General features: G+C 40.3%; 1 protein-coding gene across 1 annotated transcript; it reads left to right on the forward strand.

The window, feature by feature from the left end:
• The first annotated feature begins 7240 nt into the window (after positions 1–7240).
• Mtpn (myotrophin) lies at positions 7241–39523 on the forward strand. Its single transcript, XM_021164932.3, has 4 exons — positions 7241–7550; positions 23603–23716; positions 24415–24498; positions 36220–39523. The coding sequence occupies exons 1-4, from the start codon at positions 7479–7481 to the stop codon at positions 36304–36306; spliced, it is 357 nt and encodes a 118-aa protein (XP_021020591.1). The 5' UTR covers positions 7241–7478; the 3' UTR covers positions 36307–39523.
• Positions 39524–72089: the final 32566 nt, after the last annotated feature.

Below are 72089 nucleotides of genomic sequence, written 5' to 3' on the forward strand. Positions count from 1 at the left end.
TTTGGGGAAATTTCTCCATATTCTCACTGTAGGCAAGTCTGTAGGACATTTTCTTAATTAGTATTAGATCAGGAAATGTTAGCCCATTGTGAGTGGTACCACCCTTGGGATGGTGGTCCTGGGTTCTACAAAAGAGCATGCTGAGCAAGCCAGGAAAAACAAGCCAATAAACAGCACTCTTCCATTTCCTCTGCACCATCTCCTGTCTCCTGAGTCCTGCCTTGTTTGAGTTCCTGTCCTGTCTTCCTTCAATCATCAATGAAGGTAATGAAGAAGCATAAGCTAAATAAATTCTTTTCTCTCCAAGTTGCTTTGGTCATGGTGTTTCATCACAGCAATGACAAGCCCAACTAAAAGATGACCATTCTCATTCAAAGCACCATAGAGCTTTTATTCTCAACCATCACTTCCTTCTTGATTCTTAAATCAATTTTCAGTACCGAATAAAAACATTTGGATTGCAGGGCGGTGGTGGCTTACGCCTTTAATCCCATCATTTGGGAGGCAGAGGCAGGTGGATTTCTGAGTTTGAGACCAGCCTGGTCTACAGAGTGAGTTCCAGGACAGCCAGGGCTATACAGAGAAACCCTGTCTGGAAAATAACAACAACAAATTTGGATTATTTATTCTAAAGTTATATTATGTTGAATATCTAGTAGAATTGGGCCTGTTTCATTGCTTCTTTCTACTCAGTCTTTATAAACATAATATAATGATTATAAGTCCTTCAACTAAATTAGACACGTTCTACCCTACATATAAATATAAAACTATAGTTTTGTTTATAACAATTAAAACATTTATAGAATTATAAAGAATTCTATAAATGAATTATAAAATCAACTACAAGTCTGCAATTCTGGGAATATCATAGTTAATATATTAGTGCTCTTTTCCCCCTACAATGGGGTAAAGTTTGAAAATGGACCAAATCACAGGACAGAGTCTGTGTCTGTTTTGAGATTGCCTTTGCCAGTGTAATTAATCTAAATCTGTTCAGCTTGGCTTTGGGCAGGTTCTTCAGACAAAGGCAAAAAGCAGCCACATTCTTCACCAAAATACCACAAAAAATGATCTCTAGGCAACATACTAGAATTTTTCTCCTCTGAAATCTCTTGAACCAAACACCCACAGTTCAAATCACCCTCAGTACCACAGTATTATATGCTTCTCCTAGCAGGGCCCATTAAGTTCCACTTTCTAATCCAAAGCCTCCAAATCCGCATTCCTCCAAACATAAGCATAGCCAGGCCTATCACAGCAATACTCCAGTCCCTGATACCAACTTATGTCTTAGTTAGGTTTTTAATATTGGTAGGAGATCATAACCAGGACAACTCTTTAAAAGGAAAACATTTCACTGGGGTTGGCTTACAGTTTCAGAGGTTTAGTAGTTCATCATTATCGTGTGGGAAGCATGGCAGATTTCAGGCAGATATAGTGCTGGAGGGATCAAGCATTCTACATCTGTTCCAAAGGCAGCCAGAAGGAGACTTGATTTATATATATACTGGGCAGAGCTTGAGCATATATATGACCTCAAAGCCCTGCCTCCTCAGTGACACACTTCTTCTAACAAGGCTATATCTCCTCCAATAAGACCATACCTCCTAACAATACCATTCCCTATGGCCAAGCATTCAGACACATGAAATTATGGGAACTAAACCTATTCAAACCACCATGGGCCTTCACCATAGCTCAATCATAACACCATCTAATCTTGGGCTTTCTGACCTTCAAAACCATGATAAATAAATGTATTTTTTAATCATCTATCCTCTAGTACTTTATTATCATATTACATGATAATGTAAGACATAGATAAGAAATAACTGTATTATTCAAGATGGGATATGTTATTTCACTATAGCATACAATGCCTAAAATTTTAGTAGCATTCAATGAAACACTCCTCAATAATGTTCTATGTCTACTATGGGTAACAAGGAAATCTTGAACCTAGGCTAATGGTTGCCACTATATTTGAAAAAGAATACTAGAAAAAAGCCACAAAGCCATCAAGGTGCTTAGGTGTTTCATTAAGCGTTAAATGTTCTGTATCCATCTCACTTGTCAGAAGTCGTTGCAAGTCTCCACTTAAGCCCTGAATGCCAAAGTGACCTCCCCAAAGAAGGAAGCATGAGCAAAAACTATTGATAATTAGCTTGCCCTTCTGATCCTTAGATATTGGTGTTATGCATATAGGGTTTTTCCATATGCAAAATAAATGCATATTTTCTTCTGAGGAAAATAACCCAAGCAGTTTTATGGTATTAGAGTATCAGGCTTGCTGGGGAGTATAGTTCAGTGGTAGAGTGTTTGCCTAGAGTATCAGGGAGCATAGCTAGGTGATAGAGTGTTTGCTTAGCATGTGCAAGACCCTAGATTCAAATCTTCAGGACTACAAATACAAAACAAACCATACAGGGCAATAGAACGTGAAGGTGAAAGTCCAGGGTCTCACAGTCAGATTTGTATGCCTTCTGCTGATCTGGAGACACATGACCTGAGTAACAAAGTATCCTTTCCTTGTACGGAGGACACAGATAACCACAATGGCCACATGCATTCAGAAAGAGGAAGAGTGGGATAGAGACACCAATTATAGTCTATGGCAGTTTTGCAATCTTGCCCAGGCATTGCAGGGAGCCCCTTGGGGGAAGGGAAGGTCTTTGATTAGGCCCCAGTTCTAATCCACAGCACCTTCCTCCTCCAGTGCCATAGCTTTTTGGCAGTTCTTAGCTATATCCTCCTGGAGGGTTCTTTTCCGTGATCTAACTTGTCATCTTGAATAAGTATTGAAGAATATGTGGTCCTTAGAGATCAAGCAACTTTCTCAAACTACTTTCTGTACCCAGAGAAAGAGGCCCTGAGTCATTTCAAAACTATCCACGGTTTCCTATAAATATGATTGATAGGTATTTTGGCCTCACTTTCAGAACTTCAATCAGCTATTTCTACAGTTGATCCAAGGGCCTTAACCCCAGCCATTGCCATTTCTTTCTTCTTGTTTCTTTCAGCCTACAAGGCAGGCAATACATGTACTATTTTGCATTACTGAAACGTTTCTCTGAAGTACTACTTAAATCTACAAGGAGATCCTGTTCACAAGGCTACATTCTAACCAGACTTTGTTGTGTTCTCTCTCTCTCTCTCTCTCTCTCTCTCTCTCTCTCTCTCTCTCTCTCTCTCTCTCTCTCTCTCTCTCTCTCCCTCCCTCCCCCTCTCTTTCTCCACCCTTTTTACCTGTCTTTAATAGCTGAAAGTGAAAACCACTTGTTTATTTGAGTTGTTCATATCTCTACCTTTTTTTTTTTTTTTTTTTTTGGTTTTTTGAGACAAAGTTTCTCTGTGTAGCCCTGGCTGTCCTGGAACTCACTTTGGAGACCAGGCTGGCCTCGGACTCAGAAATCCACCTGCCTCTGCCTCCTGAGTGCTGGGATTAAAGGCGTGTACACCACGCCCGACTCCATTTTTTTCATTTTTTTGATTCCCTATAATTGATTTGATTTTCCAAACATTTTATTTTTAACTGTGTGTGTGTGTGTGTGTGTGTGTGTGTGTGTGTGTGTGTGTGTACACATGAGTGCCAGTGCCAGTGGAGAACAGAAGAGATCCCTAGAGCTTGAGATACAAGCAGTTAGTTCTAGGCCACCCAATGTGGATGCTGGGAACTGAACTCCCTGCTCCAAGAACAGTACTCAACTACTGAGGTATTGCTTAGCCCACTTGCATGTTTATTTGCAACCTGGACAGTTATTTTCTAAGCTGATCTTTTCCTGTACTGTTTTGTGTAATTTATTTATCACTATTTACCAACATGGAGAACTGGGTTCCGTTTCCAGCCTCTTCTACTTCAGCCACAAGCATATGGATTGCATTATCTACCTCCAGGCTTCCCCTTGTCCTGAGAGTCTTTCTTAATCTTTTGCTCCTATGAACGTGAATCATAATCCTCACAGCTTCTGTCATTTCCTTTTCTATGTACTACCTGATTCCTAAGTCAAAGTTCACTGGTTCTATTCACTCCTTCCCCAAACTGGAAATTGTTTCTTAATTAATCAAGACTGACTCAGTGCTGCTCCAGGAGTAAATATCCAAGTCTCAGTGGTTGAAACAACAAATTATCTCACTCATACTACATATTCATCAAAGGATGAGGCCAGCTCTGAGCAAATGTTCTTTAAGGACCCCAGCTGCCTATGTCATCCTTGTCTTGAATGTTGCCCATTGCTACAGCAGAAGGAAAAACTGGGTTCTAAAAAGTCTTGAACTAGACAGCCGAGTGATGACTAATGTCACTTGAACTCGCAGTAATAGGCCAAAATTAGTTACATGAAATCACTCAACTACAAAGAATTCAAGAAGAGCAATTCTCTCTTGCGTACAGACAGACAAAAATAATCATTTACTGAATACTCACAAAGACCTTTCAAAATAGGTAAATAAAAAGATGAAAATTGAAAAAAATGCTATAGGATTGAAATTAGTTTTAGAAGCCTCACTTAAAGGTAAAACTTGCATGTAGATCTCAAAGATTAAAAAGAAACAGCAAGATTTAAAAGAGAATCTTAAACAGGAAATAAGATACATAGAAGCCATTGGCTGGCTTTTTCTGAAAATGACAGAAGGTAAGATATGTGGAAACTCAAGAAGCAGTGGTTAAGGGAGTGTCGTGGTTAGGATTGTCCAGGGGAGATTACAGAGGGCCCTGATCTGATGGACAAAGAGAACATATATTAGGAACCTACTAAACGCTTAGAACAAGGAGTGGATGCTCTGTTTGTGCTTAAAGCAGTGAAAAATCAGAATGGTGAGAAATCACCTGGAACACGGTGAAAATAAAAATGAGATTAGCCAAAAGGCTAGCTCTGTCTATTTGGGTGACTGTAGGGATCAATACTGAACTCTACAGGAAGTCAACCAATTTTAAAGTATGTCAAGGGCCTTTGACAATTGGGTTAGGAAAAAGTCGGGAATAGCTGGAGCTATTGTGATGTTCATGTTTCTGGTTAGGGTGACTGGGTGGTCAGGGAAGCTATTTATAGAACCATGGAATATGTAGAGTTAGCTAAGTTTCAAATCTATAAAACAAGATCCTATTTTAAATATACTAAGTTTAAGACACTCAAATGAAATGCTGACAGTAAGAGTAGGTCACATGGGGGAAGTCTTGCTTAGTGATGAACCAAGACCCGCCATGTCCTGTAACTTGGACATCACTGGGGTAGGTTTGCGAGGAACCAAACTTCACCTCACATTTTTTTTTTAACTGAAGTTTCCTTCCAGAAAGGTGTCATTGTTTGGCATCTAGATTTGTATTCTCAACCATCAGAATTAAATATAGTAACAATGTAAGCTGCTTTTAACTATTCAGAGTTTTTCTTTGTGAAGTCTTTATCTATTGCTGTTCAATGATAACAAATGTGTACTCACCAAACAGCATCGTTTTGCTACAAAATTTGAAGAAAAGGGGTTAAACAACTTGCTGGTCAGGACACAAAACCAGCCAGAGTATGCCCAATACTTTAAAACTATTACACTCCACCGTGTGCTTCCAACCTCTGTACTTTGTGGTGCAGATATAAACTAGTTTGGTTTATTTGTTTACTGAATAATGAATAATAGCCTATATGCATAATAGTTCTAGTAGGAATTTTTTTCTCAGTGTTCTTGGGTATATACATAAATTTGAATCATTAGGATTGTAAGATAGAATTCACCAGGTGGTTGAATTCTAAGATGTTTCAGCCAAATCCTAAGAACAAAACTGGCTTCAGAAAAACAGTTCTGTTTGCTACAAATCAAAGCAAGAGTGCTTCTTAAACCACACGCATATTTAATGATGTTACGCATGTGTGTTAGCTGTCATTTGATGGTCAGGAAAAACTCCTAGTTTTTAATTGCCATCACACACTGAAGTATTTTCCACCATAGAAAGTAAAGATTGTACTAATGTACATAATTCACGTTGTTGAGTTGGCAAGATGGCTCAACCAGGAAAGATGCTTGTGACAAAGCCCGATGGTGACCTAAATTCAGTCACTAGGACCTACATAGGAGAAGAACTCTCCCACAAGTCGTCCTCTGACTTTACATGTATGCACACTCACGCCCACATCAGTGCATCTGTACACAAGCACATAAGTATGCAATTAAAAAGAAATAAACCTACTGACACCGTTGTCTCAACTACATGTTGAAGATTTCCTTCTGAGAAAAAAAAAGTTTTATTCTTTCCTTTTTATTTCCTTCTGGTGGATGTCCCAAAGAAACTGCATGGTTGAGGAAAGGGAGAAGAAAGGCTAAGAGTGGTAGTGGGAGAGAAAGGAGAAAAGAGCAAGGGAGGAGAGAGCCCCACCCAGCCACTGATGTCTGAGAATAGGAATAGAGTTTGATGCCCAAAGGTAAAACAAACCAGTAGGTCCCACACGCATGCACTCAACAGGAAGCGCTAAGTGAGTTCAGAGGGCTCAACACAAGACCCAAGCACTGCTGCAGAGAAGGCTCAGAGGTTAAGAGCACTGGCTGCTCTCGCAGAGGAGCCCAGCTTGGTTCCCAGCATGGCCCACATGAAGGCTCACCGCTGTCTGTATCTCTAGCTCTCTCAGATTTTATGCTTCCTCTTGCCTCTTCGGGCACTCACACACATTGGTTCACATAAATGTATATATTCTGTCCAAACTATCATACACGTAAATGAAATTTTGTTTTTTGGTTTTTTTGTTTTTGGTTTTGTTTTAAGAAGAGAAGTCACATAAAGTTGTGAAGGAAAAGTAGTGGTGTGGATAAGAAGGGACTCAGGAATGAATTTGATCAAAACATACTATGTGCATAGATGAAATTCTCAATAAAAATGTTTTGAGAGTGGGTTGGTTTTTTGTTTTTCCTCTTTTACTAGTTTAAAGTGGGATAGTAAGAGAGAGATAATCTAAACACATTATTATTATTAATTTTTAGAATTATTAGAAAGTGAGCCCTGGAAACTAACTTTCCCCTCTGTAGTGGAGCGGGAGTGTCCTACTCCCATCCAACACCTCCCCAGGTTCAGCCCCTGATTTTCCTGACCTCCAGGAATATTTTACTCAGCCTCACGACCCCGCCCATTGGAACCACGCCTCTACTCTGCCTTGGCCGGCCAGGATAATGCGCCTGCGCAAAAGTGGCTCTCCTGAGGTAAGCAGTCGGGGCGGGGTCCAGAGCAGAGCTTTCTGGTGAGAGGAAGAGGAAGAGGAAGTGGGAGGCGGGCCCTAGCGGGGCGTGAACCGGAAGTGTAAGCGTCCTGCTTCTCCTCAGCTAGGCGGAACCTGCTCTGCTGGGCCCAACGGTTGCAGAAGAACTTTCTCCCGCCCGAACCGTAGCCGCGGCCCGCAGTCTCGCCCGCTCAGCGGCCTGAGGCGCGTCGCTTTCTCGTGTCCCCTCGTCGGGCCTAATCGCCGCTTCTGCCCGGCCCGCCGGCCCACCCCGCTGCAGTCATGTGCGACAAGGAGTTCATGTGGGCCCTGAAAAACGGAGACTTGGATGAGGTGAAGGACTATGTGGCTAAGGTGAGCGGGGATGCGCTGCGCTGCGCTGCGGCGGGGTGGGTGGTCGTGAAGCCCAGGGCGTGGGGGGCACCGGGAGCTGGGCCAGCTTGGGAGACTCGAGGACGCCGCAGGGCCTGGATCTGGGTGGCTCCTGGGTGCCAGGTAACCGCTGTGTTGTTGCTAAGGCGGCTGTGGCCTGTCCCAGCCCCGCGGGTAACGGGCGCCTGGGTTGTCTCCCTCGATCGGCACGGGCCGGCCCTCTAATACCCCGGGTACTGCAATCTTTGAATGAAGTATTTCTCCATCTTGGCCTCGCACCGGGTTCCTGAGAAGGAAACCCGAGCAGTTCGAATCGGGAACGATTTCCTGAACGTGCGGCCTGGTGGAGATGGAGAAGATTCAGAGGATCCGTCACCCGTGAAATGAGCTGCCCCAAAATAGCCATAGTTAAATTTCTGAAACTTGGTGTCACTTCTTTAACTTGGGTGTGGCCTTTTTCCTCTCCACCACCACACAATATGTGTATGTGTGTGTGTCGTTTGCTTCGAGTGCTAAGGTTGCCATTTGGCATCTGGGGTGTTGGGAAATCGGAGTAGTTTTCAAAAAGCCTTTTAACTTGGGGTACTCCATGATTTTATCTGAAGTCCGCACGCGCGTGTAGTAAATAGTACTGCACATCTAATCACGCTATGTTTGGGATATATATATATATATATATATATATATATATATATGGTTAAGAAACCCAAATTCAAAACCATACTTGGAGGTACTTGGAAAGTTCTGACCTGGCCTGCCTTTGGGTCTTAAATTGCTCCTTTTGTAATTATAAGGAAAACTACTATAGTTTTTGTGTGTGTGTGTGTGTGTGTGTGTGTGACAACTGTGAACATCTTGGTCCTCTTCCAAAAGTGTGAGCCTGCGGTCAAGAGCGGTGGTATCCTGCCTCACAGGACTGTGTTAGGAAACAGGCAGAAGCAGGTTGGTTGGTTGGTTAGTTTGTTTTTAACTACAGGATTGTACAAGGATGATAGTTTTTTTCTCCACTTGATGCCTTATAATTTAGACTTTTCACATGTATTTGATCTGCTTAGTTGATTGTAATGGATGTTTAAGGCAAGCTACCTTCTGACTACCTTAGCTAGTAGCAGATAGAAACCTGAACTACCATCTCTTCAATGTAGAGTTATAGAAAAATACATCAACCAGTAGTGGAACACCACACGATTGTCTCAAAGTGAGTGGCTCTTGTATTTCCAGCCCCTGCTCAAACATAGGGGATTTAAAATACAAAACATTAATAAAGAATTTATAGTTACAAAAATAACATGCATGGAATTGTTTCTGTTGTCACTATGTTAATTTACAACTTCATGACGGAACCATTCATCCAAACTGGAAATTGGGTGATTGTCCTGCATAGCTGAGGTTTATCAAGACTACCTTGCTTCACTCTCCAGTCTCAGCATGACTTGAAGTTAGTTGCTGCAGTTTCCTATCTCCCCCCCCCCCCCCCATTTGCCCATCCCCATCCTGGTCATCGTCAATAGTTAGCTGAAGGAATCAGTGTTTATTTTAAGCATATTTTTTTCTCAGTGAACTTCCTTCTCTAACTTGATGATAGATGCTTTTGACTCAATATCACTTCCAACTCTCTCTTTTGGTCTACTGGGACATTGTGTTGTGTTGAACAATTCTTTTTCTTCCCTGTCGGAAAGCTGTACTCCAGACCCTCACTTGTATTTCTTTAAGTAGCTTTGTCCATGTGCGCTTACATCCTATTTGATCAAGTCAGCTTCATCAGTTAGCCTCCAAGCTCATGAATTCATGTTTGTCCTCTTAGCCTAAATATCACCTCGTCCAAAAACAAACAAAAACCAAAACAAACAAGCAAACAGAAACTCCCAACACCTCACCTTGGAAGGAAGTGAAGCTTCTTATCCTGTTTCTCATTGTGATTTTGCAGAGAATCTGTTCTTCATTAGGCCCAGAACCTCTGGACAATAAATGCTCTGTTCTTTTAAATCTTAATAGCTCCAGTATAACCCTATAACACATTAAAAGCATATGTTCTTAGTAAGAACGTCTTTCCTTACTGTGATTTTTAGCTATGATTTCAATAAACTAAACTAGTTATATAAAAGTAATTGCCGGGCATGGCGGCGCACGCCTTTAATCCCAACACTCAGGAGGCAGAGCAGGCGGATTTCTGAGTTCCAGGCCAGCCTGGTCTACAAAGTGAGTTCCAGGATAGCCAGAGCTACACAGGAAAAAAAAAAAAGTAATTGTCATTCATTGGCTCTTAAGTTTTGGAGTTAAGTAGTTGGACAAGGTTGCTAACTAGCCAAACTTGGATTTAACCCAAAGATTGTCAGAATCTAAAGCATTTATTTTAAAATAAAATAAAATGATCAGTCTGCTTTGAAGTAGTTATGTTTTGTTTTGTTTTCTGTTTTCTTGGCTAAGGCTTAGAGTCAACCCATTAAGAAAATAAGAGGCTTGCTGAAAGAACTTAGTCCTAACTATGAATGAAGACAGTTTAAACATAATTAGCATAAAGACAAATCTAGTAAGCCTAAATTCTCACCAAACTATCTGGTTCAGTGTGTGTCTGTAAGGCCTGTAGAAATTTTTTTAAATCGTAGTCTTGTTATTTATGTGTGTAATTGTAATCCTGAACAACAATCCAGAAAAAGGTAATATTGTGTCTGTCTGTTGGCTTTCAGAGAAAAACATGGGTAAATTACTGAGATTTCTGTTAATAATTGCTTTAAAAAAGAATGTTTTTAACATTTTATATATTTGGCCATTGTAATATATTATACAGGTGTTGTTTCATTCTTATCAAGTCAACCTATGAGTGTAATTTTAAACATTTATAGGTAAAGATTTTTACCCAAGTCTTGAAGCTCTCAAGTGGATGGTAGGACTGAAATTTGAACTCACTTTCACAGGCTTTCCGAAGTCCTTGCTGTTAACCTCTTAACATACTCTTGGCCTTCATTGCTAAACACTCTCAGATAACAAAGAGGGTATATTGCTACTGTGTATATAAAAATTAAAGATTGGGGCAAGATCATAATGGTCCCTTGGCTATTTAGAGATAAGACTACCATAGCCTTTGAGGATCCAAGGTTCCTTCTTGGGACTGCTTGTGAGTTGTGTTGGTGGGTAGCCCTTAAACTCTCCAGCGGCTCTAATACGTGTACTCTCTTGTTTACGTGTACTTCTGTTTCACTGGCTGTGAAACACTATACATTAGGCCGCTAACTTCCCTTTCTCTGTGGTTTCTCTCCAACCCCATTCTAATTACATCTGCCTTGACACGTTAATAGGCTTTGAAAGCAACAGTTGTGCACCATGTGAAAGGTAGTAGGATCTAAGAAATCCAATCTTTCGAATCCAAGAAAGTATCAAGTTTAATCTTTAGAAATTGCAAGCTTACTGGGATCTTTTTTTCACTTTTTCTTTAAAAAAAAAAATAGCCATTTTTAAAATGGTCTAGATTCAGTCATCTTGCATTTATTGTTTTATGTCATTTTGTTTATTTTTTAAAAAATGTTTTTAAACTAGCATGATGTTTTGCTGATAAAACTTAATCACTTTGTTGTTCTTTTTACAGCCTGCCAGGAGCGCTGTAAGAAAACTTATATCAGCCTATGGGAAATGGAGGTGTTATCAGTAAACTCAGAAAATTTAGTACAGTATAAATGCTTATCTTTCTATTATAGGTTGTCTTTTTTCTCTGATAAAATAATAACAAAGGATCTTTGAACAAAAATATACAGAAGACAAAAATTACTTTATAATCCTACTATCCTAATAATTTTAAGAAGTAAAATTAGGGGCTTAGGGAGGTGGCCTAGTGGGCAAAACACTTCTTGCCCAAGCTTGAATACTGAAGCTCATATCTCTAACACCCAGGATTCAGAGACAGGATCTCTGAGAAAAAGCTGGCTGGCTAGGTTAGCTGAATCAGCAAGTTCTGGGTTTAAATAAGAGACTCTGCTTCAGTGAGTAAGGTGGAGAATGATCAAGTCAGACACCCATCATCAACTTCTGACCATCATACATTCCACTCATGCACATACATGCAGTAGCACCCGTGTGCATACATGTTCAGCCACAGGTATACATGCACACTGTATAACATCCACACATGAGCAGGTGGCAAAGTCAGATTAATTCAGACACAGATTCAAAAATGCAGCAATTGGAAACTAAAAGGTAAAGACCCTTCTAGTCTCTCTGACCAAAGCTAGCCATTCTAAAGAAATTTGTCTAGTTTGTATCAGAAAAAAATTGGAAATTTATTTACTCATTCATTTCCCCCATTTAAAAGTTCTTTAAACTCTTTGCACTTGCTCTCTTAACTATCTTAAACGATGCTTTATATTGAAATTAATTACTCTGAAATGATGTATGGTATTCCATTCTACTAGTATGATATAAATAATAAATTATTTATGATAAGCCTTTTATTTTCAGTTTAGTTTTGCAATTAAACAATATTATAGTGCTCATGTATTTTTAACAACTTTTGAGAATAGATCCATATTTTGAGCCTAAAGAGTTTCGTGGACTTAGATGCACATGGACAGCACATCATAAACAGTCCTAAGCATCATTAAACATTTTTGGGTTTGCTATTGGACAGGTAGAAAATTGGTATTTAATTTATATTTCAATAAGCACTGAACATTTTAGAATATTATTAGCCATTTGTAGCCTTTTCCTGCTTGATTTTCTATTTCTCCCCTGTTCTGCACTTGCCTCTTCGGGCTTGGGTTTTGTTCTTTAGTTCAGTCTATCCTAGAACTTGCTTTGTAGCCTAGGCTGGCCTTGAACCTAAGTTCCTCTTGCCTTAGTATTTCTGGCCCTGTAGTTAAGGTGTATCCCCCACAACATCTTATTCCCATTTCTTATTTTTACCTTTTGTTGACTTTTTAAAAATGTATAGTTGGCCCATTTACAGAGTTGTGTGTGTCCTATAAAATAAGGAAGGATTTTTGGGGTTTTTTTTTTTTGGTTTGGTTTGGTTTGGTTTGGGTTTTTTTGTCATATAAATATTGTTCCTGGTGTATCTTGATTTTAGCTACTTATTCTATAAAAGTCTTATGACTTGGTTGTTAGTTCCTTTCTGTTACTTATTTGGAGTCGTTAAATAAGAGTGTAGTTTGCTGAATTATTTAATATTGTGCCTGTCATGTTGTCTTAGTTAGGGTTATTATTACTATGATGAAACACCATGACCAAAGGGAACCTGAGGAGGAAAAGGTTTACATATCCCAAGTCACAGCCCATTGAGGGAAGCCAGGCAGGATAGGGACCTAGAAGCAGGCAGGGGCTAATGCAGAGGCACGCCATGGAGGAGTGCTGCTTACTGGCTTGTTCTTTATGGCTTACTCAGCCTGTTTACTTATAAAATCTGGGACCACCAGCCCAGGGATGGCACCACCCATAATGGACTAATCAATCAATCAGTCAATCAACTAATCAAAAAAATGCCCTATAACTTGATCTTATGGAATCATTTTCTCAATTGACATAAAACCAACCAGCATACATGGTGATGTTCAGTGCTTATTAGCTGTTGTTAATAATTGTATGTTTATATGCGAAGCTCCTTAAAAGATACCTAGTTCATGTGAACATTCATGTTTATTTGTTGACAATAGCTAGGGAGTGGATTCAGCCTAGATATATATTAGCAGATATGTGCACTTTCAGAATAGAATTTATACAGTCATTAAAAAGTTAAATCATGACATTTGCAGAGAAATAAGTGAAACTAAGTCATTATGTTAAGTGAAGTAAACAAATATTAAAAGGATAAATTCTATTTTCTCTTCTATCTGAAACATGCAAAATTATATGTGGGCCATGAAACCAGAAGAGGGAGATCATGAGAAGGAAGGAATCTGAAGGGAATGGGGCAAAGATAAGGTAATAATGATCCATATGACATGAATGCGAAGGGGATAATTGAGTAAAGGAAAGAAACCAGTGATGGAGTGGAATGCAGAAAAGACCAATAGAACACAGCATATTGATAACATATGTCTGAGAATTTCATGCTAAAGTTACTTTGCTACATTTTTTAATTGTTTTAAAAATAAGAACAAAAGCAAAAAATTACATCTAGTTCAACTCTTACATAAGGAAAACTTGGACATTAATGGCCTTACCCAGGATATTGCTATTAGAATTGGGACTTCTATTTGTTTTTCCTAAATCTGCGTTGAGTGTATTCTTTCATCAACTATTGTGTTTTCTTTTTATTTTGTATTAATCTTTTAGTAGATATTTTCTTTATTTATATTTCAAATGTTATCCCCTTTCCTAGTTTCCCCTCCAAAAATCCCCTATCCCCTCTCCCCTCCCCCTGCTCCCCAATATTGTGTTTTCTAATGGAGTTCTTTATACTTAGCTACTCCTATGGTAATGGGGTCTTCTGTCCTACTCCATCTGCTTGGTAAATTTCTGCTTTTTGTCAATCAGCTAGGTTTTGTTTGTTTGTTTGTTTGTTTGTTTAACTTTGCTAGAATGAACTACCTAAAGTATCTAACTTAGTATCAATTAACTAGTTCATGGTTCTGAAGGTTCAGAAGCATGGAGCTACCACTGACTCAGATGGAGTTAAGGACCCTATTAGCTGTGCCACGTCATAGTGCATGACAAGATTGAGAGTGGAGGGGGGTGAAGAACCAACTACATAACAGTTACCTTAGGCTGAAGAGCTGAAAGAGGTCAGGCTCGGGCTTTAATAGTCCTCTCTGAGAGCTACCTAAATCCATTCCCAGGGGCAGCAGCTAGTCTTACAGTAGCAACCTTACACATAATCAGAATATCATCAGCTCTTACACCGCCATATTGAGAACCAAGCTCCTGTCACTGTCTATATTCACGTTTCTGTTCATGTGTCTTGTTAAATACATCTCACGACTTGTGCACTTATACCACTGTGGCATTTCAGCATCTCATACAGTCTCATACTTTGGTTTGGTTTGGTTTGGTTTTTTGATTGGTTTGTTTGTTTGTTTGTTTCCTGTATTTGTGCTGTGGAGTTGTTGTGGATTTTTGTTGTTGTTTTTGGTTTTGGTTTTTGGTTTTTTTTTTACACTTGGGAGCCAGAGTTTACTTACAAATTCTAATTTTGCAAAATAAATCCTAGTAGACAGAGAAAGGGGAAATAGGAGAGAAAATGAGAGTTCAAATTTTACCTTAATGGCTGCTTTAAAAAAAAGGAAACCCAAAAGGTACATTTATAGATGTAGAGTAGTTAGAACTATTTATATATTTAAATAGTGCTTCCAAGAACTAGGCAGCTCTCCTTCACTGGAAGCCAGCAATCTTGATGTGAGATAGCTTCCATGTCTAGAGGAGCCCCTACCTGATCTTTTGGAGTTCCCTGCTATACGATATGATTTGTTTTGTTTTGTTTTTCGAGACAAGGTTTCTCTGTATAGCCCTGGCTATCCTGGAGCTCACTTTGTAGACCAGGCTGGCCTCGAACTTAGAAATTGGCCTGCCTTTGCCTCCCAAGTGCTGGGATTAAAGGCCTGTGCCACCACACCCTGCCCTACGATATGATTCTTGATGAAATGTGAAACCTGGCTCACACCACAACAAAATTCAAGAAATAAATTTCTCCTGCCCACATAGGGAATGAGCTCAAAACCCAAATATGACTAATTGGATGCTTCTGGCTAGAGCCGAATATAAAAGGTTAAGCATAGTGAAGGGCAGTAAAGGATGTAGCAGCCGCAAGAAAGCACTCAGTTTAGAAAACACCACAGTAGTGGCCATCTGTTGGCCATGTTATTCTTCTGACAGATTTTAATTTTTATCTCTTGACTGTAAGCCTTATATCTTATATATGTCTCCACAGCCCTGAGAACTACATTAATGTCTTGTTTAGTGTGCTATGCTTGTTAGTCAGTCTGCATGAAGTTCTGTTGCTCATTTTTAGTTGCCATCTCTTCCTGGTTTTTACTGACTTCTCTGAAGATAGAAATTATCTTTGTTCAAAAAGGGAGGAAATTATCTTTGTATTTCCAATTAATGTCACATTGCTCTTACCTACTATACAGTCTAGTTAAATTTTAATTGGATTGTATTGGTGTCTGAAGAAGCTAGCCCTTCCTTTTTTTCTCAAAGTTGATTTACTCATACCTCTTCTTGGTATAAACGATATTCTTCTTTTCTTAGAAATAACCCTTAGTGTTCAAACTCTTGGTTGTTTTAAACTCGTTGAACTTTATTCAGTTCCCCAAGATTTTAGTGACAATAGTCGGCAAATTTTGACTTTACCTTGTGACCATCATTTTGAAATTTTAGTTGTTTTCAAAACCACCATCTAGCTTGGAAGTAAGTTTTGTACTTGATGCTTTATGAAAAATATGAATCATCAGTGTTTGTTTTTTGTTGTTTTTGTTTTGTTTTTTGATAGTAACATAAAAGCATTTGTTCAGGGCTGAAGAAATTGCTCAGAAGTTAAGAGCACTGACTGTTCTTCCAGAGGTCCCGAGTTCAATTCCTAGCAACCATGTGGTGGCTAAAATAAATAAATCTTTTAAAATGCACCTGTTCAAGCCTCAGCATTCTTATCTAAAACAGAATCATGATACTGCCAACTCAAGTATTTTATGCAGTTTTTAAAGAGATAGTGTATGTATCGAAACAGCAGCATCTACACATTGCAGCAGTAATGTTTGCTATTTATGTTGTCTGGGTAGATTATTTACTAAGGGGAGGCTTAGAATGGGCTAAGGCAAGAGGCTGGCAAACTTCCCTTTATTTTCATAAATGACCATTTATTACATATTTTAGGACTTGTCAGCCATATGGTCTCTATCTCTATTGTGCAGTGACAGTCATAGATAGTATGTAAACAGCTAAACAGTTGAATGTGCTGTTTGTGTAAACAGTTGAATGTGCTGTTTGTGTTCCAGGAAAACTTTACTTACCAAAAATAGGCAGCGGGTTTGATTTGACCAATTAGCCAGATTTGTTCACCTTTACATAAGACTGAAGTTGGAAAAATGAATGCATCCAATAGACTAAATTTCTTCTTTATCCTCAAGATTTTGACATCTAAAATAAATAAGCTATATGACAAAAATAGAAATTTTATTTTGAGGGTTTTTCTAAAAATCCATTTTAGAAATCCTTATGGTTGAAAGATATTGAACTATTATGAAAACTGAAGCATAGGAAATCATGTGTGGGTAAATAGAAGAGATAGAAATTAAGCTAAAATTCTCTAAACTGAAAAGCATAGTCTCTAGTAAATGTGAACCTTAGGCAAGCGATGTGGGTTTAGTCTATGAATTGAGCATTAGAGATCTTTATGTATAAATGTGCAAACCAAAATTAACCTAAGTTCTTAAACTGAATGGAATTTCTAGAGAATCTTTTCTGCTGTTAAAATAGGAAAGTATTCTAGAATTCTCTCCCCAGCTCTGGAGCCAGTCCCATGACCTGGTTTGGTTTCTAACTCCACCAGTGAAAGAGAAGGCTAGTTAGCACAATTTTCACTGGTTCATTCATAATTAATTCAGCAAATACCAGTTAAGCACCTACAGTGCCTGCAATTGTATTAGGTAGGCATGAACACAACAAAAGTGATTGCTTCTAAGGATATGTGTTCTTTGGGGGCTTTGAGTGTTCAAGAAAACAGCAAATACAATGATTATATGGCTTCTGAATAAACTCTTTTTCTTAAATATATGAAATATGGATAAAACTTAGAAAGTAGCTTTACATTTTGGTAGTAAAATGCAACTCTTTAAAAACTAGATGATATATGAAAATCTATGATAAATTTATATTTGGTTCCAATAGAAAGAAAATTCAAAACTGTAAAATATCAGATTCAAATTAGAATTTCAGTTAAGAGAAAAGAATACATCTTCTTTGAATGCCCTATTGTATGTAAATAGTGAACACAGTGTGCATATAGATACACATATCATTTAACTACATAAAGGCTTAATTACCCTTTTCTTATTTATAGTCAGAGAAGTGGGAACTGAGTAACTTTCCCTAGCTCTCATAGGGAGAGGAGGACAGGAGGATTTCAGCTCAGATCTGAGTCATTCCAGAAGAGCATTCCTGTTTCTTTCCCATCATTATGTATTATACGTTTGAGAGCTACAAATGATGGGAGTAGGGATGAAGTCTTCTTCCTCCCTCCTTTCCATTTATTTCCCTCCCTTGTTATAGGTTTATTTACAAATACAACTTTTAGATCTGTGACCCATTAAATAGGATAGCAGATACTTTCCACGCTGCAAAACCTTTTCAGAAGGAATTGCAACTACAGATCACTGAGTTCATACACCCGTACTCCTATGACTATTGAATTTTTAGTTTTATACCACAAGTAAAATTTTTCCTTAAAAACAACTTACCATTTTATTTACAAAATATATGTTTGACTAATTACTTTTAGACCTCCTACCATCTAAAGGAGAAATTTTAACAGTTTAGCAAACAAACTGGCTATATAAAGTTTCATAATTTGAATTAATTGGTAATTTTGAATAAAAACATCCTAAGTTGAAGGAAATGCATAAGTAGGGGAATACATCTTCATGCGTTCTTCAACTATAGAAAGTTATCACTGTGGTTATGATTTTAACTAGTAATAAGAAACTATCCTTTAAAATATTTGAAGTATTTTAAGAGGCTACATGATTGTATATTATAATAATTGAGTTTCTGCCTAGTTGTGGGAATTTCTATTTGTTCTTTTAAATGAGTAAAGATTCACATTTTAGTTATATGCCAATTCTTACAAAACAAGGAATAGTTGGAGATATATATCATACCTTTTTTACTTTCTGTTGTTAGGGTTTTTTTGTATTAGAATGTTCAGATAAAGTATCAAAGCTTTTCACACCTCTTTTGACTACCCTCAAAAATAGATTTGATCTCATTGCTATGCTCTACAGTAACATCACTGGTACAGTCATATGATTCTTTGCAAAATTATTTCCTAAGGTAAAAGTATCAACTAATGAGGTAGATGGGGTAGAAAAATGAGGCACACCGAGGAAAAAGGTAGGCAATGATGGGCCAGAATATTCTTCTCAAAAGGATCTGTTTAAAAACCATTAAACACCCCGATGTTAAGGTATTCTAAATAGGACAGGAAATACTTAACACTAACTGAATGACTAGGAACATTGGCTCAGCTGCAGCATTGGTAAATTTAATACACTTGCTGTTTGGTTTCTACTCAGTCAGGTGTCCAGTGTTAATTTACACACTGTCCTATAAAATGGTCACACATAGCCTGCTTTTTAGTAGCTTTACTTTAGTCTCTTGTGATAGTACAATATGAACTTACATCTTAGATCTTGGTTTCACAAAGTATGCACATTTGGAATCAAAGGAAGAGAATTATTTGTTTCTTTTCCTCTGAAGAATGACCTAGAGAAAGTTATCAGTAAGAATCAGGTGGCCATTTAATTTAGAGCGTGTTCCTGTCTGTGATTCTGTTATTCAATGAACCTGGCCTAGTGTAGTTTAAGATCCATACAAGATCTGGGACATAAAGGAGAAATCTGTGGCACTTAAATGTATGCTACACAAGATTTGAGTGGTGCCTTTAAACAAACTATAGGATGTTTCCATTTGTGTTAGAGTAGTTTTTACACACACACATATGCCACAGATTTCTAATTATGTTTGTATTTCATGTAAGATCAGTTAGGAAAATAGTAGAGGCAGAGATTGAAGAAGACTGGGAAAATAGACCTAGTTAATATTGCCATCTTTTAATGGTGGCTATGCCTTCATCTGCTGGAGAAGCAGTGTGCTCGCTTCTTAGTACAGTGCTGTTTTCATCACTTTTCTTGCTTGTACACAGAAGCAATTTTAAAGTGTAAAGTTAGTGTTTCTGCTTTTTTGCTTTGATTTCTCCCTTGTCACTTACTAATATTCTTAGTTTTGCAGTTAAATATACCTAAACTATATGCTATCATAATCAAAGCCACAATAAAATCTGTTGAGGCTTGAAAGTAACATGAATCACAGTGGTCGAAGTAAAAGTTGTAGTCTGTAATCCCTGAGCCTTTAAAATCTTAACAAGATAAGGCACAGGTACTTGAAAATTTAATTCACGATGAAAGGTAAACTGCAGGGAGGTAAGTTCTTGATCACTCTGTTGGCTGAGTCCCTACAATTTATGCTCTTCTTAGGACACAAACTAATGGCACGCATCTTACATGCTTGCCTTTCCCAAAAGGCAGCTAATTCTTTGTCTCAGTCAGAACTTTGTTTCATCTCAAGCAAGTACCTTACTTACCCCAAGTGTTTGTTTAGTTAAATCAAGTAAGGTAGTATGTCTTTTCCTGATAACAAGTCTCACCTTTTCTAACCTTCGCCTTCTTTTATAAGTAAAATTTAGAATAACAGTGTATTTTTAAACAGCATTCTTACTTTGAAAGTAATTCTTTTTTTCTTACTTTATTTGGTGGTGGTGTGTTAAATCTGATTTGTTGAAGTTTGTCAGATGTTAAGTAAGGCTGTGGCCATTGTAGTGCTTTGTCTTTCAAGAACTGTTTGCATACCTACCCTTCAGTGCTCTAGGAGGAGAGAAAACAGAAGTTGCAGACTGATGTAATACCAAGAACCTTTACCCATCAGAGTTAAAAGGTAGCTGTAAATGTCTTGAATATCAGTGCAGCCTCCAACTAAGGCCCACAAGCTTGTTGGTACCCATGCGGTAGGTAGCAACACTTACCTGACTAGAAACCTGAAGCTTCTAAAATGTCATATTTAAATAACTAGAGAGATTCCTAACTTCTCAGAGGGTATGATTCTCAAGCAAGCTCTTGTACTGTTTATCTTGCTCTGGAAGACTGATGCTGATGCCAGAATTAGTTAAGTCTTGCCATCCCTTCTGTTTTCCAGAACTGTGTAGAACAGATATGAAGACTACCCTTACTACTTGGTAACATTTAGCAGTGAGTCCATCACAGGGAAGGAAATTTCCATATGAGATCCTCTGTAGAGTCTGGTACTAGCATTTGTGGCTTTACCCTTTTCTTGTTCATGTTTCATAGTATGTGATCAGGTGCGTTGATATTCCTGAATCACCTTTGGACTTCTCTCCGTGGTATCTTATTTTCAATTTATTTGATTTCTATTCTGACCTTTAGTCTTTAGCCCTATTTGTTTTGAGTTGCTTTTTTCTAATTATTTTGGTGAATGTAGAAAGGGCATTAACTTAAAGCCTTTCACCTTTCTAATACATTTAATGCTTTTCAGTGTTGCTTTGTAGAGGGCCCATCTAGAGACTGCTTTCTTTTTGTTTACTCAGTCTTTGCAGTGATATCACTTGTCAGCTAAAGTACGAATTGTAATACAAGTATGAAAGGAGAAAGGAGAAAGCTTAAGAACACTGCTCTATTTCATATGTATTGTGCAGTATTGTATTGCGAATACAACATTGTGATTCAGATGAATATCTTAAGAAAAGCACCTTACTCTGAGTACTTAATACAGATATTTCAATACAAGAATCTATAGAGATAATGCTGATATGAAAAGGGAATAATAATAATGGAAGGAAAATCTCATCCATATCCCCTGTTGACTTGTATCTCTGCATTTTTAAGTGGACCAAAATATAAGATGGAACAGCAAATCATCTTTATTTAAATTTGTTTCTAAACAATATGTATTAGGTTAGGCTGTATATTTGTTTCTATTTTCAATCATTCTGTGGAAACTTGCTTTAACCCAGCTTTGGATAGCCTTAGTTCAAGTATAAACTGGTTAGTGGAGTGCTTGCTCAACATACACAAAGTCCTAGGTTTTGTCCTCAGTTCCACATAAAACCAGGTGTGTATATCCACCATCCTTCGCTCTATAGTGAATTCAAGGCCAGTTTGAGCTACATAAGAACCTGTCTCATTAATTAATGGATAGGCTAGAAAAACAGGTGGGCAAACAGACAGATGGGTTAAACCAACACCAGTGGTCCATAAAAATGATACTTAACCTTTATTAAATATCTTGCTCTATTAAGAACTATGCAGCATTTTCATTTATCATTGTAGTTGAATTTTAAACAGGTTGGAGGGTACAGACAGTCTTAGTCTATCTTATCGCTAAGGAATCTAAGACTTAGGAAGTGAGGAGTCTCTGGTCTCGTAACATGAAAAAGTTGGAACACTGCCCATTCTCCTCCAGGGTTCTTAAAATACATATCTTTATAAGTGGATATTTTAAGTACCTGTTTTAACAGATTTCACCATTAGGTGTCACATGCTCCATTGGAGAACAGATTTTATATATATACACACACATATACATACATACATATATATAGTACTGTAACAAAACACCAATGAGGTTGTTAGTTGTCAAAGTTTTTAAGTATACTTTTATATTTTTAAAGTATATTTTGTGATGTTAGCTCAACAACAAAATCATACAACTACAAAACACTTAAATCACACATTTTTCAAGAACATCCTCATCATAAACTGTTTGGCTGTATTGACTTTAAGAACACCCTGTTAAAAGGCACTGCTTCCCACTGTAGTCTTAACTTAACAAAGGTTATTTTATCATCCATTAGCTCAGAAGAGAAAATTAATTTCTGATGAAACTCAGTCTTCTATAGCACCCATATATTTGAAATTTATATTTGGAGTTAGTGCTTTGGTTGGCTTATCCAGTTTAATCTCCACAACAGTGCTGTGAAAGCTAAGTACTTAGTTAGATCTCCACCTTAAATTATGAAAACTCATACATACAGAATATAAGTAACTTGCCTAGTGTTTAGTGTTGGTGAAATGTGTATTTTTAACTCAAAGTTCATACTAGGAAGAGGTAAAGAAGAAAAATTTGATCTCTGCTCCCAGAATTTGCATCCTGTTGAGAAAGAAGGCATATACATGTAAAAAGTGGCAAAAGCACTCTATGCCTCAGTGGTTGCTGCCGTTTTGAGGGAGGGAAAGCTTACCATAACTGTGAAAGATGATGTTGATAAGAGAAATCTTGAGTTTGGATGGACTTAGGGAATCTGTAGTGCATACATTAATGAGATGGAAGGAAAGGACTAGCCTAAGTGAAAGGGATGGGAATTGTGAAGGGCTTGAAAGCACAGCTTGTAATGGCTATGAAGTGTTAAGGCTTTGACATCTTTATCCTGGTTTTGGTTTGATGAATTGACTAAACTAAGTGCAAAGTTTTTTGAGTTATTTGTTGAGAAAATAAACTTTACGCATTTTGCTACTCTGTAAAACCTGAAATCTCCCTCCAAAAGGAAGTAAATTTGAATTAGAAACATCATAGTGCTCTAGAAAAGGAGTGGCATTCCATGGATACTTTGTTACTAAGTGAACCACATTTTAAAAGGATTGTTTTAGCTTCACATTTGGTGTGTGAAGTGTCCCTTATCCTAGGATAGTTTGAAGACTAGAAATTATGTATATAGCGTGGTACCACAAATAACATGTTGGTCACTAGAAAAGTTAACGTCTTAACATTATGTCCCCTATTATCAAGAGTAAGCCATAGTCTCTGGTAACTGTGTGACCATTAGTTTCTTTGTTTTTGTTTATAGAACCCTAATATTTTCAAATTAGGTCATCTCCACACAGTATGTGGTAAGCTACCTGCATTGGAAGCCATGCCTGGTTTTGTTCACCATTGTTAACCCAGTGCCTACTTTACTATACCACCTTAGTAAATACTGAAAGAATGAAGTGAATTCTTTATAAGTATCATTTCTGATAATGATACATGTCATAAAAAATACAAAATCTCAGTACTTAAACTTACAGTCTTTGGTTACATATTGGCAGTATGCTGACTGAACTCATTAGAAGTAATGGAACACAGTGTTATAATTCATTGCATTTAGCATTATGTATTGTTTTCAGCTTATCTATTCATAACTTGAGTGCCATATGTTATTGTGACTTCTTTATGTTTTCATTTCACTTTGCAAAAAAATGCAGGGTTTTTTTAAACTCTTTAAAGAAGTTAAAAAAATATCAGATGCCTCAGCATTTTCCTATAGGTATAAATGTCATTTTTGTTTAAAGGGAGAAGATGTCAACCGGACACTAGAGGGTGGGAGGAAGCCTCTTCATTATGCTGCAGATTGTGGACAGCTTGAAATCCTGGAATTTCTGCTGCTGAAAGGAGCAGATATTAATGTATGTACCAAACGTATATTATATTTACTGTATATAATGTATGCCACTCTAGAAAAATTTTGTTATATGCTCTAGGAAATTGTTTGCTGTAGGTCTGTGAAATAGTTACTTTTAATAATATAGTCCTACACTTTTTTTAAGCTAATGAACTATTTGCTACCTTCCCCTTAGCTGTTGCTTTTCAAGTTCTAAACCTTGCCAAGTTGACACTGTAGGTAGTAGATGCTATCATGTACTAAATCATAGAACCCCGAAGTGATAGGCTACACTAGCCTGCACTATGGGGCAAGTGTGAGGAATTCATCAGGCAGGAGCTGTCATCTCCTGCCTTGAACACTCTATAATTTAAGGATTTATGACGTTGTTTTGGTGATCATGATAGTCAAAGAGATGACTTTTCACCACATCAGGTGATTGGGCCTAATTTGGCATTCTTCTCTTCCTCCTCATTGGCATTTTGACCCCTCTTCTTCTTCTCTGAATCACAATGGCATTTCTACAATAGTGGAAAAGATAGGTTCAGAGAAACTAACTTGTCACATCAGTGGCAGATAAAAGATTTGAGCTTAGGTCAGATTTCTACTCCATCCTGACTCCTGAGAAAAGACATTGCTTTTGTACTTTGGCTTCTTGATCATTTTTAAGGTGCCAGAAACTTTTTTTAAAGTAGGTAAAATAATCTCTTTGATATTCTATAGGCTCCAGATAAGCATCATATTACCCCCCTTCTGTCTGCTGTCTATGAGGGTCACGTTTCCTGCGTGAAATTGCTTCTGTCAAAGGTAAGGTCAATGTTCATTTTTATCACTTATTTTAAAACTCTCACTACTTTGTAACTGTTTAAGCTAAATGTGGCTTCAGGGACAGAAAACTAAAGGCAGTATCCAAAATTGAGAACAGCGTTAGTTACAATAACTGGCTACAGGCTGTTGGCTTCCAGTTTGTGATGGCTAACAAGCTTGGACTAGTTTCCTTCATAAGAAAATCTTGTTAGGCAGAAAAAGTCAACTAAAGGAAGTGATGAAAACAAATGTCGTCATTGTGGAGGAGTGTAATTTGCGTACTGGCACAAGGCTATGGACCGTGGGTTTGAGATTTTACACTTTATTTTCTGTAATCTATACTAAAAAGGTATCAGAGGTGTTTTCTATATACCTAGTTTGTTGATGTGATTAAGATAGTGATGAGTCTGGGAGCTTTCTGATGTTTTCATCTTTGTTAATACAAACTATGGTACAGGATCCAGGCTTAGGAGTAACCAGTTAGTAGCAACCTTTCTAGCTGTGTCCTATGCTGTAAGAGAAGAAATATCTATAGAGTAAGTTTCTGAGCTTGCATCTTGTGATCATACATGGGGCTTTATATTACTCCCTGCTAAAAGAAAGCAGCAAGGAATACAGGGGAAGCTAAGTTAGTTAATGTGTGTAAAGGTTTGTTAATTTCCTGACACAAAATATCTACATAATCAGTGAAGAGTAATTTTTATTAATAACTAAGACCAAAGGTGAGCTTTACATTTTTGTTGCTTGAGTTTTAATATAACAGAGAGAGAGAACTGGGTATGATAAAGCACTTTTTTTTTGTTTTTTTGTTTTTCGAGACAAGGTTTCTCTGTGTAGCCCTGGCTGTCCTGGAACTCACTTTGTAGACCAGGCTGGCCTCCAACTCAGAAATCCGCCTGCCTCTGCCTCCCGAGTACTGGATAAAGCACTTTTAACTTAACACTTACTACCTCCTTAGAGCTCTACAGTGTGGCCTGTAACATTAGTGTGAAATTCTACCCTTAGTTTCATATCAAACAAAAACTAGCTATCTGTAATTGTGTGGTTTTCATTCTTTTGTATTCTGGAAGTCTATTAACATTTTAATGGGTATGGACAACAAAGACCTTCAAAGACCAAAATAAAAAAAGTGGTATTCCTTGTGCCATTATAGTCAATCTAGTGTCAGTGATAATGAATAGTCTCAAAGATTTTCATACATTATCATTGTCCAGTTTCATCCCTCAGGATTTTTTTTCCTTGTTTCAAAGATTTATTGCTAAGGGCTACAAATACTGATTCAAGATTCATGAAAGATTTATTCCAATAGTAATTAAACTATTTATAGTAAAGATACTTAAACCCAATTTAGATAGACTTCAGAAAAGTTTTGCTGGTTCATGTAACTAACTGTACAGTTGAGGCAAAGTTTAATCCTGGATTTATGCCACATAGCATGATTTTTTTTTTCCATATTTTTCTTCTTCAGCATTGACTGAATGTCCATGGCTTAAATGTCTTCTAGCTAAGTATAATAGCTAAAGAAAGTGGGCGGAGGAGGCAGGGTCATTCTTCCACTGATCTTCTCTCTTCAGCGAAGTGTTTTGTTCTCTGAAAATAAAAACCTCTGGGATCCTTTTAGATAAGATTATTTATTAAACTCAGTATTTTCTTTCTTTCCTCTTAGCTGTTTTTTAAATAGAACTTTTTTTTTTCTTTCTGATATACTTGGGTTTTTTTTCATAGGAAAACAAAACAAGACAGAGTTACCCTCTGGTCCGTATTTAATTTCAAATATGTTTCTTCAACTTAGATGTATGTTTGTAAGTTTCCATTGGTAAAGAATGTTCTACAACAGGGAATTCTTAAAAGATAAACTTGATCTCCATACTATGGTGTCCTACTAATTTAGCTTTATAAATATGTGCCATGTTGCCAAGTTATTGAATTGTCTTAACTAGTTATTTTATATTCTTTTGGATCTAGTCCTTGTTTTGTTGTCAAATGACATTAGAGAAGTCTGTATTAACAGGTTAGTTACAATTGTAACTAACAATTGGAGCTGGTTGTCTTAGGATTTTTTTTTTAATATGTAGTAAAGTAATGGAGAAAAATTTAGTTCTGCTTTCTCAAAATTAATTACTGTGCTTTTATAATTGTATGAGCTTTTTTAATGGACATGCTATAGTTCTCTTAGTGCCCCCCTCCCTTCCGCCCCCCCCACCTCTGTCTCTCTGTCTCTGTCTCTCTCTCTCTCTCCTCTCTTTTAGATCAGTAGTGTTCCTTTAGAAAAAAAAAATGTTTTTTTTGAGCAGCCCCTTGGCCATGAAACTTAGGTACATTTCAAGTCCCTGCATATATGAGTCACCAGGAAAATATCTGGTATATTTTTATTCAAATTATTCACTCACTCAAGCCCAGTAGATAGATTTAGTTTCAAATAGTTTTTAGGGCCACTGACTGACTCTCAAAGAATCTTACCATGCCTTTCTCGGTTGCCTTATTTTAAGGAGAGATTGCACCATAAAGAGACTGCAGCATGCTTTAGTTAAAGAATTTACCCTGTAATAACTGAAAAACTGTTATGATAGGTTTATAAATCTCATATACAAATATGCCATTATGAATGTATTACTTTCATCCATTTAGCTCTTTCAAGCTGGAGTACATCATTATTATAGATGGTTTCTGTTGGTGAACTGTACTGTATATTGTAATACCAATTTCTTCTCAGTTCTACTTTTCAGTAGATCTGGCTTTAAGCAAATTCCTTAGCAGCTCATCATCTTACCTTTTGTAACGTGGCTCCAGTACTCATCACATGCAGCCCATAAGAGGATAAAAGAATTCACAGCTAAGTAACATTCTCAATGTGCAAATACTGTTTTGAGTGTTTAAAATAGATCAGGTCACCTAATTTATCCCAACAATCCTGCAAAATAAGAATGACAGAAAGACCCGGGGATCCATCCCATAATCAGCCTCCAGACGCTGACACCATTGCATATGTGTCTTAGTCGGGGTTTCTATTCCTGCACAAACATCATGACCAAGAATCAAGCTGGGGAGGAAAGGGTTTATTCGGCTTACACTTCCATACTGATGTTCATCACCAAGGAAGTTCAGGACTGGAACTCAAGCAGGTCAGAAAGCAGGAGCCGATGCAGAGACCATGGAGAGATGTTCTTCACTGGCTTGCTTGTTCTGGCTTGCTCAGCCTGCTCTCTTATAGACCCTAAGACTACCAGCCCAGAGATGGCACCACCCACAAGGGGCCTTTCCCCCTTGATCACTAATTGAGAAAATGCCTTACAGTTGGATCTCATGGAGGCATTTCCTCAACTGAAGCTCCTTTCTCTGTGATAACTCCAGCTGTGTCAAGTTGACACAAAACTAGCCAATACAATACACCAGCAAGATTTTGCTGAAAGAATCCTGATATAGCTGTCTCTTGTGAGGCTATGCCGGGGCCTGGCAAACACAGTAGATGCTCACAGTCAGCTATTGGATGGAACACAGGGCCTCCAATGGAGGAGCTAGAGAAAGTACCCAAGGAGCTAAAGGGGTCTGCAACCCTATAGGTGGAACAACAATATGAACTAGTCAGTACCCCCGGAGCTCGTGTCTCTAGCTGCATATGTAGCAGAAGATGGCCTAGTCGGCCATCATTAGGAAGAGAGGCTCCTTGGTCTTGCAAACTTTATATGCCTCAGTACGGGGGAACGCCAGGGCCAAGAAATGGGAGTGGGTGGGTAGGGGAGTGTGGGGAGGAGGGTATAGGGGACTTTTGGGATAGCATTTGAAGTGTAAATGAAGAAAATACCTAATTTTTTAAAAAGATATTAATTTAAAAAAAGAATGACAGAAAGGACACATTTTTTTGTTGGGAAAACTGCAGAGGAGTGAGGAAACTTGCCCACGTTCACCCAGCTGATAAGAAGGTGTCTTAGTTCATTTTCTGCTGGTTTTTAAACAAAATGGCACAACTTGTTTAGTTTATAATGAATAGGAATTTAGTTGACTCTTGGCTTTGAAGGCTGGGGAGTAAAAGCATATGGTACTATAACCTTCAAGAACCTTTGTGCTACATTATCCTTTGTCAAGTTGACAAACAAGAGTAACCATCACAGGGCCATGCATTCAAACTGTAACACTGTGGACATTGAAACTAGCCTAGTTTGCCTCCAGTTCTAGCTACTACATTTTAACCTAATACATGGTCTGTGTACGTAAGCTATTTGCTGCAGTGCCTAGCACTCTAAATTGATAGTGAATACTAAGACTAGTCAGGATTGATAGACTTATCAGAATAAGGAAGACTTGCTGCTGTCAGGAATTGAGGGGTCCTGAAGCACACTTCATGAAAGAACTTTGTTTCAAGGATCAACACACCTTTCTCTAAAGCTTAGACTACTTACTAGAAGCGCTCAATACTTAATGTCCTTGGAGAAGAAACGGAAAGATGCATTTGTACTTATCCCATCCAATTTTCATGAACAAAAAAGTTATGTGAAACCTGCTAATACTCTTTTTATTCTCCCTAACAAAAGTTTACATTAAAGACATTAACATCTCATCTCACAAGAAGTAATGCACATCATTATATCTGCAACTGGAAATCGACAGTAGTCACTGTGTCCAAATAATCAAATGAAATGTAAGATTGTGCAACACTGCTCTTATGAATGGTGTCTTATGGGTAGGGGGGGGTCTTACAGGCATAAGTAGCTACTTGGAAAGCTTTTGAACTTCTTGACTCTTAAAAGCTAAGTGAGGTTGGAGCTGGAGGGAGATATCAGTAGAGTACTTGCTGTGTAAACATAAGGACTTGAGTTCAGATCCCTAGTAACCACATAAAAGCTGGGTCTAGCAGTGCTCAATTGTAATCTCAGTAATTAATTGTACATATACAAATGTGCCATTATAAATGTATGACTTTCATCCATTAAGCTCTTTCAAGCTAGAGTTATTATTATAGATGGTTTCTGTTAGTGAACTGTATTATGTACTTAATACCTATTTCTTCTCAGTTCTACTTCTCAGTAGATCTGGCTTTAAGCAAATTCCTTAGCAGCTAGCTCATCATCTTATCTTTCTAATCCAGAAAGCATACAACATGACCTCTAGCTTCTACACACATGTAAACATACTCAGCATACACATACCATATTTAAAAGGCTAAGAGTTTGTTAGAGTTGATTGTGTAGGAAGACAAGGAGTAGCTGAGACAATAGCAGCAACACTTAGCCCACCAGGTCAACTAGAACTTTTAGTAAGTACTGTAATTAATTGTAGTGTGTCATTTCTCCATTCCACAGTGAGTATAGTTACAGGCAGGATAGCACAAATGGAGACTCTTAGCCTTAAAGTTCAGAGACATACATTGAAGACCTGGATCAATAGCCTAAAACCAGTAACCCAGTTAATAGTCTTCATGCTTTAGAACACTGAGGATCAGAGAATGTAGTGATCGTTCTGTTTTTAATACAGTGTTTGCCTCCCTGATGTACTTGTCCATTTGATCCTGTTCTGTTGCCAGCTAGACTGTGAAGTAGGAGAAATCATCCCCTCTCTTCAGTGCCCTACAGCATAGTAAAAACTTTCTATGAAGGGCCAGATAGTAAATATTTTAGACTTTGTGGGCCATATAGTCTGTTTATACTACTCATCTGTGCTACCACATCACCAAAGCAGCCATAAACTACTTATAAACGAGTGGCTAGAAGCTTTAATTAGCAAAACTACATCTGTAGCAAAACTACATAATTGAAGTTCAATCAATATTTGTTGAATTAACTTATAAATTGTCTTTAAAATGTTTGAGTATTGATGTAGCTCAGTGGTACAGCACTTCCCTTTAAATAAGCAGCTCTTAGTTACACAAAATGTGTGTGTGTGTGTGTGTGTGTGTGTGTGTGTGTATGTGTGTATGTGTATGTGTTTTCTCAGGTTTCAACAGATGATGCATCCTGTCTCTGTGTGCATTTTCTTGTGTCAAATACAAAAGGAAACTCTGATCCTAACATTTTTGCAACAAAAATAATGGTTAATTTTCAACTAAGTATAGCAAAGAACTTTATGAGCTTTATAACTGGAAGCTCCTTATAATTTGCTGACTGGCTTGTCTTAGGGTTTTACTGCTGTGAACAGACACCACGATCAAAGCAACTCTTATAAGGACAACATTTAATTGGAGCTGCCTTACAGATTCAGAGGTTCAGCCCATTATCATCAAGGTGGGAGCATGGCAGCATCCAGGCAGGCATGGTGCAGGAGGAGCTGAGAGTTCTACATCTTCATCTGAAAGCTGCTAGCAGAATACTCACTTCCAGACAGCTAGGATGAGGGTCTTAAAGCTCACACCCACAGTGACACTCCAACAGGGCCATACCTTCTGATAGTGCCACTTCCTGGGCTGAACATATATAAACTATAACAGTCCTTAAACAAGTCTCTTCTCTCTGAATTCAGAGCCCCAATCTATAAAGTAGTTAGCAGTACCTTCTTTACAACACTCCTGTGAAAAATATAAAGGAGGATTTTCTGTAATATTATATTAAAAATCTTGAGCTACCAAAATGTAAATGTCATAATAATGTTTAGTATTAAATTAGATGTCATGGGGCTATTGTCTCAGCTGTCTTTATATGATGTACCCTGTATTAATATGCAAATTAAATTTCTACCAAGTTCTGTACCAATAAATAAAATTTTACAAAATATGTAATTTCATATATTTGAATAGTTTTTAATGTTACTAAATACCAAATGTATTTCTAGTAGTCTCCAAAATGGAATGGTATCTGTAAGTTCCTTGGGTAGGTAATATTTAAATACACATTGAAACAGTTATAGTTTCTTAGGATTGCAGTATTCTAATATAGTAGGAACTGGCATATACTTGGGTAAGATAAAGACCCTGTCATCATGAAATACAGCCTAGGTCTATAAAGGTGCCTGATACTCCAGTGAGGAATAAGAAGAGTGAGGCTCAGTTGTAACAGAGCCCCCCCTGCTATCAGACTCTAAGCAAGACTGTGTCTCAGCCAGGCGTGGTGGCGCACGCCTTTAATCCCAGCACTCTGGAGGCAGAGGCAGGTGGATTTCTGAGTTCGAGGCCAGCCTGGTCTATAAAGTGAATGCCAGGACAGCCAGGGCTATACAAGGAAACCCTGTCTCGAAAAAACCAAAAAAAAAAAGACTGTGTCTCAAAATAAGATGCCTAGTAGTTACAGTTCAAGGCTGAGCCACTGGCTCTGATAGATAGATAGATAGATAGATAGATAGATAGATAGATAGATAGATAGATAGATAGATAGATAGATATTAATTATCATCAGCCCACCATCTGTACCCTGCCAACCTAGTGGTCTTATGGTTCCAGAGTGAGTATTGTACCTGCAGGAATTATTTGTGTTTGAAAAGGAACATGGGCAAGGGAGTTGAGAATGTTCTTCTGGGCTTTTACTGAGAAAAGAAAGAAAAGCATAAGAGAAGCTGAAATTAGACCAGGTGGCCACCTCTAGCTTAAAGGGAGCCTTGCAATTCCTTTTTTTTTGACCAGTGTGTGAAGGAAAATAGAGATAAAGAAGTTTGACTGGCCTCCAAGAGAGCCAGCATATAGTGTTCAGCACAATATACATGATAACACATAACAACATGCAATGGACAACAGAAGCAGGAGCCAGCTGCCTGGACTCAGACAGACTCACAGACAATAACAACTGAGTAGGAGCCAATTGAAGGGAAGAACAAATTATTTGTTGTTCCTTTGCATTTTCAGTTGATAGGATAATTAATATCAAATAAAAGAAAATACACTGTTTTTATTTAAATACCAGGAATATATAATAGAACAAAGTGAAGTGCATCGTCAGACCTCAGAGACCTTATTTTCTAAAGGCATAAACCTTCATTTGAGATAGTAAAAAGTACTTTAGAAAAAGAAAATAGAAAAGGCCTTTGTAATTTTTTTTAAGTTTTTCCTTCTTTTTTTTTTTTTGGTTTTTTCGAGACAGAGTTTCTCTGTGTTGCCCTAGCTGTCCTGGAACTCATTTTGTAGACCAGGCTGGCCTCGAACTCAGAAATCCGCCTGCCTCTCCTCCCGAGTGCTGGGATTAAAGGCGTGCGCCATCACGCCCGGCCAATTTTTTTTAAGTTTTAATTATTAGGGTAGAAAACTTCTTGAGGGTATTATATATGTTTTTCTTAAGCAAAGTAAACATAGCATGATTAAATATTTCTTTGAAGATTTATCATCGATATCATCCTGTTTGGGACCTTTTGCTAGGCCTTGAGAATGCAGAGACTAAAAGGATTGGCTCCTGCTACAGCATATTTACCGGGTAAAGGGACAAATTTTAAGAAAAGATGTTAGTTTATTTTAGAAGATATTGTGAGATTTGATATAGATAAATTTCAAAGCAGACAGATAGGGAGGGAGAGTAAGGCTTAAAATTTAAGGTAGGTTGTTCAAGGTGAGGAGAAAGGTGGAAATTTTTGATTGATTTTCTTAGGTGAGAGTTAATATGTAAAAGCGGAGGGAACTGAAAAAAGAAGTCAGATATTCTCTTGGAGTTTAGGGAATTGTGTTCAGTAAAGGGTAGCATTAAAATACCATGTACCACTAACATAACTTGTAAGTCAGTCAACAGGAGCTCAGAAACTTGGAGAGTGTCTTCTTAAGAGAATCGTCATTCATGGCAGAAGCTTAAATGAAAAAAGTTTCAGGCACAAGATGGAGACACCAGGAAGTACAGTAGGTAGGGTTTTAGAAGCTACATGTAGCAACAACAACAGGTAATATTCTAGTTTGCTTCCTGTTGCTGTGATAAACACCATGACCAAAAGCAACCTAGGGAAGGAAAAGTTTCTATAGTTTACACTTCCAGGTAATGTTACATCATCAAGAGATGTCAGGGCGGGCTCCAATGAAGGAATTGAAGCAGAAACCATGGAGAGACACTGCTTTCTGTGTCTCTGGCTCATACTCAACTAGCTTTCGTATACAACTCAGGCCCCATCTGCCTTGGGATGATGCCACCCACAGTAGTCAAGATAATCTCTCATAGATATAGCCGTAGGCAGTCTGGTCCAGGTGGTTTCCTCTTCCCAGAACACTCTAGGTGTGTCAGGTTGATGAAACATAAGCAGGTAATAAAGAGTTTGTTTTGGCTTTTTATTATCTGTCTTCATTCTCCTTTATGAGGTCACCATAAGAGGAAGGCTCTTAGGAAAGTGAAGATTGTCTGAATTGTGTGATGGATGGATGTGAGTAGTCTGAATGGCATGATAAAGCATAAAACCAGATAGGAAACTATTGCATCTAAGTCAAGATCCTTAAGATAATGATTGTAATGGAAAAGCAAGGGTGGATGGGAAATGTTATGATAGTGCAGACTTTTAGTAACTGCTTATGTAGAAAGTCAATAAGAAAAACTTTATAGTGTGTTCACATTTCTAAGTTCTTCATCATGAGAGAGAACACTGAAAAGGAGTGTGCTCGTAGAGAAAAGTGACAGGCTTGTTTTAGGATAAGTTCTTCACCGTGGAAGTAAAGGTTGGCTTTACTTGAGATAGATAATGAAAAGCACCTGAGCAAGTGGTGCGGCAATCTGTGTAGAACGGGGTCATACACAGGACAGCCGAAGAGCATGGAAGGAGTTAGACAAGAAGGAAGGAAGGGCGGGCCAGACAGCAGAGAATTCAGAGATCCTGTCTTGAGAATGGGTATATTGGGTTAGGAATTTGCCTGTCCTTACCGCTCAGATACAGTAACACCTAGTGAACTCAGCATTCAGAGAACGTTACTACTATATTTCAAAGTATTTTTAGAGCAGTTTAGGTCAGTTGCAAGTTGTGTGCTGGGTTAATTTTTCCTCCTCTTTTTTTTAAAAAAAGGAAAAGAATCTCAGGTTTTAGTCCTCATATTTCATTTCTCTTTCAGACACTACAGCTGAATATCCTTTTAACTTGGGCTAATGACATGTGCACAGAGAGTGTGTGCCATCATCATCTAAAGTGGGCTAGCTGTGCTGCTGCCCACCTCAGCCCCCAGCCCCCAACCTGTCCTAGCCACCATCACTCCTAATCTGTTACGCTAGAGGCAGGTAGATGTACACCACCTTTCCATCAAAGGGACACAAAAAGAAATCATAGGAGGACAACAAATGAAAGAGCCCGTATCCTTAGATAACCTTCAGAGACAAATCTGTCTTGAAGTACTTATCTCAAGTAATTAAACATTGTCAATACATTTTAACTTGGAGAGTCCACATACTGTTTTTACAGACTAGAATATAATAGTTAATCCTAAAGCACCCAAAATTTGTCAAGTTAAAAGACCCCCAGAGAGAATGACAGGCGAAGCCAGGAGAGTGTCTAATGATAGTAGTACTTTATGGGAAATGATATGTCATGAAAATGTGTGAAGAAGCCTACATTCAAATAACTATTTAAATTTGCAAAGAAAATGATGCACTTAAGTATAAGAAAGTGGGAATCTGAGAAAGAGGGTGTTGGTAAGCTAAGATTCATCTCTGTAGCAGGAAATCAAAGCTAGTAACTCAAATAGTACAGGAATATATTATCTAAAGCTATGGAAATGTTCACATAACTAAAAATGAATGCACAAAAATGACTTGCTTCATCAAGAAAGGAATGGGGCTAGATATACCCAAATTATCCAGTAACTTTATTAATCTCAAAAACTACTTTCCTTAATATTCTCACCCATGCTGAAATGGTTCATAATTTTTTATGTTATTGTAGGATTGATGTTTAATGTCATTTAAAATACTAATATTAGTTGTATCTAGCCTATAGCATTAAAAGTATTTTGTCAGCTAAATAATGGCATAATAGAAGTTTACTTTAGCCGGGCAGTAGTGGCGCATGCCTTTAATCCCAACACTTGGGAGGCAGAGGCAGGGGGATTTCTGAGTTCGAGGACAGCCAGGCTACACAGAGAAAACTCTGTCTCGAAAAATGAAAAAGAAATTCACACTAATAGGAACTTTTTGAAAAGCTGTTGGTCAGGTGAGAGAATTATTGAGAACCTGAGAAGTGGAAAACTTTGAAGAGCAAGGATCTTTCAGTTGTTTGCTCTGGGTGAAGTTGACCACGGTTAAGTGAGCTCCAACTCTCTATGGTCACCCCATAGGGTCTGATTTGATGCTTGGTCCCTGGTTGGTGGTAGGAAAGATTAGTAGATGTGTAACCTTGGAGGAGATTGTCACTGCAGTTGGGCTTTGAAATTTCCAAAACCCACACCATTCCCAATCTCTCACTCTGGATTTATGAATCAGATGTAAGTTCTCAGCTACTCCTCTAGTGTCATGCCTGCTATCATTCCTTCCTACCATAATGGTCATTGACTAACTCTAAAACTTTAAGCAAGCCCCAAATTAAATGCTTTTTTCTATAAGTTGCCTTGGTCATGGTGTTTCTTTACAGCAACAAAACAGTAACTAAGACAGTTGTTTTGTTTCTTATAATTTCTAACACCAAAAAAGTGCATTTTAAAATATTTTGATCTTAGTATTATGTATGTGAGTATAGGCATGCACGTGTTATAGCTCAGCGAGAAGGACAGAGGACAACTTTCCAGAGTTGGTTCAGGCCTTCCACCATGGATTCTAGGGATCAGAGTATAAAAAAGGCCTATGCCACATAGCCGCCTCTGGCACTTGCTGTTCCCTAGTGTGAGTTCAGTTAAAGAAGGTTCTCTCCTCTCTTTTTCAGGGTGCTGATAAGACTGTGAAAGGCCCAGATGGACTGACCGCCCTTGAAGCCACTGACAACCAGGCAATCAAAGCTCTTCTCCAGTGATAGATGGATGGACGGACTGATAACTTGGGAAGGATGACTCTCCTGTGGCCTCACACTGCTGCCTGTCTGTCTGTCACTTTCTATCTGCCAGCTTCTTCAGCTAAATACTTTAAGAGGGTGAAGGGAGAGAGAAATTCATAACAAATCAGACTGCCAGGGGAGGGGAATAAAACGTGTTTTGGAGGAGCAGCGGGGAATCTGATGAGACTTTTACTGGGATTCCTGATCAAACCAGCCTGTTTTTCATTTCCAGTAAAATATACAGCTTATTCCCAAGGGAGGCAAAAATACAGTCTATTGGAATCATTGGACCTTCTCAGCTCCCTAGCTAATTTATTAATTAGTGTATTGAAGGTCTGACTATACAAGGCCAACTCTACTTATTTGGTAGCCCTAGCTGTGAGCAGTAGTGGCTGCTGTTATGTCAACATAGGGTGCTGAGATAAGCAATTAGCTATAGCCTTCTGCCTTAAGAATGCACTCTCCTGGGGGCTCCTGGCTAGTTAAGAGCGGTTAGTGACCAAAATCTCTCTAGAATGACGTTAATCTTTATGTAAGAGCTTAGATAAGGTAAGGAGCAGCGCACTCCTGAATTGCTGGATGACTAAACTTTGGATTTTCTCTCCCCTTTCACATCAATTCCATGTCTCTTTAGATAAAACTGACTAGTTTTATTTATAAAATGTTAAATTCTAGGAGCCTAAAGGAGGAATCATTCCAGTAGGCTTATTTCTTTTTTTTTCTCCTTTAGACTCAGACACATTTATATAACATTGAAACACTTTGAGACTCCTTCTGGTAGTAAAGGAGATTTAAAAATAAAATCATAGCCATAAGCGTGTTAGTATCTTATAGAGAGAACAGTTGTCTTAGTACCTATGGCGTTTCTTCATTTGCTATTTGAGTGAGCCAGCCTTCGTTGTGTTTGGAGAATGAAGAATATTCTTTGGAATGCCTCTCAAAAACCCACCATGGATGCTGATTTTATAGTGCACCAAAGGTATCACTGGGGTGAGATGTACTGTATTTGGACAGATGGGACCTCATCCCTTCAAAAACATTCTTGTTACCAGGTTCTCCTGAGCTGGTAATAGACTCTTGCTGGGCCAATACCACCCCACCTGCATGGTGTTTTTATCTTAACAATCATTCTTTGCATACATGTGACAACTTCAAAATGCATTCTGTGTTCTTATAATACAGTGCCCTAAAATGGTATTCCTAGGACCTGCAGATAAGAGAAGCTTATCTCTAACTTTCTTTCATGAACAATAAAATGAATTAAAACATACAACCTTAAATTTGATGGCCTACACTTTAAGTATTAATATGTCTTTTGCTTTTATTTTGCCATCTGTACAGGATTACAAAAACTATTAGAATCTTTCCATAGCCAATCATGCAATAATTGAATGTACCTCAAATTTTTAAAGGGTAGGTGATGGGATAGGGACTTATATTCACATTAGGGATAATAATATTAAAAACCTAACTGATTTTTTTAAGGCATTGTAGCATTATATAGCAGGGTTAAACTATTACTAAGAACAATCAGCCTGGCTAATAACTATTAATCAGTTGATAATTGGTTGGGGTGTGTGTGTGTGTGTGTGTGTGTGTATGAAAGAGAGAGAGTGTGTGTGTGTGTTCTCCCATGAACTCTTTTTTATCCTGTGGCTTTTTCACTTTCAACTAGCCTGCCCCTGTAGTTTTTCTATGTCCAAGAAAACAATCACAGAACAGTAGTTTAAATACTTTGATATATTTGGCTAACTCTGCTGTTTTAATGCAGCCTACTAGAGTTGGATATCCTACACTTAATCTTAGCCAAAAGGCCAAGCAGCTATAGAGTTGGACATTCTGCTAGGAAGTGGAAGGCACATGATCAGTCTATGAGTCAATATAATGCAACAGGGTGTTTTGAGACCTTTGTTTTCACCTCTTGGCATACTACTATTTTAAAGGCTTGAATTTTACCCTTTACACAATTTTCAATTTTTCTTTCAAAGTGTTCTGTTATAGTTGGCTATTGCAGAGTGTATATTGTCTTATCATTCCAGAACTTGGGTCTGCTTTCTACAGTCATTATGGTACCAAAACCATATGATTCTTTGTACAGTTTATCCCAGTGTTCCTTGTAATGAAGTAGAGGCTATTTTGCCTTCCCCCCCCCCTTTGTTGGCCATTTTGTAAACCCATAGCTATGAAGTGATTGCTTGAGAAAATAGCATATAAACATAGACTAGGATAGACTGACCAGGATGGTTTACAGTTTCTTTAAAAAAATAATAAACAAAAATAAACAAAAAAAAAAAAACTAGGTTATTTATAATGTATTTCTGAACCACTTGGCAGAGAAATTCATGACACTTAATGTTAATATTTTTGAATAAATGAAGCTAAAATGTCTGCTTTTGGTACTACACGCATTAATAAAAGGTTAAGTTTTGTTTTCCACTGAAGTACTATTTAACATCTCAGAAAAAAACCCTGCATGTTCTATAGTTTTATATTAAAATCCATCATTTCATATGCACTGTATCAAAAACAGGTAACTTGCCTGTCCATTGTTAGCGTACTAACAGGTCTGCCCACCCCCACCCTCACCCCCAGCTTCATGCCAGCATATGTAGATTTGAGTTCTGACACAGCACTTGCATATCCCTTGTAGTTCTGTGCACAAGCTCACCTTTCCAGAACCAGCTGGGCGCAGAAGAAAGGCAGTAACTACAGCATGTGAAAGCTCAAACAAGTAGCCTTCTAGTCATTTCTTTCTTTCCCCAGCCAGATAAAAGGAGCTTCAATATATGTGTACTTGATTTTTATTCACTTCTGCTGAGCTGCTGTTTCCTTCATGTAATATTGTATACTGGGTTGTGTATAGAAGAAGCTGGTAAGAGTGCCCTCCTTCATAAATAAGCAATTGCAGTGTTTTGCATGCAAATTTTAAAAAATTTAAATTGTCCTGATTCTATTTTGTAAATGGAGAAACAATCTTTCTAAGCAGTATGGAGGAAGACTAGTGCTTTGTGCACTTTTGGTATATTTGAGTTCATGTTTCCACAATGTCATTCCCTTGACACAGTTGGGTTTCTCATAAGTATCCTAGTTCATGTACATCCGAATGCTAACTAATACTGTGTTTAAGTTTCGTGTTGCAAGAACAAATGGAATAAACTTGAATTGTGCTATAGATAACATGTTAGCAACATATTTATCCCCAGTCACTGTTGCCTTCCTTTCCAGACTTCCTTAACGATATGAAAAGCTTGACTAACTTGAGATTTTAATACCATTTTATCCTACTTCTAGAAGAAATGAAGAAACCAAATATTAAAGAGCTAACAATAATAGAGGCTGCTCATAGAAAAGCTTTTTTTTTTTTAACTTCAATATAAGTTTTCTGATACACATTGTGGCTGTATATGGGTCCAGGAAGCCTCCTAGTTAACTGAGAACACGACACAGCCAGTAGAGCATCAGAGTTTTGATTAATGTTGAACATAGGATGATGGGCTGTGCTCCTGAGCCTTTCATTGCTCAGGTTGCTGCTTGTTTCCTAGAGGACTACATTTTAGAGTGTACTTTTCTGCTTGAATGCTCTCTTTTTTTAATCTCAAAACTGTACCAGATTATAGATGAAATTGGTTTGATTCTATTGAAGTCTTGTTGATACCAGAAGACTTATTAAAGGTATCCATTAATTACAATCAAGAAACAAAAACATGTAAGTGCTAAGATACTGCAAGCCCTGTTGTTGGCTAAAGTATAAACAGCTGATATAGCATAGGGTAAATATTCAGAAATTTTTTTCAGATAAAACTTTCATTTTAAGAATCAAAGTCTATACAAAGAGGCTTCAGTCTGATTACATGCACTATAAAGGGAATGGAGCCTCTTATATAACACTTTAAGAGCAAACTGGTAGGTGTGGGTGGAAGGCATACCTGCAAAGAAAAGTGAATTTAACACATCATTTCTTTTGTCTTTAGAGAGCAGCTACACAGAACTTTCCCACTGCACAGTATAGTATTGTCCTCTGACTTCTCCATCTGTCTTCAGGGTCTCTGAACGTGGTTCCTAGCCAGCCACATTGCCACAACTTTAGAAATTATGATATAAATGCAAATTTAACAAATCCCAACCGAGACCTATTTAATCAACTTTGGGGCTGGACTTCTGGGGGATTTTGGTGTACACCGAGGAGAAAGAACCCTGAAAAGAGCCATAAAGAGAGAACTCATTAAATAGGATCATCATCAGACATAGTTCCCAGGGTAAGGAATAGATGGTCACTATAAATGAAGTTCTGTACACCCAAGAACATTTAAAATGAGCTTAAGGATTATCTCTTGGCTGAAAGGTTAAACTATGAACCTAAGGAAGTATAGTGCTGAGAAAGATTCTTTATTTTTTTCTTTTAGTAATGTATGCCATACCAGTTCTGGACAGTATTTCTGTAGTTCATAAGCCAGAAGTTACAATCTCCACAGCTGAATTCCTGAGACCTGTGCCTTACCCAAGCTCCCCCTCCCTTTTTTAAGTCTCCCAATCCCCAAAAACAGAATGCTTGATTTTGAGCCAGTGTCATAGTTCTATCCTCAGGTCCGGGTGGGATTGCTCTAACAGCAACCCTATATATCCAGCAGGAGAGTAGTAAGGCTGAGTTCTGCCCTGCAGAATATAAAGTGGAATCCACTACCGTGGATGCATTCCACTTGCTCTGGAAGAGCAGCCTTTGTGTCAAGGGCTCTAGGATACAATGTCTTCCTTTGCCCACACTGCAGAATGTGGCCTTTTCCTCCTGACTTGATGGTCACCCTCACCCAGTTATCTTTCCCAGGTAAAAGCAAGATCAGCACACATCAGCTTCTTCCAGGCCTTTTTTTTCCCCCTTAACTTCATAGAAATACAGTTGTCAGCAACTTTAATAGTGCTTGACAGACATGGCAGATACCCTGTTGTGAGCACATATGAGAGTTTGGATTCACTGAGTACTGCTGAAGAAAAAGGCAGGTTGTTTGAGTCATGAGACTGTTTGAGAGCCAGTGGTCATGGCCTGACTAAGGAGCCCCTGAATAAAACCTAGGGCAAGCCCACAGTTAACAATTGAAATGTTGACTACCAGGTCAGGTGCAGGCCACTCTGCCATTGTGGGATATGCTAAAGCACAGCTGTAACTAACACAGTATAACAATGGATCCATACAACCACCCGACGAGCTTCTATAGACTCCGCTGCTGCAACAGCAAGAACAGTTCTGCATCGAACAGTGGGTTGCATGTATTAGAATATTCGTAGCAACAGCATCTTGTACACAGGAAAATAATACATAGACAAGTTCTAGCTATTACATGATGGGTTTGAGGGAGCTACTAGATAGCTACGTTTTTAAAGGAATTTTTGAACTGACAAATCTCGAGGTATTATATATTGAGTGTCCTCTTCCTGGTATCTGATAATGATCAGCATTTAGCCCCACAGCAAGCTACCAAGCCTGTGTTGCAATGGCTTGTGACTTGCGGCTCAGATTTCAGTAAATTTGAAGTCATACTCAGATCTGAATCAATTGAGAATAGAATGTATGGCAAATAGACACTCCAGGAGCATGGTCTACCCACCAACTCCAGCCTAGCAGGCAGAGAGGGTGGGAAGCCTGGTGAGTTCTGCTCTAGAGCACTCTGGAAGATTATCCCAATGGGCTCAGACAGAAGCCCAGCACTCTTTAGGGACCTACTGTGCCTCTAGACTCAGGGACAGGACCATCCTTGCTTAGCAAAATAAAAACACCAAGGAGGCCATGTTTCCTAGTATTTGCTCCCCAGAACACAGGAGGGCATGAAGAACGTTTTCATCTTTTTTTCCTCCCTCTTGTGCATGGAGAGTTGATTTTTGTCTTTTTTCTCCCTCCTGTGACTACCCTTCAATAAATCCTGTAGTTCATCTCATCTACAACTTTAAATGTCCCATGTCACTCTTAAGTTATTCTTCCCTTAGTGACAATAATAAATAAAAACCCTATGGAAATGTGGGAAGTTGCCACAGGCAACAGAAAAGGGCAGTGGTGGTGTGCTTTAATACTGCACAGAAAAACAAGTTATCCCCCCCCACAGGACAATTAGTCCTGATGAAAGTAGATTATCTTTTAAACATTTAAATTTCTCCACATCCAGAGGTTCAAAGAAAGAAAAACATAAAGATATAAATAAGTAAATATGAAAGACCTTTTTAAATTAGACATCACCTTTAAAGTTTAAAGGCCATGACTTTTAAGAGGAAGTCTAACTGGTTAAACAGAATTTTTATCTAATCCTCATCCTGAACAACTTTTTCTGGAGTTCTGTTTTTGTTTTTTTTATTTTTTTGTTTTCTCGAGATACTTTTTTTACTAGTGAATTAAAGGTATGTCATTACATGCCTGCTAAGTTAATATTGAGCAAAAGGAAATTAACTGTAGTTGCTAGTTTTTTTCTTCCCAGAGCTATGTGGGTTAGAGTTCGCCTGGTGTTTCCAGACATCAATGTTTAGTTTTGTCATGCTGTGAATCAACCCTTAGGATAGTTTTCTAAAAACTTCATTCATGTTTTGGCTCCACTCTTTCTCTTTGAAATTGCCTGTTCATGAGAGAGGATATAGGTTTTCTTAATAAGCCTCTGAGCTAATTATGTCAGGGAGTTGTGGGAACAAATTCTAAATACAGAATTATGGACCATGTGCCTTCAAACTCAGCCCACAACTATAGAGCAGAACTTCTGTTATCAGACTCCGAGGAAATCCTGGCAGCAGTGGCCAAGTTTCTTCTCGTATCCATAAACATATCCATCCAATGAACGTTAAAAGATTCTCTCTGCTCAGCCCTACTTCCCCTCCCCTAATGATGATCAATGCATCTAAGAAAATACAATTACATCTCCCAGGTTTCCATGAAATAATTACATCTTGAGAGAAAACAGTGACTCCAATTTCAACTATATTAAGGACATCAAAATGCTGAACCTGTCCTTGAACCAGAAGAAAGATCCAAGAACCTTGATATCACCAATTTGGAATACTAAACAGGAAATTATTTTAAGGCTGTTTACAGTAATCAGTTTTGAGAAGGCAGTTATACTAGATTTTCAGAAATTAAAAGCATTTTGCTTTCGAGCCTTAAGTGAGGGTTCTAAAAGTGTGGAAATGGGAACAGTGTCCCAGAAACAAGGATGTTAGACCATCTGTCTGACAGCTAAGGTACATCATTTCTAGGAAAAGTCCTCCAGATCACTTCTCACCCAAGTTCTGGGCCCTTACCTCCAACTGCCTAGTATGTCTGAGCATTCAGCACCTAGCCACCCACACTAAACATTTGTCTTCCAAATTGCTTATTAAGCTTAATTTATGTTTACTATTCTTGTACTCACCTAAATGTAAAACCTATATTTCATCTTGACTTCTGTGATGGTTCTTTTTTTGGTCATTTCCCTCAGAGCCACCAGTGTCTCATTCATACTGCTGCCCCTGGTGCTAGATATGGTATTGTCCCAACTACCAACAGGAAGCCTAGATTATAAGCCTAGTTTCTACGCTGTTATCCAAACCATATGGCCCTTTATTACTTGCTGTTTGAGTCTCACCTGGGCTGCTTTGACTCTATCAACATGTCTTTGGGGTGCACCTCTTCTGGCCACGTGCTCATGATCCATCCAGCCTTACGGCAGCCTCCTCCTCTCTTCCTTGCTCCGTCTTCTTTCTCTCCCTCCCTGCCACCCTCCCCCACAGTTGTCTCTTTCAGGACCCCTTACTCAGTTCTCAGGTCCCGCCTTTATCACCCCATCACAGGCTATATCCTTTTATTACCCAATAGCCTTAAATTGGGGAGCAAAGTTTATACAGTAAAGGCTAGTGTACATGAGGATGCACTTGTCTGAGGGGGCAACTAGATCTTGGGGTTCAGAATTTAGCAACCCCTAACAGGATCCAGAAAAGAAAGAAAAAGAAATTGAAGTCCCTGTGTCCAGGACCTCAAAATGTCACTGTATTTGTAAACAGCTGGGGTCCTTATTATAAGACAACATGAAGGCATGGAGGCACCACGTAAAGATGGAGGCAGACACTGGAGTGGCACAGCTGTCTGTCAAAGTGAAGGATTGACAGCCACTGCAAAAAGGAAGGAAGGGAAGGATTCTAAGCTGGAGTCTCTGAGGAAACTCAGCCTTTAGCACCAGGAGACAAATTCACATGGTATTAATCTCCCAGATTCTGGCACTTCATCTTCCTGCCACAGTCTCCACTGCACTGGTTTATTTCTGCCTGCCCATAAGCCACCTGAGACTTGTCTTTGATATTTTCAGTCTCCAGGGAACACACAAATTCTCTAAAAGTCCTTGTAAGTAAATTGATCTAGCATCCTTCAAACTAACTTTTCCCTGGACCTAGAAAGACTGAACTCCACACTTGAGGAACTATCACTGTCCTCACTCCTAGCATGGTGTCTGGCACTTCATAGGTGCTCAGTACTTTAAAATCCAGTACCCTACTATATGTGCTGGGTGCATCCCAGGTAGATGTATCTCTGCCTTCTCTTAAAGAATTTACTAATAAAATGACTTTAGTTTCTCCAGACAAAAGAGGGGGAAATACAATTTTCTTTCCTGGTAACCTCAACCAATAAGTCATTAGAAGAAAGAGGCCTGGCCTGAAGCTCCAGGGAGCCCATTAGTCCTTGGTGATCCCTCTTGGAAGAGAACCCACCTCCCATGATCAGCCTTCCTGTTTATTAATACATGACAGACTTGTTCTTCCACCCATTGTTACCTGGGCTTCCCGAGTCCTTTGAAGGCATAAATAAATGATGGTCGGCTGGTCTCATTACCCTAGGAGGTTGTCAGTGCTGAGAATTCTGACTGCCCTCCTAGACAGGATTTGCTACTGCAAATGCCAACTGATGGAGCCCTGTCCCATTTGCAGAGATGCTTGGTGATTCAAAGAACCAATAAACAGGACAAGTCTTCAAATATGACAACTGTACAGGTTGCTTTTCAAATAGTTTCTACCTTAGCAGGGCAGAGGACTTTAGCTTATCAGTTAAGTCAGTCCTCCGTGATTCTAGCACCCACAGTGACTCATGTATCAAAGTTGGGCAACAGGCCCAGAAGATGGCTGCTCTTCCGACTACTTTCCAAAACCTTTTTTTTTTTCCCACCCCTCTCCCTGGCACACTCCCACTGGGTTATTTCTTTAGCCGTAACACTGAAGAGATAACTATTTAGGAATAGAGAGGATAGAGGAAAAGTAGTATAGTATAGGAAAGTCTGACCTTGAAGTGAAAAACCAAAGAAAAGACAACGAGATGTCTCAGTGGGTGGCAATATAACACGAAGACTAGAGGCCTGAGTTCAATCCCTTGGACCTAACTGATGGAAGGAGAGAACCAACTCCCACAAGTTATCCTTGGATCTCAGCACATCCTCCTCATATGCACACATACTTATGTAGAAACACACAAACACACACAGACACTAAAGCAAATGTTTAAATTTTGAAAAATGTAATATGTATTGTCAGAAGAGAATATAGTCATTAAGGGTCAGTAAGTTGGTGTTGCACTTAAAGTCACATGGCACCAAGCCTGCTGACTCGAGTTTCATTTACTAGACCCATGTGATAGAAGAGTTCTGAATTCTCAAGTTATCCTCTGACCACATGTGTTCTGCAGCGCATGCATGCATACACAGACACACAGTGGGGGAGGGGAAATGAATAAATGGTTGAAACAAGGGAGAAGAATACAGTAGAGATCGATTAATAGCACAAATCATAGGAGTAGGTCAAATCTGGGACAGAATTTTGCAGAGAAACATTTTTTAAAGTGGATTTTGAAGTCTATGGAGGCTCAAACTCTCAATACCCCAGATTTTTTTTTTCCAATATTCTGTCTGTCCTTAGCAACTTTCTGATCCAAAATACTCGACACACTTCACCTTCCCAAAAGAAAAGGCAAAGGGATGCACTTGGGAATGTAAAAAGAAGGGATGGAAGGACAGCTCAGCCTTAAGAAAATGTGTAAGCTTTAACTGCTGCCAATGACCACCTGCCTCCTCTACAAAGTCCTTTTGGATCTCTGGGTCATGGCTGCTAGCTGTGGCCATTCTGGAGGTAATGTCACATCATCTAATCTAAAGAAGACCAGTTTAACAAGGATATACATAATCTTCCAAACCTAATAGTCCATCTTGGAGTTTGCTGGAATGTTGCTCGTGGAGAGCCTACAGCCTTTACCATGGCAGGCGATGGTGCCATCATGACCCAACTGTTATGAGCTTAACTACTCTGACTGGATTTAAGGCCACTCCACAGGAGGGAATGCACACTTGGTACTGTAAATGTGATCAAAATACATAGCTGGAGAATTTGCAAGCCATAGAGGGAAACTCATTATTGTTGATTAGCTAAATCGACATGGCACCAAACTGCTTTCTGATTATGTTTGTACCCATAGATAACGTTCAGCCTTAATCAGAGAAGCCTCTCTTTCAGTGCATGCAAGTGAATACAGAAACTCATGACTGTTCAGGATACTGAGAGTGACAGGTGAAGGAGCAGTTTTATACAACCCCCTTTAAGGCTCAGAGAGCCCTGCAGAAGATGAAGCAGAAAGAACAGAACTAGCAGGCAGTAGAAAGGCTATGAAATCCTATCTTTAGGGTATGATAACCATTGTTAACATCACAGCAGCTGTAGTTGGCCTGTATAAGATATCAACAACCAATCATAGACAGGGCAGTGTTCATGGGACTCTTTCCCTGATCAGCTAATGATCTATTCTCAGTAGGAACAGTTTTCAGTTGTGTATCAAATTGTGAGTCCACCAAACTCTAATGAATAGTTCTAAACCTATTGCCATACAGTCAGTCTGGTTTAAGATCTGTGAGTCCCACAACTAAGCAAGAAGACAGGAAAAGGGACTTGTGGGAGTAGAGAGGGAGGATAATAGGAGCGAGAGGGAATTAGGAAAGGTAGTTAGACTAAACAACTTACTATTTACACATAGGAATTTGTCGAAAAATAGAAAAATCATGTATATATATATATATATATATATATATATATATATATATATACATGTGTGTGTATGTCACACTTTATGTGATTATTCAAATTTCTCTTGGCCCTTGATAGCCTGCTTAGGTAATGGAGGAAAAATAATCTCACCATACCTTTTTCAAAAAAGTCAATTACACAGTTCAACATGCAGTTGATTATAGATTAAATTATATGAAGTTTAAGAGACTTATATAACAAGAGCACATATTTGGCTATGACACAAGTAAATAAAACTTAAAAGATAACTGGAATTTGTTTCAAACTTAATGTGCTTATAAATAAGTCAGGAGCTAAAGAAATTATGTCTCATTAAACAAAAACATAAAAATACAGATCCATAAGACCTGATTCCATAACTGCAGCCGGTTTTTCACTCAAGTCTCCCAAGAGATCGCAACACTGTAGGAATCAGTAAAATGGAGAACGGTCTGAAACTAAGAGGTAGTGGAGGGCAGGTTAGAAAGCTAATGCCTTGAGGAGCCTCCTTCTCTCCTGGAGGAGGTGAATCTGGAGATGAGACTAGCACAAGTCCCTTGAACTGGGAGTACCAGACAAGGAGGTGTTATGCTGAGAATGATAGATTCCAGAGAAACTTGGAAATACAACCAAGCCTGTGGGCTTCAGGAGAGCCTAGAGGAGCCTGTTCTGGGAACTCGGTACAGAGTTCTGCAACCTGGCCCGGTCTGAACAGAGCTTACAGTAGAAAAGCTGAGCTCAAGCTCAGGGCTTCCCTGCTCTTTCTGTTGCGTGTGTTTATCTTACCTATTGTGGATATACAGCATAAAATATATCATTTGGATCATTTTTTTAAGCTCATGCTTTCTTGGCATGAAATGTATTTGCAAAGTTGTGCAATCATTACCACTACCTGTTTTCACAATTTTTTGTCACCCTAAACAAACTTGTAACCGTTAAGCAATAACCCAGCCCCCGGCTCCAGTAATCCCTATTCCGCTTTCTGTCTCTATGACTCTTCCTACACAAGATAAGCAGGGTCCTGCAACACTTGTCCTTTTGTTTCTAGCTTATTTTGTCTAGCATGCTTCCTGATTCATCCAGGTTGTAGCATGTATCAGAATTCCATTCCTTTTGTGACATCAAAGGATTTTATGTCGATGCTATATTTTCATTATCTACTCATCAGTTGATAGACTTATTTTCACTTATGAAGAACTGAGTAAATTAAACTCATAGACCGTTTAATAGCAAATTGACTGATGGTCAGTAACTATAACATCATACCAAAATAGTCTAAATTTCCTGTTTTGGTTAAACCAACATTTTTCTCTAAAACTACAAGGAAAATGCTTAATCTCCCCCAAAGTTGTCTCACTCACACTTCATAATTAATATTTGTCCCTCACACATACTGCAATTTTTAAGATGGGGAAATACTCTGAGTTTTTCTATAAATGTGTGGAGGAAGAAGAATTGTAGCATTTATATTCATTAAGTTATACATTATATGCAGTTGTCAAAATCATGTTAGATTTTAATTACAAATAGATTTTTTTCACACACTATATTCTGATCATATTTTCCCTCCCCAACTCCTCCCAGATCCTCCCAACTCCCCATACTCTTCCTTTTTCTCCATCATTAGAAAACAAACAGGCAACTAAACAGAAAAAAAGGAAGATCCGGAATAGAATATAAAACAGAACAAAGAAAGAAAAGCATGAGACATATACAGATACACAGATATACAGATGTACAGATAAAAGAACACACAAAAAGCCCATAAAAACACAAGATTGGAACACAGAATATATAAGCAAATTTTTTTAATACTCAAAGTATTATGAAACAAAAAAACTTCAGAAGTACCAGTGAGTTCATTTTCTGTTGGCCTTCTACTGCTGAGCATGGGGCCTGCCCTTGAGTGTGGTTTGTATGCCCAGTGAAACTCCATTGGAGAAAATTAATTCTTCCTTTTTGATTAGTTGTCAGTTATAGATAGCTTCTGGATTAGGGATTTCAGCATGCGTCCATGTCCCCTCAGCACTGGGACCCCATCGGGCTTGGACCTGTGCAGACCAGTGCATACTGCTACAGTTTCTGAGTTCCTATATGCATCAGCCCTGTTATAACTAGGTCTTGTTTTTGTGTTTGTTTGTTTGTTTGTTTGTTTGTTGTCTTCTTTCCCCACTGGCTCTTACAATCTCTCTACCTCCTGTTCTCCAAAGTTCCCTGGGCCCTGAGGAGAGGGATTTGATGTTAACAGCCCATTTAGGACTAAGTGTTCGAAGGTCTCTCACTCTGTACACTGTCCAGTTATGGGTCTCTGTATCTGTTCCCCTCTGCTACAGGAGGAAGCGTCTCTGCTGATGGCTGGTAAAACAGAATGTCGTTAGGAGTCATTTTTTTCCTTTAGCAAAAGGATAGTATTTGGTTTTCCCCCTAGATACCTGGTCTATCTAATCTCAAGTTCTTGGCCACCTGAGGAGTGTCAGGCTTGGGTTCCATCTCATAAAGCAGGCCTTAAATCCAATTAGATAGTCCTTGGTTACTCTCACTTCTGTGCCACCATTGCACCGGCATATGATGAAGGCGGGTGACCACTGTAGACTGAAGGGTTTGTCGGTGGGCTGGTGTTCACTCTTCTCCTTTAGTAATGTGCAGGGCACCTTCCAGCACCATGAGCACGCAGGGATAAAGGCTGTAGGGACGCACCACTCAACTTCTCATGCACTAGCTTTGTCTTCAACAGCAAGGACCTACTGTCAGTTTGTGGAGAGCAACCAGTACCTTTGGCAATAGCCTGGGTTATCTGAGGTGTTTCCACTGGGTCCCTTTGGCCAAAAACTCACCTAGCTGTAACTCATGGCTGGCACTGGGGGTTTCATTTGGTGACAAAAAATGTCTAGTTAGGGCTTTGTCTCCCTGATATTTTCTGATTCCATTTTAAGAAGCTTCGACTGTAGTAGGTTTCCATAGGACCCCTCAAATGGCCCTTTGATTTCTCTGTCTTTCCCCATGTTCCCACGGTTCCCTGCTCTTCTGTCTGCCTCTCCATTTAATCCTCCTGCTCCACTCTCCACTAGCCTGCTTCTCCATTACTATATATTCTATTCTTCCTCGGAAGAGTCTTTCCTTCCCCGAGTCCCTTAGTCCATACCTAACCTCTGTGGTTGTATAAATTGTACCCAGTTATCAAAGACTTACAAGCTAATACCCACATAAAACTGAGTCACTTTTTATCCTTAGGTTGCTAATAAAGTTCATTGCAGAAAACAATCTATCACCCGGGATAGACAGAATAAAATCAAGTAAAGCAATGATGCCCAGTTTTGCTGAGTTCTGCTGGTGTCCCAAAGCTAGGAATCTAGAGCCTATCATGAAAGAAGGCTGGCCTTCCTGAGGTCCGAGTTAAGGAGCAGCACAGCCTGCTATGCTTTTTGATGGAGTCATAAAAGATGGAAAATGACTTGAAAGGGCTAAATGTCTGTGTGAGTCAGCGTTATATAATGCCACCCCAGCACACACCTACAGCCTGGAGCCTTCACCCCTCCACCAGCTCCTCGTCTTGGAAACTCTTCAATGATAGAATACACTGAGACCAAGTCTCACAAACTAGCAAGTCTTAGCAGTAAGTGATGCTCCATGCCTCTCTAGAGAAAACAGAACTTTTTACACCTTACCAGCCTTTTTGACTAACAGACAGAAATATTATAAACCCTGTTTGGGCTTTTTGGAACCTCCGTTGTTCTCTGTTTAGGTTTTCCTCAGAATTTTTATCTCTTTAATTAAATTTTATTTTCATATACTCAATCGCCTTTCTTATTTTATTCAACTGTCTGTGGTTGTTTGCTTGTTAGTTTGGTGTCTATTTATACACTCCAAGTTCCTTGAATGTAGTTGTCATGCACAAGATTAGGTTAGCCAGTGGCCCTGCCCCTCACGGAGGCAGTGCTGGAGAGCTAGCCCTAGGAGCATGAGTGCAGGAAAGCTGGCCCCAGTGGCATGAGCATGGGGAGAGCTGGTCTCACCTCTTGCTGCCTGCTACAGGCAGGGAGCTGGTCCCATCCCTTGCCTGAGCAAAATGGGAGAGCTGGCTGGCTGACCAACTTAACTACTATCCAGGCCCAGACCCGAGACGTTGAGTTGGCCTACCCCAACTAACACCTACCCCATCTATGAACTGCTAGAGTGCATAACCAACGCTACAAGATCTCCTTGACAAAGGACAACAACAAGATATCTGAGAGGAGTCCTGGTGAGGATCCAGTACTGATAGTGTAGCAGAAGCCAAAATCCTCAAAGCAGACCAGAGACTCATTGCAATGAATCTTTACAAGTAAAGCCAATTGGGCAGAAGGCTATATCTACTGTGTGGCATGCTGGGACACACAGCAGCTTTCATGGAGAGGTGTTTTGCTGCTGTTTTGTTTGTGGGGGAGGCTGGAAGGGCAGAGGGCAGATACGGAGGGCTGAGGAGATGAGTGGGATTTGGGTGCACGATGTGAAATTCACAGAGAACTTTTTTTAAAAAGTAAAGCTGGGGGGGGGAATCAAGCTAGCCAGAATTCCTTTGGATATCGCTGTGAAGTGGCAGAAGGCACATTCATGGATTTCACAAGAATTCTGGGGGAAAGCACCCCAACAATATTTTGCAACATTCATTGGTAATACCTGTAGTTGAGCTGTCAGTCCTGAGGGATGCCAGTCATCAAAACACTGTGGCTTTTTTGAGCTAGTAAGCCTGTCGTTTGACACCTCTGTGCACTGATAAACAGAATAAGCTGTGGTCGGGGTGGGAAGCAATACAGGTATACCAAATGTCTATCTGCTCACTAATGCCTCAAAGTTCAAGAGGAAGCAGGGTCAGTGAGGTGGCCGACCAGGAGCCTTTCAGGAGCCATCATCTTCCTAACACAATGATTGGGTATTGGTAGTTTCCTTGCAAATGAGAAGACAAGTTCACAGAGCTGAAGAATGGGAGACTCCACTCAACCTAAACCTATTTTCCTAAAAACTCACCACTCCACAGATAAGGCTTGTGGGAAGAGTGCAGCCCATCAAACTCCAGGAAAAGCTCTTAGCTCAGAGAAGTATGCCAAATCAGACATGCCCACAGTGCAATCTAAGTCACTGAGACAACGCCAATGTTGCTGGAAAAAGAGGGGTTAAGGTAAAGAGCACTCAGCTGGGAACAGAAGAATATGAGACTAGGGGTGCCCCCACCATGGTGTCAACAAAACCCATTCCCGTTCTCAGAAGCCCTTCCTAATGTGTTCCCTGCACTACGGGGTTAGTCCTTGGGCTATGTGAGACTTAGGACTGCAAAAGTCTCCATAAGGTTGCCTTGCTAGAGTGAGCACTGGGAAGGACTGGATGGATGTGGTACCTAAGTGCTGTGCGTGGAGACATCCTGTGGCTGCTGGCAAGCTGTGGATCAGCTTCAGGAATGGAGAAACACATCTTGAGAAGTTCTAAGTCAGTCACTAAAGTTAGCCAACTTCATAAATCCGCATACTTCTGACTCTGCTGACCATACACCAGCCATCTTTCCATCTCAGCCATTTGCTATGAACCAGGAAACCATCTGCAAAATACAAATAATATAGAGATCCCCCCACAGGTGCGTCCTCTGACACCAAACTGCTCTATGTTCCTTCTCTTGACAGCAGTTTCCCAGATCCCCCCTGGAATTTTATCAGCCTATGTTGAACTTTTTTTTTTAATCTGATTTTAATTTCTCCAGGAAAATTCCAGTTTATGTAGAAAGATACTTGCCATGAGTGTCTTTTCACACTATTACAAAATCGGAAAGGGAAGGCTAGAAGACTGTTCACTCATAGGCCTACCAGGTCACTTTTATCTTAATTTCTCTAGACTCCCTTCCAAATTTTAACCACATGTATACATAGTTATAATAAACATCCCAAAAAACTACCACTAAGCAGCATCCCTCTTTCTCATTAAGACACTTCTTTACAAATGAGCTGCCATCTCCATCTTTTGGTGAGTCCTCATCCATGTGCTTTTCTTCCAGGTTATTCCTATCATCTTTTCTCGTGCTACAGGAGCTGGACAGATTTTTTTTTACTTGCATTTTTTTTTTTTTTTGCTTGCAAGGGTGAAAGTATATATCAGCCTGCCCAGCTCATGGAGTGTTTAGACTACATATTATTTGGGGCCGTTTCTGTGAAGATGTTTTAGAGGAAACTGTCATTTGAGTGCATGATCTAAATGAGGCAGATGATCCTCCACAGCGTTGGTAGGCATCACTCAGCCCCTCTTGGGCCCAAAAAAAACAAAAAGCAAAGAAGGGCTTCATCTCCTCCCCCACCCCCAGCTTGAGCTGGGACATCTTGCCCCGCCCCTGCCATCTTCTCTAGCTTTTAATCTGGGATTTATACCTTCATCTCCCCTGGTTCCCAGGCCTTCAGACTTAGACTAAATTATCCAGCCAGTGGATAATAAATCATGGGATTTCTTCAACCTCGATATTCCCACGAGCTATTTTTGATAGTAATTTTTTTGTGTGTATACAGATGGATGTGCAGAAACATGCATAGATAGACAGATGATAGAGGTGATATATCATACTGGTCCTAAATCTCTGGAGGCCTTGTGTGTCTCTCCACTAAGAAAATGAAATACTACCATCTTGTTCATCTTGTCTTGGTAAATTCCCCTGAGCACAACAGCGTTCATCTGTAAGCCTGATGCCTGAGGCTATGTTCAATTTCGTGCCTTTGAGTTTCATTTACCCAGGGAGGACCATACCACTGCATAGTACGCAAGTCATTAAGGGGATGGGTTTTCATTAAATAAGAAAAAATTAAAGCAGTTCATTTGTGAAGCAGCCAAATATGAGGAAGTGGGTACCCCAGGTCTCAAATCTCCCTCCCCAGTGAGGGGTTAGAGATATCTGTGGGACAAAGCATCAAGGTAGTTAGAGGCAAGGTGACTGGAACGTGAGGGAGTTAATGCCTGGGTGTGGGAAATCAAACTTTATGGGGGAAAAGTCCAGAGGAGCGGTGGCATTCATGTGATCTGAAGGTAAAGTTTCCAGCCCTCCGATGTCAAATGTTCACCCACGGGATGCCTGCCAACGTCCAAGTGAAAGGTCAGTATTTCCAGCTGGTTTTGAGATAAACAGAAGCAGCCTCCAAGTTCATGCCAAACAACCCATCAGCTTTTACCTCCATGACCGGCTCACCAGAGGTGTTACCAATAGTGAAACAGATGGGAGCACGTGCTAAGCTTTCCTCTAAAGGGACAGGACAGAGGAGCAAGCTCAGCATAGTTGGATGCTCATTTAGCGTCTTGACTCTATGCCTGGCTATTGGGATGTCACTGTAGATATCAGACGATTGTACAAGGGTGGGGTGTACCTCTAAAGGTGTGAGCTCGAAAGCTGGGAGTCAGAGCAAGTAACATAGCGAGGTGAAGCTTGAGATTTTATTCTGCCCTCAGTTTTACTCAGTCCCTGCCCCTGTCCTTCCAATCAGCCTGGATGGGGAAGCCTGATTCATCTACTTGGTTTCCAGGAAGCCCTGGCCATGAACCTAATGTCTACCCAATGCTATTCTGGCACTGCTGGGCTATGGATTAGGCCAGATCTCCTGCCTATCACCAAACCCTCATAGTAGGTCTACACAGCAGGCATTGTGTTGTCACCACATCAGCTGAGCTCTAGTGACTCCTCAACCACACAGAGGAACATCCATGCCCCATCTGACACACATGTCCCTATTAGAAGAGAGAGTTTTCTGAGAGCACCTTTCTGCTCTAGGTTCTTACAGTTAGTTAGGGAGCGCGCAGCCTGTGGCCAGAAAATGAGTGTATCCTCAGCAAAGCCCATTTGCTGCTGCAGAGTTGAATCTGTGCTCTTCTGTTCTGCTTTCAATTATGGTTAAATAAGAATGAGAAATGAGTTCATTCATAGCTGAGCATGCCTTGGACACGAAAAGATTTTCTCCTTTTTACAAAAGCAGAAAAGTTAAAGAATTTTCTCCCCAGTAATAGCAACAAGGGATGAATATCTACCTACAGAAAGGAAACACCAGTCCAGAATCAAAAGCTGACATCAGTTAATGAATACAAGACTATTCCAAGCACCATTACAAGCACCAGTCTACTCCTAAAGTGTTTCCTATCCATTACGTGGGAACAGTCGGTTTCTCTACTTCTTACTGACAATCCAATTTCTGAGTGTCATTGTGTGCCCTTCTAAAAGCATAAAAGAATGATGAGTTTCTGGCAAAGGGCCCTGAAGAGTTGTCAGACATCCTGATAAATGAGAACCATCCTTGTTTTCAGTGTCAGACTGTACATCCCAATGCCACCCTTGTACAGTTGTCTGATATCTACAGTGATGTCCCAATAGTTGGACATGGAACCAAGATGCTAAGTGAGCATATCCATGCCCTTGCTGCACCTGTCCTGCTCTCTCAGGGATGCTTGCTCCCGAAGCCCTGCTGGAGCCAGCTCATACCAGATCCCAGGAGCTGACTGCTAGATTTCCAGGAACTTTGGGAAGAAAGTCCTGTCTCAGTGAGAACTTGAAATTATTCACGCCATGGCAAACGTCAGACCCTACACGCCGGCACTGGTTGTAAAGCACGTACCAGAATGCCCCATTTGTTACTGAGTACTTGGGATTTTATAGATAACTCAAGGAGGGCTCCAAACGTGAGCCAATTTGCTTGTTTTGTTTTTTGAGACAGGTGTCACACTGCCTCCCAGGCTAAGGTGGAACACACTGCCTAGCCAGGGCTGACCTCAAATCCTTTTGACCCTCTTTCCTGAGTCTTCCAAGTACCACTCTCTCTGGCATTGGAGATCCACACCAGAGCTTGAGGACAGATCAGCCAGATCCACTGGTAGCAGGAAAGTGATTGAGGCCATGTTTCTGTACATGTCCGCCATGCTCAGAGTATCCTGGCTGCTTGAATTCAGAGCTGTCACTTGGACTGTAACCCCTAAAAATCCAGAACCTGCTCACCATCTATAGATAGGTACTCCACCTTGCTCAGGAGCATCCTACAGGGTACATTGATTCTTCCTTCCTTGGAAACCTGGAGGGATGCAGAGAGTCGATCTTTTCCATAAAGTATTAAAAACTGAAATTCGCCTACCCCCATACTGGGAATTGAATGTAGAGCCTTTCCCATGTTCGGCAGGTGCTCTACCATGGAGCTATATTACCAGCCCACATTCGGGATAGTCTGTGTCACCTGTTTTTCTGGCTGGAAGTACAAGTATGAGCTGTCACACTCAACTCCAATGAACTTCATAACACCCTGTCCCCCAGAAAAGATCAAGAAAGGCAGAAACAGGCAATCTAAAAGTATGGGGGACAAACATCAGAAATTCACCTGGAGAAAATATTTGATCAAAAGTAGAGAAAGGAATATCTCCCTGCCCAATACAGAGGGGGAAGAGATTGGAGTGTCTGTGTCCAAGCCACTATTCTGCAATGTTCCATCCAGATGCTACAAGAACTATAACAGCCAAGGGAATCGACTGCTTTTACTCCATCGTCCCAGGAATGAGTTCAGCCATATTGAAAACTGAGTATCTGCACTTTGCTGACATTTTCTCTTAAGAATTTCTCAGCTCCAGGCTGGAGATACAGCTCTGAGGTGATGCTTTTGTCTAGAGAGTGTAAGCCCATCTTCACTGTGGGAGCAGGGAGGTCCAAACACTTCACTGAAGGGAGCTGCTCCTGACATCTCCCAAGGTTCCCAGGGAAGAAGGGGGAGCTGTGCTGAGCTCCCACGCCCAGCAACGGAAGTGTCTGCATCCAGAGGATGTATCTGCATCCAGAGGGTGAGGAGCTTTATACATCTGGACTCTTAAGAGATCATAATCAAAAGAATGGCTCTGAATTCAAGCAGCCTAGGTACCCTGAGCATGACAGAGGCTGACAGAGACATATCCAAGCATGGGTGTCCTCAGGCTCTGATGTGGATCCCTGTCTGAGGGATACTAACCTAGCGATAAGGCTGCTCTAGCAAGAAATCACATCCAAAGATGTTCAAGGTTTGTATGATCTGAGCAAAATGCTGGCATGCCCTGGTTGGAATCCAGACACCCCTTAGTGCACACCTTTAATTCCTAACAATGGAGGTAAGGTTAGTTTGTAGAAGGAAGCAGTCGTTTGAAAGTGATGTCTAATGAAGGGATAAAGGGACAAACCAGAGAAAGATGTGACAGAATGAGTCAGAGATAAGATACACCAAACTCCCAGGAGAACAGCAGAGGAAAGAGAGGCTACTCAAGACCCCTGAGAGAGATAAGAGGTGTGGAAGTGTGTGTATAGGACTTTTATTGGGACAATTTTACAGAGGCATGTTGCAAAGAGAACAAGCTAGACACAGGAAGACAGAATGAACCAGAGAGTGAGAAAGATCCAGAAGATTAGAACATATTGCCAAAGTTAGTATGAGGCCAGGCAGAGCAATTCAGGAACGAGCCGAGAGAAACTGGATTGAATCAGTCAGTGGGAGATTAGATTATGTGGAGTCTAGAATCTTCCCAGCCTAGGTCTAGGGATGCCGCAGGTCCTTCGAGCTGGAGAGACACGAACGACACGAAACCAAGTCGGGTTCACGGCTTCTTTACTTGTGGCTTTTTCCTTTACAACTCTCTTCCCCAGCAGCTTCTTCTACTACCTCCGTCCTTCTGGCAGCAAGCTTACAACAACCTCTTCCCACTTAGGCAAAGGCAACAGCAACTTTCTATCCTCGAGTCGACTGACCTCATCTAGCTCCACCCCACCTCATCCAATCAGAATTCACACATGCTCCAGGCATGAGCTCAGGTCAGTCACCGATAGGCTGACAGGTCCGATCATGAGGAACAGTCCAGCCTGGCAGGCAGCCCACACATGAAGCCTCACTACGCATGCTCGATCAAGGCAGTAAACATCTTGGTCCATGTGGCCTCACCCGCTTCCCGCATAGGGAAAGTTAGATCAGAGAAGTGGTTTGGGCTCAGCCCAAACTGTATATTCCCATGGTTTAGGTACAGCTCTCATCTCATCCCTTCATCTGAGGAAATAAGAGAGACATTTACAACTCAGTAATCAATATAACTAGGAATGCATCCCAATATCTCCATCCTTAAATCTTCATAATACACAAGGGCTCTCAGGAACTGAGAAGGTGATGGACCATTGGCCCCATTTTATAGTATGTAGCAGACCAAACAGTGTAACTTATTCATGTTTGTAAGAGAAACAGTAACACTGAGAAGTTTGGGACTAATAGATCCTTGCTGGAGAAATTGAAAACACCTAAAAACTAACAGAGTGTTAATGAGTAGGAGGGCATTGCTTGCTAATAGTTTACATGTGAGCAGAGGACCTGCCTTTGATACTTAGAAGTTTGTTCTTAACACTTCATTAAACAGAGCATTAAGTATTCAAAGCAAAGAGTTAGGTGTTACATTGTATGCGTGAATTTACAAGCAATTAGAATATTCTTGAAGAAAAGTACATTTGACCTGTTCTAGTCTGAAATCACTGATGTCCTCTGTGTCTGAAGTAAATGTGGTCTATTTACACAGCTTATGTGCACAGTTATGTAGTAGGAGACACCTTCAAAATTTCCTAGTAAAACTGATTTTGTGACTTAGATTTGCTTGAGCAAACATACATACATGTGTGTGCATGTGTGTGTGTGTTCATACATACATGTGTGCATCTGTGTATGTGTATGCTTAGCTTATAGGAGAGAGAGAGGAGAAAGAGAGAGAGGAGAGAGAGAGGAGAAAGAGAGAGGAGAGAGAGAGAGAGAGAGAGAGAGAGAGAGAGAGAGAAAGAGAAAGAGAAAGAGAAAGAGAAAGAGAAAAAAGAGAGAATGCCCAAGGAAGGAATCATCAATTGGGTCTGTGCGATTCAGTGTTCAGTGAGTTCCTACTGTATGCCGATTTTAGGGGTTATAAGGTACAAATGAATCTCTTAGGAGTCTCGCTTCCAAGATCACATAGTGATCTTTTACAAGTTACCATGAGACTCTCTAGGTCCAACAAGCTCTCAGATGAGGCTATGTAGTTGGTCCAGGGCTAAATTTTAAGTGTCAAGATGCCAAATATGGATATAAAATTATGAACAAAATGGAATCTGTACAACTCCAGAATTACAGACATGCATGGAGGAAATCTCCTTGTAAAAATCCTCCATTCACGCCTCATGACTCTGTAAAATCCCAGACCCATTCCGTGACTCCAGTATGATCCTGATGCTTCGCTGGTTTCTCCCTCTCACCTGGCATCTTCTAGCTGTTTCCGGCTCTTAGCTATTCTCCCCACACACTGAACACAGACCATCCCAGAGACACTCTACTTGTTCTTCCTGCCCAGAACAGTCTCTTCAAGCTTTCCAGGGTCTGGCCCTTTTTCATGCCCCTGCTCAGACAGCTTTTTTTCTGAATACCCAAATTTAAGCCACGAGTCAGTCATCACCTTCAATTCCAGTATCTTGTCTTTGGAACACTGAAGTTTTATTATGACCATAGAGATGTTCTTTTGTTTATCACTATATCCCCGCCCCCTAGAACACATAAACGCTCCATAAACATTGTAAGTTAAGGGATTTGTTAGAGGTCAGATGGGCATAGGGAGAACTATTGGGAACTTTCAAAATCATCCCAGAAAAAAATAGGGAACAGTGACAAAAGAGCACTCACTGGTCACGGAGACAGAGAAATGTTTAGGGGTGCGATAGAGCTTGGTGACTAGAAAGAAACAGAGCATATGAAATTAAAGTGATTGGATGCCTTCTATCTTACATATGCAGTGAATGATAATGCCAGAGATAGGGAATCCCAGGGAGAGAAAACGATACTTGGGTAAAGTTACGATGAATCTGAGGCCCCTCTGGAACTTCCAGGTGATGAGTGAATACATGGATGTAGGACTTGGGAGAAACACCCATGCTGGAGGTGGGAGCTGGAGAGGTAATGTGTAACCAGATAGGGTTAGAGTGCTCAGAGAAAAATATGCATAGAGAGAAGAAAAGAATGTAAATGCCCTTGCAGTACAGCAACAAAAGGTGAAGAGTGAGGAAAGCAGAGCCCACAGATGAGATGAAGAATCCAGGACATTTATAACTCTCTGTCATGGAAGCCAGGAAGAGGCAGAAATGATTCGTAGAGTTTAACTTAGCAGAGGGGTGAAGGAAAATAATGAAGAGGGCATGTTCATTGGGCTTGGCGATTAGGATTCGTAGGCTCTTGCTGTCTGTAAAGCTGAGTGGCCAGAGGTCAAGTCCGATCTATATAAGGAAGACTGAATTGGAAGTAGGGGATGACTAATAAACATAATCCCTCCAAGAAGTTTGAATGAGACTGGGAGGAGAAAGGGCATGGAGTAAAGAAGAAACCAGAACGATTTGTGTGACAAGATCTTTAGTGATACAAGCAACAGTCAGTGTTTGTGCTAAGATAGAAGAAGCCCATGGGGAAAGACACGTTGCAAACAGGAGAGAAAAAAAGTAAGTGATAGAGTGGAGTCAAGTGGAGCTGGTCGAGGAGGGGCTGAAGATGGGAGACAGAGACTCCACCAGCAAGATGGATGCTTCATTCTCTGAGTCAGAAAAGAAAGATTAGAACGGTATAGGTGACATTATCAGTGAAATAGAATGGCCAAACGTTTCCCAATAAAATGGGCAGTCAGGATTGTTTTAATGCAAGAATGGCCATTTGTATTTTAAATGGGAGCTGAAAAGTTCCTTAAGGGATAACTGGCTTAGAGCACGCAAACTCTGCAAACAGTGTGGCAGGTACCAAGTCCATGCTCTCTTCCTAGGGATGAGGAATCCTGACAGGAGCTACACAATGGGTGTGTATGAAACCAGCCACTAATAAAAGCCATGGCACTGCATAATGGAACCAACCCTCTGAGCAGGACCATGACACACATGTTGTCAGGTTTCCATCAATGGGAGAAGAGTAGACTCTGTGTGGCCTCTCAAGAGAGAGGGAACAAGAACACCTGAAGGTAGACCCCTTCAGACTCCATGTGAAGTTCCTCCAGTTCTGCTTGACAATAGGATGTGTCCTCATGTTACACTAGGACGATGGATTTTTAGCCATGGATCTCACAAAGTGATAACCATTCTGCTCCCCATTCTATTTACTCCACCACCAACCCCCAGAAACATAAGCATAGTAAACCTACATTCTTTATAAATGACCTGGCCTTAGACATTTTGTTATAATAACAAAAGCAAAGAATTAAGAGATTTATAAATGCCAGAAACCAGAGGATCCCTACCTAAAGGCTAAAGTGTAACTTCCATGGCTTCAGCAGATGGCAGCAGATGGATCAGACCCTGGAACGGAAGTAAGCAAGCTATGACCAGATCAGTCCTGCATCCATGCGTGGAAGTAAGCTTGGTCAGAGCACAGCATGACTTTTGTTTACACAGAGTTTGCCAGAGCTTGGATGCCTTTCAGATTGTCCTCTGTGGCCTGGTAATTTGGTCCTCAAGGTGGTGATGTGAGAAATGAAAGAAGCTTTAAAAGATGGCCCTTAGATCATTGAGAACATGAAGGGATTAATCCCACAGAAAGAATTAATGTAATTCTCATGGGAATGAGTTCTTACAAGAATCAAAGTGACCATTGAGAACATGAAGGGATTAATCCCACAGAAGGGATTAATGTAGTTCTCGTGGGACACCCACCCTGTCACTTCTCAAGGGAATGACTTCATATAAGAATAAAAGCGACCCCAGCCTTGGGCTCTGGCTTCAGTCTTTGGAACTGAACCTTTGTGCCTGCATATACTCTTGTCATGATGCCAACATTCCATAGGCCTCTCAAGGGACCAAACTGATGGGCACATTCAATCTTGGGCTTTGAGCTTCCTGAGCTGTGACTAAATAACCTGTTTTAAATATATAAAGCTGTCTTCATTGGATAGTCCATTGTTGTAACAAGAAGAAAGAAAAGGAGGAATACAGTGTCCCTAGCTTCTTTGGCTCTCTAATAAGACTAAAGATTTTTAAAAGAAAAAAGCCCCAGTGGTTCAGACAGCCTGGAGGCTTAGAGGAAATGCTTCTGTGAAGAGAGATTTTGTGCACAGTGGGACGGAGGAAAAGACACTGAAGTTAGAGATTGCCTTTTCCTGATGTCCATGTTTACCTCAGCCTGGATTTTTGAGGCCCAGAGTTTATAAGATGTTATCCACAAAGCAAAGATAGTTTTCTGTGCTGTCCCAAAGAAGAAAACACTTATCCAATATGACTTTATTCCCTTTCTTGATAGTTCATAGAACATTTTACTCTTTTTTTTTTTTACTTTTTATTGAGTCTTTATGAATTTCACATCATGTACCCCATCCCATCATATCCACCCTCCACCCCTGCAGCTTCTCCTTGAAAAGGAAAATAAGATATATTAAAAAAATCTTGTCAAAGAAGCTGTAGTATGTCACAGTATGTGACACAATATACCCTTTGTCCACACATCTTGTACATGTTCATTGTAATGAACAGGCCTATGTGGGTGGTTTGATAGGAATGGCTCCCATAGACTCACATGTTGGAGTGCTTGGCCATTTTAGGAGGTGTGACCTTGTTGGAGTAGGTGTGGCCTTATTGGAGGAAATATGGCCTTGTTGGAGGTGGGCTTTGAGGTCATATATGCTCAAACTATACCCATTATGGCACAGTCCCCTTCTGCTGCCTCTGTATCAAGATGTAGAACCCTCAGTTCCTCCATCGCTATATTTGCTTGCACACTGCCATGCTTCCCACCGTGATGATAATGAACTAAACCTCTGAACTATAAGCCAGCTTCAATGAAATGTTGTCCTTTATAAGAGTTGCCATGGTCATGGTGTCTCTTACAGCAATGGAAACCCTAACTAAGACAGTCTGTTTCAAGGTCTCTGGCTTCTGCTACACTATCAATACTGGATCATCACAGAAACTCTTCTCAGATACCCTGTTGTTGCCCTATACCATGGAATTCCTGCAGCTTTGGATCTACAAGACTGACCCTTTGTGCACTCCGGTAGATCATATATGGGGTAGATGTTGGGGTGGGTCACCTAAAAGTTCTGGATCTGGACCTGGGAGGTAGCTGAGTTGGTCAGCCTTCCAGCTCTCTTGCAACTGCACCACCAGGGCCAGCTCTCCAGCACTGCCCTAGCTAGCTCATCTGACACCTCAGCCAGCAGGGGCAGAATCAGCTCTCTTGCTTTCCTGTCCTCATGCTGGCTCACCTATGTCTTCTCTACCAGAGGCAGGGCCTACTCTCCCTAGTGCTACAACCCGTGAGGGGCAGTACCAGCTTTCCCATTCTTAGTTCACGGGCCTGCAGCAAGCAATGAGAAGATGAGGAGGGGAAATCTCTCCCTAACCCATGCCACCTTTCTCAGTTTGGGTTTCCATTGTTGTGAACAGACACCATGACCAAAGCAAGTCTTATTAGGACAACATTTAATTGGGGTTGGCTTACAGGTTCAGAGGTTCAGTCCATTATCATCAAGGCGGGAACATGGCAGCATCCATGCAGGCATGATGTGGAGGGAATTGAGAGTTTTCTTGATCTGAAGGCCACTAGAAGACTGGCTGCCATTTGGCTAGGAGGAGGGTCTCAAAGCCCACCCCAACAGTGACACACTTCCTCCAACAAGGCCACACTTCCTGATAGTACTACTCTCTGGGCCAAGCATATTCAAACCACCACACCACCCCATGGCAGACAAGGGATGGGGCCAGCTCTTCTATGCTCATGCCCTCACCCTCAGTTCCACCATGAGGGTCTGAGATGCCAAAGCTTTTAAGTTCAGACTCCATTTTAAAGAACCTGACCTAAGTTTGAATTCAGGTAGACTAACAGGCTGGTACCTAGCATTAGTTTCCAAGTTGCCCCCCAACAAAACCTGAGGCAAGCTCCAGTCTCTAGGCTAATCCCTGACAAGACCAGAGTTTCCAGGTTACATCCTCAACAAGACCAGTGTCTCCAGGTTATTCTCCTAACAAACCTGCACCCCTCCCAGGTTACAAGCCCACCCCTTGCCTAATGACCACCAATGCAGAGTAGAGTAGAAATTAAGTTTGTGATATGACTCCCAGCACCTGCCAATTGTGTTAAAGGCCACAGTAGCTTTCCAATTAGATGCCAGCTTGCTGCTAACTATAAACCCTTGTACAGATAGACATTTGGGGCTCCCACACCACCAAAACCGTCCGGCATGATGGTGGTGAGTTGGGGGTGGGGGGCAAGCTAGCTCGAAGAGAATAAAGCCCTCTCTGTGAGTTACATCAGATCAGCTCCTGTGTTTTGTTTTGGGGGATCACTAACATTTCCCTGGCACAATAGGTCAACTCTACTATGCTGCCCAGGAAAGGTGCAAGGACTGTTCTCCTGAGTGCTATACCAGTGAGGGACAGGGACAGCTCTTCTGCTCTCGTGACCTCAGGGACAGCTCTCCCACTGCCAAGGGCTGTGAGGGGTAGGGTGGGGAAGGGCATCTTTCCCTCACCCACCCCCCAACATCAGACTAGGGATGAGACCAGCTTCCCACTCAGAGTTCTTTGGAACAGGATTATCTGGGATCAGAAGTAAAATTTATTTGACACCCTCCTCCCAAAGTTCAAATTTATCCCATCATCTAAATGGTAAATCCAGATTTGGGACAATGCTGCCCTTTTTTAAAAAGGCATAAGGGGGTTACTTGGGGCATAAGGGGGGTATTTAGTCCACTGATTTCTACCTATATGCATTCTGAGCCTGCTGGGAGTTGTCACCACAGTAAATAAATCAAATGTCCATTTCCTTCAGCTGCTGTTGGGTGACTGAAATAACAGCGTTGTCCCCTGGGAGTCATTTCTTCCCCCTCATCTGAAGGTGACCAACCCTATCAAAGTTCACCCTTGCAACTGTTTGGGGAACAGGATATAAATGCTGTAATGGCTATTCCTGGTTGTCAACTTGACTATATCTGGAATGAACTATCTCCAGAACCAGACCTTGAGACTGGAAGACACAAGTTTCTGACCTGGATCTTGGCATGGATATCTTGAGGCATAATGGCCATGAAAAACTTAGACCCAGGCATGGTGGTATACACCTTGAATCCCAGGGGACTGAGACAAGCAGATCTCTGAGTTCAAAGTCAGCCTGGGACAAAGCAAGTCCCAGATTCGGGTGTGGTAGTACACACCTTTAATCTGGGCCACACCTTCTGCTAGAGGCCTACAGAAGGACACTGAAAGAAGGAAGAATCACTCTTCTTCATCTGCTTCACTTACTTGCCAGCACCTCTGTTGGAACCTACTTCTACAGAAGAGCAGCTGAAACACCTAGCCTCGTGGGACTGACTGAGCAACTATTAGATTCTTGGACTTCCCATTCACAGCTGCCCATGGTTGGGTTAGTTGGACTACAGACTGTTAGTTATTACAACAATTTCCCTCAATATAGACAGACATTCCATAAGTTCTGTGACTCCTAGAGAACCCTGACTAATATAAATCCTCAAGAAGAAACCCTTTCCACCCAAAGCATCATTCCAATCCACAGGCTGATCTTTCAGGTTTCATGCCTGGAAGTGCAGGACAGCATAGAGGGGTCATGTGACGCATCTGAGCTGGAATCCCCATAAGAGCTGCCCAAGGACTACATTGCATCTCTGGGGCAGTTAACATATTCATAGTGTGAAAAAACACCTCCCTCATCTCCCCGTGCTTCTCGATGTTGGTCTGTGTTCTGCCTCCTCATGCCATGGTATGGGAATGGTGTCTTGTTCTCCTAAAGATGAGACTAGAAGGTATCCCAGCCCTCCCTGGTCCTGGTCCCGATTCTTCACCAATCCCAGATCAGCCCATTATGGCTCAGTGCCTCTTAAAGCAGAGTGCATATCCACATATCCAAAGCCTTAGAGGTAGTCTGGCCCTGACAGAGGGGTAGGCTTGAAATTGCCATTTCTTTCAGTCTCAAGATGTGTTCCTGTGAAGGCCTCCTGAAGCCGCATTGGCTTCCTAAGGCATTCACACCCTATCACTAATTACAATTCACATATCCTGGCAAATCTATCAGCATATTAAGAGCAGTTCTTTTAAAAAGAAAATGCCTCTCAAAGACCTCATATCTAGCATTATATAGAGAATCTTCGGTTTGTGAGTAATTTTCCAGCCTACTCCTCTGGTGAGAAATCTGACAATTGGTCGACAAAAAAACATTAGATAAAAAGGGAGATTTTTGTGAGGACTTGGGAGGTCAGGTCTATTGGAGAGTCAAGGACTCCCCCATCAGTTGGTCCCATCTGGACATGTTTGTACAGACATGCTCACAGGTGTGCACCGCCAATGTCCTGAGTAATTAATTCTAAATCATTCAAGTTCACAATGAAGATTAATTTTCAAACTCCTTTTCCTTCCATACAATTCTCCCAGGAGGGGAAACCCAGGCATCAGGCAGCCTTCTCAGATCAACTGTCCTCCATACTGCATTCAGCAAATGTAACTCTCACACCGTCTTCTGGAAGGTTCTAACCCATCTTCTTTTCCCTCACATGCCTTTTATAAAATGATTTTCCTTTTCTCTCTAAACAATGTAATACACTACTTTTTAGCCAAAGAGTTCATGATGGCAATTCTGAGAACCTGGGTGGTGACAAGCTTGGGGAGCCCCTCGTCCCAGCTCTACATCTTAGAGCAGTGATCCCGACCCTTCCTAATTCTGCAAACCTTTAATACAGTTCCCCGTGCTGTGGTAACCCTCACCCATAAAATTACTCCATAAACATGAAAGCCAAAACAAACTCTCAGAAAGAAACACAATGTTTCAGGACTTGTAGTAAAAATGATACACAAAGGATAGGATAAAAGAAAATATTAGTATTTTTTTGCATTAAAATAAAAAATTGATGCATACCAATACAGTGGATAAACTACACATTGGCTGAGCATATTTGCAATGCAAGTCTATAAATAAATGCTTGGCACACATCATATGTAAAGGATTCTCTAATCCCAGATGGTCATTAGAAAACATAGTTTTAAACTTGAAGTTAAAGCAATACAGTAACCTGGTTAAAGTGAATCAAGCCCACCTCCCACTGTGAGCATGAATAAATGTCATAAACACAATATTGAGTTAAAAATAGAAAGCAAAGTCATATACTACACCTTAGAATTTTAAATTTACTAAAATACCAGTCTATAATGTCCATAGATACACAGGTATAATTTTGGTAAAGAAATGTGCATTAAACTGATAAGAACCACATTGAAGACAGGAATATCTCTAGAGAAGGGGATTAGGAACGGTTATCTACAATGAGAATTTCCGATGTGTCTAATATATTTTGTTTCTTTAAAAAAGGGCTGGTGAGATGGCTCAGTGGGTAAGAGCACCCGACTGCTCTTCCAAAGGTCAGGAGTTCAAATCCCAGCAACCACATGGTGGCTCACAACCATCCGTAACAAGATCTGACTCCCTCTTCTGGAGTGTCTGAAGACAGCTACAGTGTACTTACATATAATAAATAAATCTTTAAAAAAAAAAAAAAAAAAGAAAAGTACCTAAAATAACACACAGGGACTGGGGAGGTGGCTCAGTGACTGGGAACACTTGCTGTTCAAGAAAAGAGTCTGAGGTCAAACCCTCAGCACTCATACAGAAGTCAGGTATAGTCGCCTGTGTCTGTACCTGCCAGTGCTGAGGGCCAGGTAGAGCCCAGGAGTTGAGTGGCCACCCAGCAAAGCCACAGCATCAAGCTCCGGGTTCAGTGAGAGACTCCGCCTCAAAAGCTAAGGTAGAGGGCAATACAGGCAGACAGTCGACGTAATTCCCTAGCCTCTGCATACATAACTGCCCCTCTGCCATATAAAATAATTAAAAATAAGATACATGAAAATAAAATATTGGTTCTAATTGTACAAGTCGACTTTCACAGACAACAGTATGAGAGGGAGCTTGCCTTCTTTTAACTGTATATTCTCATTGAAATTTCTGCAGGAGCTTATTGTTCATAAATACGATTGACTTTTTTTTTTTTGCTATTCCCCATCAGATTAGCAGTAAATGAAGATTTATCATACTTTGACTTTGTGTTCACACGCATTTAATGGTTACATAATTGGTCCAACTTTTCTGTTAATACATATAAAAGTTGAAGATGTACAGTGATTGATTTCCTGAAATAACTGTCTAGAACTCCGCCATGAGGGACAATAAAAGAAAATCCAAGTGAGGAAGGTATAATAACATCCACTGCAGGTTGTCTATGAAAGACTACAAGGGGGACTCTTAGTTACTAACTAGACACTGGCTTCTTTCAGTAACCACACAGAGGAACACTATGCAGACATTACACATAGTCTATGATTCTAGGTCTGTTCACATGAGTCAATGTATTAAGTGGGAAAGCGTTAGGAAACAGCAACAGTTGAAGGAACAGGAGAAATACAAGACAAAGGAGCTCCGAAAAGATAATCTTCTTTCTCGTGCAACTAAAGGATGAATAGCGCAACCAGGAATAGAGGATACCAGAGATGTTCCAGGAACACTGTTCTAATTTTCTGTCTGGTGCTGTGATAAACATCATGACCAGTAGCAGCTTGAAGAGAATATTGACTTATAATTTCTCTATTGTTGGAGGGAAGTCAGGGCAGGAACTCAGGGTAGGAATCCGGAGGTAAGAACTAGAATAGATTGTGGAGGGGTGCTGCTTACAGACTTGCTCCCCATGACTTGCCCAGCCTGCTTTCTTAGAGAACCCAGGACCACCTGCCCAAGAATGACACTGCCCACTGTGGGCTGGGCATCAATCATTAATTGACAAAATGCATCCACAGATTGGCCTTCAGGCCAACCTGATGCAAGTATCTTCTCAATTGAGGTTCCATCTTCCCAAGTAATTCTAGTTTGTGTCATATTGACAAAAAAAAAAAAAAACCTGACTAGTACAGATGCCCATTAAAAAAAATTCCAATGTTGGATGTGTGGCAGAGAGACTTGGTCTAAATTGTATACAGATTTGTACTAAAACCAATCATCTTTGACTTTACCTGACAACATAAATTTGGTTGTGAATACTCAACATTGATGACTAGGCTGTCCCCAGGGTAAAAACAGCAATTGTACATATCCCTAAGAGGTATCTATTGCCACTGTGACCTATTTTTGTATATGATATATGGGGGGGGCACGTTATATGCTTTCTGTTTTAGTTTCTCTTCTGTTGTTGTGGTTGTGGGAGAAGGGAGGGAGGGAGGGAGGGAGGGAGGGAGGGAGGGAGGGAGGGAGGGAGGGAGGGAGGGAGGGAGGGAGGGGAAAAGACAAGAGCAACTTAAGGCAAAAAGGATTTATTCTGGCTCACAGTGGAAGAGTATAGTCCATCATGGTGGCAAAGAAGACAAGATGGAGGGAGAATGAAGATGCCCACATCCCATCGACAAGCAGAAGGCAAAGACAAAGGCACACTGCAGATCCATCCGCACTCTGTTTTATACATTCCCACCCAGGGGATGATGTAACCCACAGTGGGTGGATTCTCCTACCCCAATTATTATAATCAAGAGCATCCCCAAAGGCATGCCCAGAGGCCTGTCTCCCAGGTGGTTCTAGATCCTGTCAGCTTGACAATTAACACTAACATCAATCACACTGATAGAATAAGGCAAAGGGCTTCCTTTCTTTCATGCTTTTCTATTCACTTTTTCCTCAATGGACGCCTATAACTTTTATAATTTTTGAAAAGCAATTTTCCTTTCCGGAAGAGAACCTGTCACTTCAAGATTTGCTAAGGTGTTTTATAATGTCTGGGGTGGAACTGACGGGCTTAAGGTACAAAGCTCTCATCAAATGCTCTTAAGAAGGGGAGGTTAGTACCAGCCCTAGCTCTCCTCCCAGCTGTCCGCTCCCTTCCCATTTCCTGTCACTCACCCTAATGTGTTCCCTGATCTCAGAACAAAGGAGAATAGGCCGTCCGTTAAGGTACATAGTGAAAACATGGACAATAAATGCAAATCCAGTCCCCCAAAGAAGAAGCAACCTTCAGCTGTCAACCCTGAAATCATCATGTGGTGGCTGAATGCCTTGCCAAGTCTGGGAACTTTGCATCTGTCTTTCTCTGCCAAATTGATTCAGAGAAGACAGCTTTTATTGTTTTCTGTCCTCCCATCTCCCCGCCTCATATGCACAGATTCTAAGAGAATTAAATTCAGATTTTTAAAAATTGTTTCAGAGCCACTTATGCCACTGTCTTCTGCCTATCCTGAGCATTTCCCCTGCATCCCACAAAGGAATATTCAATGACAAACATTGCCCTTCTCCACAAGACAGAACTGCCCAGCTTTGGTGATCATTTGGTGATCAAACCTAGGGTTTGAGTCTGGACTTTGCTTCTATAGCTTCTGCATCTGAATGTCGTCCTGTGATTGACACGAGTCTTTCTTTGTGATCTGTGAGCCATAAACAGCATCTCTCATCTTGCTGGTTATTTGCAAGGTGTAACTGAGGTCTATGGCTGTGATAGCATTTATCATGTAAACATTAATTGATGCTGGCTCACCTACTTTGTCCTTTCAGTTACTCGTAAATTAAGGGAAAGGACTACAGCTTCTCTGTCTTGGTGTCTCCAAACTTGCACAGTGCCTGGTAATGATATAGGAGGGAGGCATTAAGAGGTCAGGGATGGTAAATGCCATCTGTTGAGCTGTACCGGGCACTGAATTAAGCAAGACTTTCATCAAGTTTGTGTGTGTGTGTGTCCCCAACAGTACTCAAGAGTTTTAGAGATCTTTCTGCCTGCAATAGTTTAAGACACATCACAGGACACTGAAGTTCTCCATAGAATTAACAGCTGCATCCAGCCATACTCTTTACATTTAACCAGCAACTCTTTCTCCTGCAGAAGCAAGAGACCCTGAGATGTCAGATGTCAGTGCTAAGCCATCAAAGAAACTGAGGCTTGAACCTATTCCATGATTAGTCTATTTCCAGTCAACAGTGCAGTGCCATTTTATGCTCCCTTCCCAGCTCCAACTAAGTTAGAAGAGAACAGGAAGTCCCTGTGGGTGAGAAGAAAGTAAACAGGAAGTTCCTGTGGGTAAGATGAAAAGAAACAGGAAGTTCCTGTGGCCTGGCAGATGCAAAAGAACATGAGACTGTCAATCAGAGAGCACAGAGTTTTGCTGAGGCTGACATGCCTTCCAAAGTAGAGCTGGGAAATCAAAACTTAGGGATAGTGTGGGCCTTCTGAAGAGCCAAGTGTCAGCCTTCAAAGGCAACTTTGGCACCCAGAGGGAATCAGTAGCAACAAACAGAAAAAACTTGTTTTGCTTCAAGTGAGTCCATTTCTGTGAATTCCATAATGTTCTCATGTCATTCAAGTTGTTAAGTTAGACTCAACTATGGTTTACTCCAGGGTGGGAAGTAAACCCCTTTCCTTTTACTAATGATGAAAATGAAACAAAGGCAAAGAAAGGAGGAAGTAATAAGAATTCTGTTGGTTTGCTTTGTGGGAAAGACCCTCAGCTGATGAGGAAAGGAAGCATGAAGTACTGCTGATGGAATCCACGATCAAGAGTCCAGCAAGTGTGGTCCCAGGTCAGCACAAATGGCATCCTCCCATGACAGATGCTATCTCCCTTCTCAGACTAAACTTGGGTCTCATAACTCCTTCCCAGACCTGTGCCAGTGCCATGCTGACTACAGGGGATGATCTGTCACCAGAATATTGGCTCCCCAGTGAAAGTAGAACACCAACTTGCCATCCAGACA

The sequence above is a fragment of the Mus caroli genome, unplaced genomic scaffold (assembly GCF_978045245.1).
Source record: "Mus caroli unplaced genomic scaffold, Mus_caroli_1 scaffold_7, whole genome shotgun sequence".
In the NCBI taxonomy this organism is placed as follows: domain Eukaryota; kingdom Metazoa; phylum Chordata; class Mammalia; order Rodentia; family Muridae; genus Mus; species Mus caroli.

Excerpts from the sequence above, each read along its gene's own strand:
- Mtpn (XM_021164932.3), top strand. The coding sequence starts at position 7,479 with ATGTGCGACAAGGAGTTCATGTGGGCCCTGAAAAACGGAGACTTGGAT. Across the intron at positions 7,551-23,602 it reads TGAAGGACTATGTGGCTAAG|GGAGAAGATGTCAACCGGAC; the intron begins GTGAGCGGGGAT and ends TTTTGTTTAAAG. Across the intron at positions 23,717-24,414 it reads TGAAAGGAGCAGATATTAAT|GCTCCAGATAAGCATCATAT; the intron begins GTATGTACCAAA and ends GATATTCTATAG.